General features: G+C 38.9%; 1 pseudogene; it reads right to left on the bottom strand.

The window, feature by feature from the left end:
• Positions 1-30,646: 30,646 nt before the first annotated feature.
• Positions 30,647-51,398, bottom strand: LOC120238006 (annotated as a pseudogene).
• Positions 51,399-72,089: the final 20,691 nt, after the last annotated feature.

Consider the following 72,089-nt stretch of genomic DNA (forward strand, 5'->3'; position numbering starts at 1 on the left):
CTCTCTCTGACCCTCCCCTGCTCACACCGTCTGTCTCTGTCTCTCAGAAATAAATAAAAAAATTTTTTTAATTAAAAAATAAAGAAAGGTATTTGTGGATTTTTAAGGAAGCGCAAAGAAAGGGGATCTAACACATCTTGGAAAAGAAAAACAGAAACAGATTCAGGAATAACCTCCTAGCCTGTGGATGCCTGAGCTCAGTCCTAGAGCATAAGGAAGTCTGAGTCAGGCTGTTGGGTAGAGTAGAGCAGCCAAGCCAGGCTATGAAAATTGCGAACTAAGGAACAGAAAGTGATAGAGCCCCTTGCATACCAGGACCTCCCAGCTTCTCAGGCTCAGGATGGTCAGCTTCTCATTCTTCAAGATTCACTTCAAACACTTCCTCTGGGAGCATATGGGTCACTCAGTCAATTAAGCGTCAGACTTCAGCTCAGGTCACAATCTCAAGGTTCGTGAGTTTGAGCCCTGCATCAAGCTCCGATCCTATTTCCCTCTCTCTCTGCCCCTCCCCTGCTTGCACTCCCTCTCTCTCTCTCAAAAATAAACGTTATAAATAAATAGAAATTTTAAAAATTAAAATAAAAACACCTCCTCTGAGAACTCCTCCCTAACCACCTTTCTTGAAACAGAACTCCTCAGTAATTCATTATCGTAGCCCCCTACTTACTTCTTTACTGGTATTTATTACATCTTTAACTATGTTAATGTGTATGCTTGGTTTTTTGCTTCTCTTCTCCCTTACTAGAATGTAAAGTGTCAGACCATACCACCATTGCGTTTTTCTAGAATGTTTCACTAATGAAATTATCCATAGCAATTTTTCATGATAATTTTTTGTATTCTTCCTTATATCAGCAGCTAATGAACTGCAAGAAATCATAGCGGAGCTGGAAAAAGTCCAGGAAAATCTGAAACTTACACATGGCCATCCAAATGCAGCAGTGTCCCTGGGGAAGATAATATCATGGGATTTTGCTGGTAGAAGCAGAACAAGAGAGTATAAACAAGCTTAGAAATGTAATCCTTGCTCGTGGCTTTAGGATAACTAAAGTCATTTTTAGCAACGTTAATCTGGTCACCCTTTGAGTAAATATCCTTCTGATATATGCATTTGTAATATGAGAGGGCAGATTAAAAAGCTGAAAGCATCAAGTCGCTTGACATCCATGAGGAATATACTTGAAAGCATCTATTTCATGGATGCACAAATGCATACGTGCCATTTTCTTTTTACAGTTCTATTTCTTCCCCTCTAAAGGCTCTTTAAAAAATCACTTCACAATGTCATGCTGAAATATCAGTTCTACCTGTTAGGTAAAGCACATTCTCAAGATAAGTGACTCATTAAATGTATATTGTACCCCAGCTTGAGAATCTTCAGCACCATACGTTTGAAAGCTGAGATTGTTTCTTCCTGACTTGTGAGAAATAGTCAGACATGTATCTCTTCCGGTTCAGAGTTCTACCAAATCATTGGTGATAACTAAAACAAAACCCCATCTTGGGTGATAATTCTCTAGACCTGACTTAATGTGAAACCGCAGAGGACAAAGACTTTAAAAGAAATAAGACACGACTAGCATAATCTTCGTAAGGTTTTTGAGTCATATTTTAAAAGCAATAACTCTGAAACCTAAAATAATTTTACACACACATACGCACACACGCACAAGAATCTGCTGTTTTGGATTCTTGAAATGGCTGACACCCCCTTCTGTGCTGAATGATGGCCAGCATAGCTGACTACGGGTAGCAAAAGCCACACTCAGATGCCGACTCACAGGTTACTGTCCTGTACTCATCTCAGACTCCATGTCCAGGTCCTTGACATTGGCCTTTATTGCAAGAGACCCCGTCCTGAAGCAACTCCACACACAGCTGGCAAATTTTAGCCTTAAGACCTGTCGCCTCTTTCTTACTGGGTTTTGGCTTCTCACTTGGCTTAGAACACTTACAATGTTCTTCCTCGGACAGGAAGAAACTGCTTCAGCCTGCGCCCTGTCACAGGTCGTCTGAGCCTTGTTCCAGGTTGAACTAATATCTGCTCACATCCTTATCCCTCGCATACCGACACACACACACACACACACACACACACACACACACAGAAACACACATGCTTCCCTAGGCAGGAAATAAGGATTTCATTTCCCAAGACTTCTTTTTTTTTTTTCATTTTACTTTCTTTGCATAGCTGGTAGCTTAGAGTCAAACACACAGCAAGTACATAAGACACACTTGATGAAGACTCAGCCGTCATGCCCCACTAGGCACACAACCACAGCATTTAAAAGTAAGACAAAACGTTCCTATTTCACATGAAAGATATCCTCTCTTTTTTTTATTTAGAAAAAATTGGTAAACAATGTGAGAAGGATGTATCTCAAACAGATGTTTAAAAAAAACTTTTAAAAACTCCTTTTTTTTGTCTTAACAAGATGTCTTGTTCAAAATCAATACACTGCATGTTGCCTAAAAAATAAAGAAAAAGAAACACACAATTATTTCTATTTCTGGTTGGGGGGACCAGACACAGTCGGAATGATGGAGCAGGCCAAGCCAGAGGCAGTCACTTCCTTCATCAAGATTATCCTGGAAGAGGGGCGCCTGGATGGTTCTGTCGGTTAAGCGTCCGACTTTGGCTCAGATCATGATCTCACAGTTCGTGGGTTCAAGCCCCGTGTCAGGCTCTGTGCTGACAACTCAGAGCCTGGAGCCTGCTTTGTATTCTGTCTCCCTCTCTCTGACCCTCCCCTGCTCATTCTCTCTCTCTCTCTCTCTCAGAAATAAATAAAACATTTAAAAAAAAAAAGAGTCCAGAAAAACTGGAAGACATTTCATTTGCAATCTTTTCCTCATCAGAACATTTTCCCCTCAATTATAAGTATTATAACTAATCTTCAGTGACTAATATAATTATTGATTTTCAGTGGTGCAATTGACTCATTCATTGTTTCACAGACCACCATTAATTCCCTTGCTATATTTACATTTTTAAGCTCCCTTCAATATAACAGATATTTATTTTAGTCTTACTATCGTGACCTCATATTTACTTCATTATTTATGAGATTCCCGTCTGTGAGCAGTATCCTCATGATCGTAACTGTTCCGTTCCCAAGAGCTCATGTGGTAGTGAATGAATAGTGTGGCAGAGGCTGCTATGGATGTTACAGAGAAGGCATGTTTGCAGCCCCAGAACTTACCTCTGATACAAGAGAGAACAGGAAAATAACTGTGATAGAGGAAAAAGTATTGTGAAAAATAATCACATTGGGAGCACTGAGTGTTATGTGGAAACTAATTTGACAATAAACTATTTGTAAAAAAAAAAAAAAAAGAAAGAAAAAAAACATTAAAAAATAATAATAATAATCACATTGTAACCGAATAGTACTTCTGAAAATGTATCCAGCATCCTCAAAATGCATCTTGAAACGAATTAAATATTCATTTCTTAAGCTTCATAGCAGCTGATAAATTACCAGGGATTCCACAGGAAATAATTCAAGATGGCTTACAAATGAAAGAGTTCCTAAGCTAAGTTCAAAGCTTAGAAACCCATGAAAATGTTCTGAGAAACACTTAACTTTTGACTTTGCAAACCTTGGAAGAGAATTAATTTTAGGACAAGAATTACATTAAAGTATGTAACTATAAGTATGGATTGTAGTTTAACTTACTTTTGTCCCCCCAAACAAATATTCTTTTTTTTTTTTTTATAATGTTTCATTTATTTCTAGGAGAGAGAGAGAGAGACAGCGCGAGCAGGGGAGGGTCAGAGAGAGAGGGAGTCACAGACTGAAACAGGCTCCAGGCTCTGAGCCGGCAGTCAGCACAGAGCCCGACGCGGGGCTCGAACCCACGAACCGCGAGATCATGACCCAAGCGAAAGTCGGACGCTTAACCGACTAAGCCACCCAGGCGCCCCCCCAAACAAATATTCTTATTCAACACTTCTTTAAAGCATTGAATCGTAGTGTCATGGGATGCTATTAATTAAATTAAACAAGAGGACAGTTTGCTAAAATCATTTAATCTTACTGGAACAAAATATCAACTGTAAATGTAAATTGTGACTTAAAGATAAACAAAAATATGACTCCCACTGGAAAAATAATGGCTGATATGTAGAACTTTTAAGAATCTGTGCCACTAAAATTCATGGTGACAGAGTGATGTGTCTCTAACATTTGGGTTATTAATTAAACATAATTAGTTATGTTTCTTTATGGGAGAATAATTTTACTTTTAGGAGACATGTGGATAACTCAGTGGTAGAGGTGGCATGTACTTTACTTCATGATATTTGTGGATAGTCAAAATCCAGGGAAAGAATATGGTGGAAAATAGTCTTAGAATTATGATGGAAAATACAGAGATGCCTTGTGGATGCTGGGATAGAGCAGTTGGAAATCTAGAGGGACAAACATTTGAAAATCCCGGAAAATCTAACCCTCCAGGGCAAAGTGTATACAACACTCTCATTCTGTTCTAGAAACAAGGAGTTTATGTGACTTACAGCTAGTGAATGGTGAGCTGGAGTCCCAGAATTTCTCATCTGATGCTTTTCCAGTACATCTTCCACCCATCTCTTCAGAATAAACAGGTACTGCAGTGAAATATTAATAGATGTTCAGGCAGCCTTCCCAAACTTCAATTCAATTTACAGCAAGAAAAGTGAATCTAGTATGTATATTTCTTATCTTTTATAGGAGAAAAGCATTGCTGATGTATTTATTTGAAAAGGTGCTCAGTAACCTGGTAGAAGGTAACACGGTGACATTTTAATAGAGACTTTTTCTTGTGCTCTTTACTGTCATCAAGGACTGTAGCTAATGTGCGTAGCACAGTTGATTAGAACATTGGGATAATCATGGGCTTGATTTCTGTGTGGGATGCATGCTATACATCCCTCACTGGCCTTTAATTAAAGCAGCTAATTATCTTTCAAATGCTAAGGGCAAGAAAATTTTGATGGATTGTTATCTTAAATCTTGACAGCTTACTGAAAACAGATGTGGTTATAATGGCCCCTATCAACTTAATCTATAAAGTATAAAGAATTCTATTGTTAATATCAATGTCTTAATAAACATTTAAATGTCATGATTTTGTTTTGAATTTTGTGCCTGCCCCCCCCCCCCCCCCCGGTGGTTAAAGGTTAAAGTTGAGCAGGTGGGTGCCAGGTTAATGATGAAGTTTGTTCTCAAAAGTTGCTGTATCTTATTGTGATTACCTAAGTACGGGAGTGGTGAGGTCTAGAATCTGAATAATTTAAATGGTTGGAGCACCAGGGTTCCCAAGTGGCACAAGCTGTTAAGCGTCCAACTTCAGCTCAGGACATGATCTCCCAGGTCCTGGGTTCGAGCTCCACTTAGTGCTCTCTGCTGTCAGCACAGAGCCTGCTTTGACATTGTTCCCCACTCCCACCCCTCAACTACTCGTGCACACATGTGCTCTCTCCCTGTCTCAAAATAAATAAATAACTTAAAAAAATAAATGATTGGAGCATGGAGAAAACATCCCTGGACAAAATTAATCCCTCAATAGTCAGCATATCTTAAAATAAAACAATGGAGTGATTGGTTAAAACATTATATGTCTACGTGTATTTTCAAAAATCATATCATAACAGAAAATGCAGGCAGTTTTAGCATCCAACCATTTTTTTCAGCCTTAAAACCAGGAAACATAATGTTTAAGAAGCGATTTTGACTGTTTCCAAAAGGTGAGTAATAATTTGCTAAAAAAGGAATCAGGAAATAAAAATCGTGTTACAACAGTGCATAACTAAATCAGAACAAAACACAGCAGTTCCCTCAAGAGGGTGAATTGGTGTTGGCACTAAACAAACACGGTCCCAGCTCACTTATGTGAATTTATTTTAAAATTTACAAACGAACGTTTAACTGTCATGTAACTATAAAACACAGTCAGCGTTCCATGCACGCTGGGTTGGGAGAAAGTAAAAATGTCACAGAAGCCTGGAATGTCAGAGCCATAATGAGCTTCAACTGACATCTGATCCAATGACTTCCTTGACTCTTGAATTCTTCTCATAACTTCCCAGCCTAATGACCATTTAAACTTTGTCCATGTATCTAATGGTGGAAGACAATTTGAGTAGTGGTTAAGCAGACAGTTCAAAGCCTCTGTCAAAACCAAGCTAATCAGTTGTAACAGGTCCGCATTATATACTGTGAAGTCTCAGCTGCCTGGCAAATAATCCATTATCTGCTCACAAAATGATGCCGAGGTATTTGAGCACAAGAAAACAGATATTCGAGGTAGACAAACACTTGGGTGTCCTGAGGATTTTGTAAGGATGAACCAGCGGATCATGAAAAATACTTTGAAGAGTTATGAATTTATGAGGCATAATTCTTGAATTTTATTTTTTATCATTCTCTAGGTGATAAAATGATTGCTTTCAATGTGGAGTCTAGCTTTTAACAAACCCTACCTCATTGGAGATTTGCATAAAGAAGACTTTCATTTGCGTAAAGAAGACAGTCCATGAAATATCTGAAAACAAAGCAAAGAGAAGAAGAAAAGTATGAGATCTCAAGTATATTCCTCTGCCTTTTAATATGCATTGCCAATTTTCCTACAGGTATCTTATTTTATTTTGATTGTATGTGAATCTTAACCTACTCAATGTTGGGATTTTAAAACATCTGACAATTTTAACTCATGGCTAGTAAAGGAACACCCTATCCTGATAAATCCAAAGATCCAAAAGGATTATTTTCTAAGGAATAATGGGGCCCTAAACTTTTAAGGACTCATGAAAAATAGGATTTCCCAAAGTTGCAAGCTATTTAATAAACAAAGTTGACTTTAGGTAAATTCACAAATATTTGTTGAATGTTTTACTATGTACCAGACCCTGATTTGCTAATCAGCTTTACTGTGGTATAATTTCACTAAAATGAACTTTTCCCTAAGTTGAATTTTTTTCTATTTAAGTGACCCCTTTAAGTGTATAGTTCAATGAGTTTTAACAACTGTATATACTTGTGTAATAAATACCATGATCAAGATACAAACATTTCATCACTCAAAAACATTCTTTATCCCCTCTCCCTCCTCTAGCCAACCATTGATCTTTTGGTTACATGGGCCTATTCTAGAATTTCATGTAAATGGAATTATTCAGTAGTTACTATTTTTTATTTAGATTTTTTTCCATTTTTGCTCAGCATGATGTTTTTGAGAATCACCCGTATTTTTGAATTTCAGGTCATTCCTTTCTATTGCTAAGTATTCCTGCTGTATGGATTGGTCACAGTTTTGTTTCTCCATTAACCTGTTATTAGGCTATTATGTAAAAGTGGCTTTTATGGCGTTCGTCTTTTCATAGACATATGTTTTTATTTCTTTTCAATAAATATGTACAAGTAGAATTGCTGGATCGACGCTGTCATGAGAAAAAAGAATAAGGTTTCTTCCCTCATCAAACTGACGTGCAAACTTAATTGGATTTACATAAAGAGTCATAGAGCCTTGGTTTTTAACAAACTGAACTGAAATACAAGGTACATTAATTTTCTATTGCTTTAAAATAAATTACTACTAATTCAGTGGCTTAAAACAACATGCATTGAACATCTGTTTCTATGATTCATGAATGTAACTTAGCTGGATCTCTGTCCAGGATCCAATAGAATTGTAATCAAGATGTTGGTCAGGCTGTGGTCCTCTCTAGAGTTTGGGATCCTCTTTCAAGTTCATGTGGCTATTGGCAGAAATCAGGGTTTCTTATGGTTGTAGGACTGAAGTTTTTATTTTCTTGCCAGCTGTTATCAGGGAGCTGAGCTCAACTACGAGAAGCTGATCAGTTGCCATGTGGCTCTCTCACAAATCTTTCACAATATGGAGCGTACTTCCTGAAAGTCAATATGAGAATCTCTCTGACTTTTAGGAGAGCCCCAGTCCATCTTTTGGATGGTTCATCTCATTAGGCCCGTATTACACACCATAATCTCCCCTATACTTAACTCATAGTCAACTGATCATGGACCTTAATTATACCTGAAAAACTCCTTTTGCTATAAAATGTAACATAATCATGGGAGTGATACCTCATTTTCACAGTTTTGCATACACACAAGGATAGGAGATTATACAGGGCATATGTACTTAGGGTCAGGCGTCTTAGGGGTTATTTTAGATTTCAGTCTGCCATACAAGGCAATACATTGGATTTATTCAAGTTTATTGACTCTATTTTTATACTTCTCTTAACTTGAATGGTTATTTTTCTGAGCACTTTAATAAAGTAGTGTTGCCACACAGGGGAAAGATTTGAACTTCCATTGCCCTAGAAGGATCATGTCACATGTGTTTTGTTCTGTTTATAGACTGTCTACTTTAATCATTTTAAAACAGCCACTTTGAGGAAAAAAAAATCTTGTTTTTTGAATCTGAGTAATTTACTCACTATAATAGCAGGTTTTTAAAAATGACATTAAATGCCTTTGATTTTGGATTCGTTTGTTTCTTTTGAGTTATCATCTGAAAGTTATTTAAGTGAGCTTAAGTTTACTCTTAGATATATCTTACATTAATAATCCTGTTCTCCTTTAGAATGGGACAAATACCTAAAGACACCATTTACAATAGATGGGACATAAAGCTGCAGAAGAAATAGTGAAGGAGCTAAAAGAAAAATGGAGGGATAATCCAGTATAGAATTCTCCCTCTCAATATCCCAAGTAAATTCTGCGGATTGGTGGAGATTTGGGAATTGATTCTTTAATCTGTTCAACTATCCTAAGTGCTGTGCCAAGCCCTAATTTTAGATTTTTGGACTATAACACCCAAACTCTTCAACACCGAAATGAATGCTATTTTGCTAACTGCATGAAGGGGAAAGATATTTATTTCTTCTTTTAGCATTTATTTTTATAGAAACGTTTAATGCATATGTGATGATTTACTATAGTGTGAAATGGTCACCATAACCAAGTTAATTAATACATTCATCACTTCTCACAGTTATCATTTCTTTCTCACCACATTGGAAAAATATTTCATCTTATCCCGAGGGGAAAATATGAAGTCAGAAATCCAAATGAATGCATTTGAAGAAAATTCCATTACCTCTATTAATAAAAGAAAATAATTACATAAATTATTGAAAAAACATTTCAGGAAGGCAGCCTTTATGTTTGAGTTTAGAACATCCTTAAATTATATTACCAGGACCTAATCTCCCTAGTTTAAAAAGAAAACTCCAATTAAAGCAACAATAGAAGACTATGAATTTGTTTAACCCTTTGGAAAGTCAACTGACATAAATCAACCAAGGCTAAAAGGTTCCACTATGATGGAGTGATAAGCAAGCTGGCTTCCTCACTCAGCAGACCGGTTCCGTATGATGCCCTGCATAGCCCATCCTTCTGTCTCTGGAACATCATCACAAAGACCCTTTCGACGCTTTCTAAATTTGTTCCAAGTTGAGGCAAAGACAAAACCAAGTCTTCTTATATATAATTTTAGCCTTTCTGACCACTGTGAAACATAGTTAATGGGAAAACTGACATATCATAATAAATAAAGTAGAACAAAAGAAAACAAAACTTAGAAACCAACAACACTTGAAATCAAAGCAGGATTATCCAACTGAATGGCAAGATCTTCGAGGATCGTTAAGGGCATGCCAATGGGTGGTTGAAATTTGATTTCAGTTATCCTAATTGTCAATTATCTTGATATTATAATGCCACAGGAATAAAAGCATACACAAAGTGAATCTAAAATGTGCATCTGGGGACACCTGGGTGGCTCAGTCAGTTAAGCATCGGACTCTTTTTTTTTTTTTTAATAGTTTATTGTCAAATTAGTTTCCACATAACACCCAGTGCTCATCCCCACAAGTGCCCTCCTCCATGCCCATCCCCCCTCCCCCCCACATCCATCAGTCCTCAGTTTTTGGCAGCATTCAAGAGTCTCTCATGGTTTGCCTCTCTCCCTTTCCCCCACCATTTCCGCCCTTCTTCTCCCCCTTGTTCCTCCGTCAAGTTCCTCCTAATCCTCCTATACGTGCAAACATATGGTATTTGTCCTTCTCTGCCTGACTTATTTCGCTCAGCATAACACCCTCAAGGTCCATCCATGTTGCTACACATGGCCAGATTTCATTGTTTCTCATTGCCATGTAGTATTCCATGGTATAGATAAACCACATCTTCTTGATCCATTCATCTGTTGATGGACATTTAGGCTCTTTCCATGTTTTAGCTATTGTGGAGAGTTTAAGCATCAGACTCTTGATTTCAGCTCACAATTCGTGAGATTGAGCCCCACAATGGGCTCTGGGATGTGTGCTGACAGCACAAAGCTTGCTTGAGATTCTCTCTCTCTTTCTCTCTCCTCTCTGCCCCTGCCCAATCCCATGTGCATGCACTCTCTCTTTTTCTCTCTCACAAAAGAAATAAACTTGAAAAAAATAAAATGTGCATTTGAAAGCTAGACAGCCCACTCAACTAACCGTGACTTTGAATGAATTAATTAACTTCTGTATGTTAAAATATTTGCATCTTAGAATGAAAGTAAAAGAGTATCTATATCACAAGTTTGTTGTAAGGTCATAAGTGGAAAGATTTTAGGGGTGTGCCTGGTTGAGAGTATGTGCCCAATAGGTTTTAGCTATGACCATTATTTTTTTTTAATGTTTATTTAGTTTTGAGAGAGAGCACACGTGCACAGGGGAGGGGTAGAAAGAGAGGGAGACAGGGGGTCCAAAGCAACCTCTGCTCTGTCAGCACAGAGCCCAATAAGGGGCTTGAACTCATGAGCAACTGTGAGACCATGACCTGAGCCGAAGTCGGATGCTTAACTGACTGAGCCACTCAGGTGTCCCTGTTATCATTATTTTTAAACCATACACTTGGAACTGTATTAAAAACATTGTAAACATAGGTAAGAATGAGTTTTTCTGCTATACTATATACATAATCCATTTTTTGCCATGTATCAAGATAGGAAATACTGATTAATATGTTCAGATGGCTTTTCTAAGAAAAAATATTTGAATTTCAAGAATGGACGTAATAACACTTCATTTGCTAATATTTTCATGTTTCCTATGTATTTAATTTAAAAAGTATTTATTAAGTTCCTAGCATATATAATCCCCCTTCTCTGCCTCTAAGGCTTTAGAGATGAATGAAAACATAGACTGTGTCCTCGGAGGTGTAATAATAACAGAAAACATTTATTGCACATTTATTTACTGCGTGAGAAAGTGCTCTGCCAAAGACTTTAGGTATATATGTATCATTCCATTCTCACAACATTACTGTGAGTTGTATGATATTAGCACTGCCTTTTTCCAAGTGAGAATACAGAGACTTGGGAGGTTGTGCTGGCTCACCACGCGTTAGTGGAAAAGTCGGGATTCAGTGAGGTCCAGGCGTGGAAATACTTAACAGTCATATGAAGTGTTAGTGCTTTATATATTAAAAAATGCCTTTATGAATCCAGTTAGCCATGAGTCATGAATTTTAAGGTGAAGACATATGACCTGACATGGACCTTTTTTCCCCATCTTTAGCCTGTCCACGTGCTTATTTTAGACACTTGTGTATGAGAATTATATTGAGAAAGTCAGAATATTTTTTTAAGTTTATTTATTTTGAGAGAGAGAGAGGATAGTGTGAGTGAGGGGATAAGCAGAGAAAGGGAGAAAGAATCGCTAGCACGCTCAGCACAGAGCTCGATGCGGGGTTCGATCCCACATCCATGGGATCACGACCTGAGCAGAAGTCAAGAGACAGACACTCAACCAACTGAGGCACCCAGGCGCCCAGAGAAAGTTGGAGTATTTCTAATAGGTAAAAGGAAATAAAGAGAAATGAACGGAAAAACAACAGGAGGGAGAAAAGGGAAGAAGGTAAATGAAAGGTTTAGGGAAAAACTCAGGTTTGGGGTTTTAGTTTCTTATAATTTAGGGCACTGTAAGCCAGTAGCCAGTAGATGGCGCTAGAGTATGCTTATTCCAATCTTCGTAAAAGTTGGCTGGGTCCCACTTAACAAAAACAAAACAAAACAAAACCAAAAAAAAAAAAAAAAAAAAAAAAAAAGGAAAAAAAAAATCAGGACTGACCAAATACTGGGAGTCGAGCACTGAGTATTTGTTAGTGATGCCAGCTTTAAACTAAATTATACTTTCAACCATNAAAAAAAAAAAAAAAAAAAAAACAAGAGGAAAAAAAAAATCAGGACTGACCAAATACTGGGAGTCGAGCACTGAGTATTTGTTAGTGATGCCAGCTTTAAACTAAATTATACTTTCAACCATTTTGTGCAAAAGAACATTGTTCGGAATGGGGTGGGTGCCGTTGTGAGGAAATGCTAGAATGAAACATGCCTGGTAATCTTTTGTTCAGTATTCTTCCTCTCGGGTTTTCTCCTCAAATATCCGTGGTGTGTGCTAGCTTGTGGTTAGGAATGCTCGGTGAGGTGTTTTCTGTAGCCACTTTCTAAATACAAAGTCAGTGGAACGTTGGAGATTCCCAGTGGCACATAATAAATGCAATGCAAAGGATATTAAAAATGCTCATGTCCTCAACTTATTTCTCAGACTGAAATAAAGAATAAAACAATAAAATATCAGTATAATATGATTTTATCTTTTTATTTTTAATTTTTTAAGTTTATTTCTTTTGAGGGAGGGTGAAACAAAAAGAGGGAGAAAGAGACTCGCAATCAAGCTCTGCACTGACAGTGCAGAGCCCAACTTGGGGCTCGAACTCATAAACCGTGAAATCGTGACCTGGGCCAGAATCAAGGAAGAGCCAGTAGCTTAATCAACTGAGCCACCCAGGTGCCCATAACATGATTTTAATTAAGAATACACTGACAGATAACAAGCAAACAACTTGTAAATTTGTCAACCAAGCAACACAATCATACATTCCTGAGAAACTAATAAAGTTTGGTTTCTAATAAACTAATAGCCATTTCATCCCTGACCCAGGTTTGTCTCCAACAAACACCTGCTCATTAAAGTGTCCTCTGTCTGTGACCCAAGATGTTCCCAAATAGATTTTCTGGCTTGCTGAGGAATGATCATTTGTCATTTTTAGTACAACAATATCTTTAATTTAAATACATATGAATATTTGACAAGGCATTTATAAAAAGTAAACATATCTCTATTGGTTTCTTATCAAAAGCAACATTCATTTGCTTATGATCCCTGGCAAGATTTTCCACCCTATTCTCACCTGCCCATGAGAAGCAAGAGATGATTTCATTTCTTTAACTCCTTAAAGGATGCTGTTAGCATCAAGGGTTTAGAAAGATTGCGAGAGAACATGAAGCATTGCATATGTAGAACAATGTAATTTCTAAATAAATGAGTCACGACATTTGTAATTTAAGTTTCCTTCCTCCTACTGGTTTCAGATTTCAGGAATTAAATCATGAAATAACGATTGTAATAAGATTATCATCCAGGCCACTGATGGAGGCTTAGGGCACTCCCATTACTCACCCACAGAGGGACGGTATGTCAGTGATGGACCGTGCCCCTGTTTATCGGGCATTTCGGGTTATGAGAGAAGGGCACGCTTGTAAAAGTTGTGAAATAGTATAACTGAGCCTGGGTAAACAGATTAATTGGAGAATCAAATGGCAAAATACAAATTTGAGTAGATATCATCATTATGTAACAAACCAATTCTGGATAATTGAAGGATGGAATCTGTAGATTTTAATATCCTTGTTACCTGTATGTGTGCACTGCAGCAAATCAATCATATTTGGGCTTTTGTAAGCCAGGGTGAATCAAGAGATGTCCTTACAGCTGAATTATCCAGTCAAGTTGAGAAATCATCCTTTGTAACGTTCTGAGTTAGGGTATCAACAAGGTGACAGACAAGAACCCCCCAGACAGGATCTGTCTTCAGTCACACCACTGACTTCTTTAGCTCACTCACTACGTTCTCTCCAAACCTGCCTTATTTGAGTTTCTAAAATATCCGTGGCGTGTGCTAGCTTGTGGTTAGAAATGCTCAGTGAGTAACGTTTCTTTTTATTTTTATTAAGTTAATTTATTTATTTTGAGACAGAGAGAAGGAGTGGGAGGAGGGCAGAGAGAGGAGGGACAGAGGATCTGAAATGGGTTCTATGCTGACAGTGGAGAGCCCGACACAGGGTTTGAACTCATGATCCGTGAGACCATGACCCGAGCTGAAGTCAGATGCTTAACTGACAGAGCCACCCAGTAATGTTTCTTCGTTTGCTCTGCGCCAGCTAGAGCTAGAGCCAAAATACACAAGTACTTTCACTATCTCCATTTTTAAGGGAAGGCAAGATTTTCCCCTGAGATTTGGCCCTTTGAAGAATCACAGCATTATTGGAGGGAGTCTTCCGTCTGCCTCAGGGTCCTACTTCCTACTCACCTTCGGTGCCCTGTTTTGCTTCATGTCCCAAGGCACACCTAGCACTCATTCACTCATGCTTTCTTATTCTTTAAGCATCTATATTCCTACCATGCTTCAAAAGCTGATTGGTGAATTCTATTGAAAATTGTCAATGTGCTTTACCAAAGAAGATTTTGCTAAATATCAAACCAACTATCTTGACCCTGTTTTTCATTTTCTTTGGTCTACATTGCTATGGCAAAACTAACGTTCCAGGATAATTTTCGGAAGAAGATAAACTTCGTTCTCTCACAAAGATATAAAAGGAACATACACAAAAGAATTTGTTTTATTCATATAATAGGAGAGAATCAGGAAGATGTTATAACCGGTTCAAAGGAAAAGTCGAAACAGGAGAAATCTGTGTGGAGTAAAGCAATGCTGAAATGCATTGCATAATGGAGACCAAACTGTGGTTTTCCCACAGCCATTTAAGTCACTACCAAACTAAACAGAAAATGTCAACTGAGGGGTGCCTGGGTGGCGCAGTCAGTTAAGCGTCAGACTTCGGCTAAGGTCATGATCTCACGGTTCGTGGGTTCGAGCCCCGCATCGGGTTCTGTGCTGACAGCTAGCTCAGAGCCTGGAGCCTGCTTCAGATTCTGTGTCTCCCTCTCTCTCTGACTCTCCCCTGCTCATGCTCTCTCTCTCAGAAATAAATAAAAAACATTAAAAAAAAAGAAAAGAAAATGTCAACTGAATACTACCAGACTGACCAGAATTTCCCTATCGCTTACCTATGGTTGCAAAAAGTTACAAAAATAGTCCAAAGAATGAACTGGGCCAGGGTCTGATCACCCAGAAAGGTTGCCATAAAATGCATAGTGTTCCATGGAACCACAGTATTTTTTTCTACACGAATCTTATTATCAAGGTCATTAATGACTTCTACATGGAAACATTTAATATCATTTCTCAGTAATCATCCCACTTCAACTGAGAACAGCTTTTGACATAACTAATGAGTCCCTCCTTTTAGACAAATTTTTCTTTGCTGTCACTTTTGCTTTTATAAGCTCTTCTCCATCAGTACTCATTGCCTAGGTGATTTCATCTAGTTCCAAGGGGTTATAAACCAACAATATGCTTAAAATTCCTAATATTATAACTTCGGTCCCGTCCACTCCTGGGTACTCCTACATACATTTTTAAAATTCACATCTACTGTAAAATTGCCAAATAAAACTGTGTTATCTGAAACTGAACTTTGATTCTTTTAATCTAATCCCTTTTCAAAACACACACAAGCACAGACACGCGCACGCGCGCGCACACACACACACACACACACACACCATCATCATTGGCTAGGTATTCTAGCCAAGCCTGCAGTCATTCACATGTCTCCCATGTGCCCTCCAGGCTCATTCCCCACCCTTCAATGCCCTGATTTATGACACTGAAAGCTGACCTGTAGGAACTAAATCAAAATCCTCTCTTGCCCTGTGTTTTGCCATGATTGGTTTCAGTCAATGGGGAGCCTTTGCTGAAGATTGAAGGGAGGGAAGAGAGCAAGGTCAAAGCATTGATTCCCTTGTCTATATTGTTATGGGGCAGCTCTGGGCCAGGTGTTTTCCTTACAGCTGGTTTATTACAACTCTGCTTAATGTAAGTTTTTACACTGGACTTTCAACTTCCAAGATTGAATAACCACCTCTTTCCTTTATTCTATAGCACCATCCCTTGGGTTCCCCTATACCCTGCTGATATCTTTCTAAATAATTCCTTTATTGAACACACTTCTAATTGTCTTAATTAAATGTGCCGTATCTTTTCTGATAGAACGCTGAGTGATACGAGCCCTCTATTTCACATCCAGAAAATTCTCCACACCTGTTTTCAAAATATATTCAGAGTTTGACCTCTTCCTACTTGGAGTTCCCTGGTCCCAGCAGGAACCATGCTTTGTTATCATAATAGACACTTTACTGGTTTTGCCCTAGAATCTGAAAACCCAGAAGAGCCGCCTGTGGAAATTTAATAGTTTTCTGTCAAAACATAAAATTTATTTTTCCTATGCTAATCTTGTCAAGGTCATTAATGACCTCCACACTGCAAAAATTCAATGTTACTTCTCATTTTACTATCTGCTTTTGGACAATGGGTTTGAGCAATGGAAACATGATCAAGGCAAACGAGCCCACAGCACCCCCTGGCTGGATACAGATGGGCCCATCAGGATTCCCACCTCAAAATATCCATAGGCCTTAACTGGCCAAGGGGCTACTTACAACCACGCGCAGTTACCAAGAAAGGGAAAATTCCATACCTCACCACACCTCCACACCTTCCCCCTTTAAATGCAGCCCCCACTCCCTGCCTCTTGCTTCAGACAGTGTCCCCTTTGCTGCACTGCTCCAGCCACCCACCTGCTCCCTTGCGATGTATTCAATATACCTTTACTTTGGTCTTGCCTCAGGTAAATTCTTTCACTGACTGCACTACTGGCTTCCACCTGATGGTGGCCTCCCATTTGGGGGCCCCCATCCAATCAGGAAAGACGCCACAAGTATGTAAAGGCCAATTTACACTTGGCCTTCTACACTCTATTCTACAGAAACAGAGCAATTTTTTAAAACAAGTGTGTCCCTCATGATCAAGCCCTTAGCACCTGTCTTCTGTCTCTCCGGCATCCCCACACTGTTCCCTCCCTTCAAGCAGTCTGGCTACACCTTTATACACTTGAACATATTCTTGACTCAGGGTTTCCTTACTGGTCTGGAATGCGCATCCCCTAGATATCCATGGAGTCCTCAATTCCCTACAGCTCTCTGCATAAAAGTCACCTTATAAGAGGGGACTTTCCTCCCTTTCATGTGAAAGGTCATCCCCACCCTTTCTCTACACCCCTTCCCCTGCATTGCTTTGAAGGGTTCACCACTACTTGACATAATTTATATAGCTTATTTATTTATTTTATTTCCATATTTGTTTATTTGTTCTTTCTCCTCTGAAATCTGAGTTTCATGGAAGCAAGATCTTTGTCTGGATTTTTTTTTTTCCTGTGATGTTCCTGCCATGCGTGGATCATAATCACACCCAAATAAATGTGTGGAGTGAAATGGAAAAACACAGAAGTAAATTATCAGATGACACAGAAATTATGTTTTGAAATCCTGAGTCATAAATGGTCTTTGAGTCTTAACCAGTTTCCGACAGGAGGCAAAGGAAAATTTAATCTCAAAGGTCATCAAATATTTGAAAGCTGCTGATTGGTCTGAATGTGCCTTTAAAGCTGAAACTGTTAACAAACAAAATCAGACTTGTGTAATGATTTGTCAGAAGGCCAACAATGAAAGAACCAGTTAGCGGGATAAACAAGATGGATGTAAAAGAAACTCCATAATGTCATTGCGGGTTCAAGCTATATTTTCTTCGAATGAACATAATTATGCTATTCGTATTATAATTGCTGTTTGTTTTCTTAATTAATTAAATTGCCTTGAATAAAGTAGTGGTTGTCAAGTGAATTTCTAACCTCTCTATTAGAAGAGAAATATTAATATATAAATGTATATCACACAGGTACTAGAATATAAGTGCCCTTCGTCATCCTTTCATTCAACCGATTTACTTTATTCTTACAGTTTTGCATTTGGAGTCCTTCACACCTTTTGCTGTAGCTGTATCTCTTAAAACTCAACTTTCTAATCAAGCAATTTTGGTTTTATCCTAGACATCTTGAATGACATTTCAGCAACTGTGTTCTGTTCAACTCTACTCCATTAAATTATTTTTCCCGTGATAGTAGTAGAGTGTAGCTTGGCATTTTTCCTGAAGATTTCAACATCAGAGTTTTCTGAAAGAGTCAAGTTCAAACTTCCATATCCACTTTATTTGATAAACAAAGATAAATAAGACCTACTTAACCCTCCTAAACTCAAATGGAAATAAGGGATGTTTATTGGCTTGAGTAAGCGAAAAGAACAAAGGATAATATCTGCAACAAGAATATTGCTTGTTCCAGAAAATCAAATAATAGCCCTAGGATCTGCTACGGCTCCATGTCTAGATTTTGTTTGCCCACATGTTGAGTCAATTTTCAGGGTTCTCATGAAAACATGTTTTTCAAAATCTCTTGCTCAGGAAGAAAAGTGAGTACCTCTTTCCAGTAGCTCCTGAAAGAGTCCTGAGGTTGACTCTGATTGGACACTTTATGAAAATCAATAACTTTTTCTCTGTCTTAACAATAATGTTTGAAACTAAAGTGGAAAAAATATATCCATTTACAATAGAGACAAAACAATAGCATTCTTAGACCTGAATATAGCAAGAATAATATAAGACATAAACCTTAAATTATGAAATCCAAATGATACACATAAAATAACCTGAATAACAATGAGCTATAGAAATGTCAGCACTTCCAAAATTAATAGATAAATGTGATGCAACTCAAATTTTAATCTCGAGATTTTCTACGGAATCAGATGAAATGCTTCTGGGAAGCATAAGTCTGTAAGAGTAGTCAAGAAATTTATGAATATTGAATAAGAACATTTGGAAAGCAAAATGGAAGACTTCCAGATACTAGGATGACTATAAAGTCGCTGAACTCAACAGTGTATAACACTGGCATAGAAATACATAAATATGTTAGTCACATATGGTTGAACGTCAACAGAAAGATGAGTATATATGTGGTTTGATCTAACTTAGAAAGGAGTGACTAATTTATTAAATGGTGCTAACATGATTGATTATCCAGAAAGAAATAGAACTGGAGCCCTATTTTTTTTTAATATTGGGAGGATCTGTAGGAGGCTATTTGTATAAATTTGGGGTGGGGAATTTAGGTTTTCCTAAGTAGGTAAAGAATCTCAAAACCCCTAAAGGAAATACTAGATACATGTGGCTATTTTAAAATTACATATTTTTGTGATAAGAGATACCACAAACAAAATGAAGAGGCAAATTCAAAGATATATTTATAAATCAAGTGTGGAAAAGTTTCCATTTTTTTTTTAGAGACTAGTTATTGAAGGAACATTGCATATAAAATTCACTGTGAAATTCACAGGGTCCCCTTACTGTCTCTGTGGCAGAAAGAGAAATTTCAAACTGTCTCAACCAAATTATCAGAAGAATTTCCAAGTTAAAATATAAGCTTCTATCACCAAAAGAATACCTCTCTAATGAAATGATACTTTCAGAAAAAAATATGAAAACTAATCCAAGTCTTTATTTGAAAATAAGTGCATGCTAAACAGCATGGTATTAGTTGGAAAATATATGGGGTGAAATAGAACAAAAGAAGCACAAAGGTCATGAAAAATAATTAGTAGTATATCAAAACATTCTCTCCTTGATTTTCTTTTCCTTTCAGAAAGACAAAAGTTTGGAAGGACAACAGAGTTCTACTTTTGACCAAGAAGGAATTTTAGAAATGTGGATCAATAGAAAGAACATCTTGTTTTTCAGTCCCAACTATTGAGGCAAAAAGTAGCATTCTGAAAAATATAAAAGACATATTCCACAGGATCAACAGGTATACATAACTCACGCTATCGCAGAATTATGAACAAAACACAGACATTGCAATAACTGAGATATATTTTGAAGGCAGAGATTGTTCGGATTAGTGGCATAAACCCCGTAGCACCTCTTCTCAAGGAAACTAGAAAAAGGTAGTGTTGGCAAAAATACTTTCTCAGGAGGCCATGGTAACTGTGACCTAAGATCATTTGTATTTGAGGGGAAGTAGCAGAGGGTTGGGAGATCATTCACTTTTGAAGGACTTCAGTGGATGAATGCACTCAATCTGCCCTAGATTCACTTCATTAAGAGAGAATGGAGCGGCTCCCATTGCCAAAAATCAAGTTCATTTAAGGTAACAGGCCAGGGATGGTTCTGACCATCTGCCTCTTTAATTAGGGTATGTTTGCCATCACTGTGACTAAAACAAAAATATAGAAAACAGCAATTGTTGAAAAGGATGTGGCAAAATCAGAGAACTTTTACCTTGCTGGTGGAAGTACAGATTGACACAGTCGTTGGACATTCGAAAGGCAAACATATGAATGTTTTATGACTCAGAAATTCCAGTTCTGCATCTGTATGGCCAACAGAAAGGTGGACATATGTTCACCAAAATATTTACACTAAAGTGTTCATAGCAGCACTGGTCATAATAAACCCAAACTAAAAACTGCCCAAGTGACTCCTGTCATCAGAAAAAAATCATAAAGTATTGTGTATTCATCTAATGTAACACTATAACAAGAAGAGTGACTAAAATGAAACTATGCACAACATGGGTAAGTCTTGCAAGCACGGGGTGTTAGAAAAGAAGTCAAGGCCAAGAGTACATGCTGTTTGATTCTCCTATTTACAATTAAAAAAACAGACAAACCAAACAATGCTATTTGAGGCCAGGATATTGGTTATCATTAGGGCACAGAGATCGGAATCTGGCAGCGAGGGCATGAAATGACGGAGGGCTCTGAAATGCTGCTGGTGGTCAGTTTGTAAACACTCACCAAGGAGCCTGCTTTGGATTCTGTGTCTCCCCCTCTCTCTGCCTTTCCCCCAACTTGTTCTCCCTCTCTCAAAAATAAATAAATGTAAAAAAAATTATAAACATTTTTAACCAAACACAAACAGCAGCTCCCCATATATAGAGTAATTGGGTTCATATTATCTTGCCCAATAGTTTGGGGAAAACAATTCTTAATTCACAACCAAAGACGATTACTGTTCTTGCTCCAACGAATAGTTTTCATATACTAGGCTCCATTTCTCAATTTTCTGAAATATGTAGAGTAAGATTATTGTTAACTAAAGAGAAGTCTCTTCATAAACCACTTCACTGCCCAGAGCAATTTTAACTTTGTGAAACCTTCTCACACAATACTTTCCCAAAGCCCGTGAAGGCCCAATGAAGTGGATAGCCAATACATATTTTGGGAATGATTCATCTGAGTACGTGCTGAATGACTTTGTATCCCAGACACTAAGCTAAGCACCGCTAAGACAGTAGACAAAGTTCTGCCCTCCAAAAGTGTCAAAACTCTCTTCCCAAGGTACTGGATTCTAAACTGCCCGGCCTCGCCTCCTCTGCGATGGCAAAACTCCTTTACAATTCTAAACAGATAGATCAAGGTCAAAATGCAGACAGAACTCTTAAGAGACACCCTGAGACCCAGTGAGGACCACAAAGTATGGAATGCTAGAAAATATAGTAGAAAATAGGCCAAGATAGCTCAGAGGCATGAAAGAATAAAGACTCCTTAGGAGAATGTGCAAGGAAGTAAATTGGCAGAACAATAGAAATACATTTGACCGAAAAAGATCACTCATCCTGTCGTGGGCTTTTTACAAAAAGGAAATTGCAAAGGAATTTTCAAACCACACCCGACTTATTTGCATGAGAAGGGAGAAGAGGAAGCTTGAAGTTTTATGACCAGTCTTAGAAAAAACAATTGAAATATGTATATACAACTGTGTGTAGATGCATACACATATATATGATTATCGGTATCTTCCTCTACCTTAAATTTCGGAAGTTGGGAATTTATTTTAGCCATCTGTTTTAAGCCTGGCGTCGAAAGTGCCTGGCTTAGAATAGGCACCTGAAAACACTCATTAAAAACAAAACAAAGTGTTATGTAGGTGCGGAGAGCTTCTTAATCGATGACATGATCAGTTGACCCACAGCTCGAACTCGCACAAACCGCGAGCCCAGCATGGGGCTCGAACTCTGAGTCGGCGGGAGCCTGATCCCTGGTTTGAACTCACACACCTGGCGAGTCCTATGCGAGGCTTGAACACGCAGGCCCCGAAAGTCCGACGTAGGGCTCGAACTCGCACACTGGAGGAGCCTGACGCGGGGCTCCAACTCGCGTAGTAACATCTGATTTAATAGGGACGTCATCCCTCCACCGTCACTGGGGTGTGCAAGCGCCACACACTGCCGCCGTGTGGGAGAGAGGGGAGGGCTGTGCAAGCGTTGACAGGTTTATATGCACAGTTTTTTGTTTCTTTCCTTATTCTCAGTTGTCAGATTTTGTTTTAATTTAATTACTGACAAACTCCTATAATCTCGTGTTTTAACTCAGAGTTCATTGGTCTAGTCGGAGAGTCTAAATAATCCCCCACTCTAGAGGAAATTCATGAATTTTATGACAGATTTCTGCCATCCTTAAACCTTTCTTCACCCTTTACAGGAGTTCACAGAAGTAGAAAATTTATAATCTCAAATAAATGCAATACTATACTCAGACCTAAACTGAAATAGAAAAAAAAAAAAAAAACCTTAATTTTCTTAGCATTCGATCAATATCATGTCTTACTCTCCCCATATAACAACAAACAACAAAATCAATAAAAAATGTACACACACAATCCACAAAATATTGAATTTTGTGTTTATTATCCCCATGCACGATTCACAGAACATGAGTATACAGGTTTACACAAGTGTTTCTGTTATATGCTGACAACATGTGTACATTTGTCGAGCGTCTCATTAATAAACATTAAGTTGTTTCCAGTTTTTCAGTAATAGAAGAGAGAAAGGTGGGGTGGACAGTACGTGTGTGTGTGTGAGAGAGAGAGAGAGAGAGCGAGAGAGAGAGACAGCGTGAGCAGGGGAGGGTCAGAGAGAGAGGGAGTCACAGACTGAAACAGGCTCCAGGCTCTGAGCTGGCAGTCAGCACAGAGCCCGACGCGGGGCTCGAACCCACGAACCGCGAGATCATGACCTAAGCGAAAGCCGGACGCTTAACCGACTAAGCCACCCAGGTGCCCCAAGTAAGTGCATCTTCAAGTTTATTAAAATGTTCCAAATTTCATATTGGTTGTACCCTTTATACCCCAGACAAGAGGGAATGCAAGTCCTCATTTCTCCAAGTACCACTATTTTGATGTCAGACTTGTAAATTCTGACTGGTCTAAGTGAGAAATGGTAGTTTAGGATCCTTTAATATGCACTTTATTGATTATTACTGACATTCTTGATTTCTCATATTTCTTGGCTTTTCCTTTTCTTTTTTTCTTTTCCTCCTATTTGTAAACTTTGCTCATTCGGTGGAGGGGTGAGGAATGGAGGTACAGATTATCTTTTTAATATTGATTTGAATAAATTCTTCTAATTCTGGATACAACTTGCCTGTCTGTTATATGTGTTGCTAATATTATTTCCTTCTCTGGCTTGTTTTTTGTTTTTTTGTTTTGTTTTTGCTTCTTGTTTGTTGAGCCTTTTGTTGAGCAGAAATTCTAAATTTCAATGTAGTACATTAAATAATCATTTTCTTATGGATTGCATTCTCTGTACCTAGTTTAAGAATTTTTTCCTTATTTTTATAAAAATACTTTCTTCTAAAAATTTCAAACTGTGGCTTTTTTTTTTTCCATTTAGGCCTTTGATCTACCTGAAATTGATTTCCTGAATGATGCAACTTTGGAATGTATTTCAATTATTTCACATATATACTTAGATGATTTCCCTAGATCCATCCTGTTGATATATACATATCGCCCCTAGATATCTGGCACTAAGCCTCTGACAAAGAGGCCAAGTTCTAAGCTCTTGATCCTATTTCAACTAGAAATATAATTTTATGTATTAAGATGCTGCCAAAATTTCATGTGAATTAAGGAATATTCTCTTGAAACTATCATCATGGAAACTATGCAAGCTTTGAATTGAGTTTGATATAGACTTTCATCCTGGATTAAATTCTTACCAGCAGAATGATCTTAGATATATTACTTCATCTTTCTGAGCCTCCTTTTCTGCAAAAAGATACAATCAGTACCTACTCCATGGTTTGTGTCAAATTAATAATTTAAAAATGTCTCCTACGTTGCCTGGCACAGATGTTCAAAGACTGTTGGAACTTTGGCCTTGGCAGTGAAGCAGCAGTAGCTTGAGAGAAGTAGCAACAATCAAGATGAAAGCTTGTTTCAGTGATTTTAGCAAAGCATGGTAACCAAATGAGAATGAACACCTCAGGTTTTAGCTACAATGTGACTATCTGTTGAGATCATATAACCAGCTTTCTTCTGTGGGGCCTAAGATTGGCCCTAAATGAAATAAACATTTTTGCTTTAGTCGTCCTGGGCAGGGGTGAATCTTAGGGTAAGAAGCATAGATTCAGAAGTTCTGTCTAGGGCAAGCATCAGAAGATAAACCCCTCTCTCTAGGACTGAGAGAAAGCCAGTTTGCTTCTTTTTTACGAGCCTCAGGGTATGCAAAAGCTGGAGTGAGCAGTTCTAAAGGGGGTTGGGGTAAGGGAAAATGGCACCTGTCCATAGTACGCAAAGAGAACAGGAAATTGGTTCAGGATGAGATCCTGGGCAGAGGCTGGGCTTAGGCAACAGGTGACAGGCATGGTTTTGGGTGGAGGGAAGGTAGTCCTTTCCAATATCCCTCAAACCTTCAAGTAAGCTTTCTTTTAAAGTACCATTAACTCTCTGAGGTGCCTGGGCGCCTCAGTTGGTTAAGCATCCGACTTTGGATTAGGTCATGATCTCACAGTTCATCGGTTCGAGCCCTGCGTTGGGCTCTGCGCTGACAGCTCAGAACCTGGAGCCTGCTTCACATTCTGTGTCTCCCTCTCTTTCTGCCCCTCCACCACTCATGCTCTGTCTCTCTCTCTCTCTCTCTCTCTCTTTCTCTCTCTCTCTTTTAAAACTGAATAGACATTTAAAAATTTTTAAAAACCAGTAACTCTCAGTTGTTTCACTGAAAATTAGGAAATCCCAACACTCATCCTTGGGTGTAAACATGACAAGGAGAAAGTAGTGATGCTTCCCTCCATCAGAGTGTGCAGGAAACGTGACAGATGCCATTCGAAAACCTAAGTTTCTGGTAAAGTCATTGACAGTCAGCTGCCGGTATGCATGTGCATTGACAAGACTGAGGGGTTAGACTAAAAGAAACAGTGACTTCTCGGAACAGATTTGATCTACGATTGGAGAATTTCCTAAATGTGTAGGACACACCTCAACACTGGTTCTGGGGCAAGAGGTAGGGGGCTAATTTCCAGCTGGAGTCTAGGGCCACAAAAATGCAAGAAAAAAAAGGACTTATTTGATGAGACCTGCATCTTAGAGCTTAAACAAGTGTGAAAAGGTTGAACAGATTTCCAGACTGAGAAGACGTAGGCTACAGGGTAGAAGTTAAACTATGAGCAGAGAAGCCGGAAATAGTATCCATAGTCGAACATCTCAGACATTTCCTTTCACAAAAAGGAACCTCAGCTGGTGCCATTCATCAAGCAAACCGTGTATTGATCATCTACTATGTGCCCAAAATAGAGCTGACACTGCAGATACAATGGGGAGCCAAGCAGGCTTGTTTTTGTGAAGCCTGCCAGGGAGTTGGGGGAAATTGACATTAAAATGATGAATAGGGGTGCCTGGGTGGCTCAGTTGGTTAAGCATTGACTTTAGCTCAGGTCATGATCTCACTCTTCCAGAGTTCAAGCCCTGCACCAGGATCTGTGCTGACAGCTCAGAGCCTGAAGGCTGTTTCAGCTTCTGTGTCTCCCTCTCTCTCTGGCCTTCTCCGCTTGTGCTCTGTTTCTCTCTCAAAAGTAAATAAAATCTAAAGAAAAAATTAAAATGATGAATAAAACCAGGTATTGGGGCAAGGATGGAAATATGACCATGAGAGCATCAAATGATTTCAGCCCGGGGCACTAAGTACCTTATAGAAATAAATGTCACTATGAAGTCTGGAAAACATAAAATTTTGTTTAGTAAATGCATTTTAAGACATCAGAAACCTAGAAAGGCTTTTATTAAGATTCATTAAAATACACATTTTGGAACTCAGTCATCTCACTTAGCTGGAAATTTCATTCACACAACATGCTTTCAACCACAAGGGTAGCAGATAAAGGCCATGGGATGGTGTGTATATATAGATGGCTTCCTAGTGGAGGGGCTTTAGATAGTCATATTGAGTTGAAGTAAACTACTCTATATAAACACCTTGAAGCAAAGAAGAAGATCTATAAAGTTTTATGATTTTTATTTATTTTAGCTCTCTCAGTGTTAAAAATGTATACAGTAGAGAATCAACTGGATGCTTCCTGCATTTTTATTCTTATCGTAAGGGAAAGCCAATGGTGTACTCCCTACAGAAAATTTGTTTTACAGCCTATTAGGCCATAAAACAACTCCCGTTAGCTATTTCTGATTTAAGGTGTATATAGTATGCTGCTTTTATGTTTGTCTTAAGTATGAATCTCAGGTTTTGTGAGGAAAGCCCTGTGTGAATTTGAAGCACCGAGCATGTATCCACATAGCTGGAGGCCCAAAGCACCTGTAGATTTTACAGCCCAATGAAGAATTATGTAGACAGTAAAATACCCTTCTGCCTCTCAAAACTGGTTCTGATTTCTTATCTTGCCGTGTGGATTGATATTACACCTTCATTATAGGCTTAACTGGGACGAAATTAAAGAATTGTAATGTGGGAATATATAAATGCCTTTATACATTTTGGTGCAAGATTTCTTCTTTGAAAATCACTTGGAACTAGACACATTCTATGCTCTCTTGCATTTGGAACTAGACACATTCTATGCTCTCTTGCATCATGCAGTGGATAATGTTTCTAGGCGGATCTTCGTCTTGTTACAAAGAGCCCCGAGGGGCTACAAGAAAGGCACAAAAATTATCCATATATATTTTTGTATAGCAAGATATATCATTCTTATAATTATGCCTTTTTACTTTATATAAATGACTTTGGGGCCCTCACTCATCTTTGTTCATCACTGATTCATACATCCGTATACTATCAATTGCTCTATGGTCATAAAGAATTCTATGTGTAGTTTCAAGATGATTATTTAAAGTGTTTATGTTAACATACGTTCTTTCAATATAATATTTTGGTACACTGTGTCGCTTCTGATTGCGTTGCATAAAATATATTATTACTCCTAGATATATACATATGATTAAAAGTAACTCATTTTACTTCACATTAAATGACCAAGAAAAGTTATTCCTATTTTGCTTTTAAACTTCTCCTTGTTTTATGAATGTTTCCAAAACTACATAAAATGTGAATTTCTGAAGTATCCAAAAGCTTAATAGTATTAATTACACCTTAGTGTAATAGTATTAATAGTATTTGCTTACCTCTTAGGAGCACAGTGAAAGTGAAAATTAACCTTTTACAATACAATGTGTTAAAAGCTACAGAATCCTATAGAATCTTATTTGCTTACTGCTTAGAAAAATACAGCAAAAACATGAGGTTTGAAAAATAGAATTCTTTAACGAAAATGCCAGATAACCAGATTCCTGTAGTGTTCTAGGCAGACCCATTATTGTCGAGTATACAGAAGACTTGACAGCTTTCTAACAGAAAAAAAATGTAAGAATAGTTTCGGTTTGACATGCTGTCATGGGGATAATATAAAAAATTTCAAAGGCTTTTACAAGATAGGACAAGCAATCCAATTTGTTTATTTCCAAGGATAATGCTGAATTGATGTATATTTGGAAAGAAAGACCCAGTCCTGACACTAATTCTCAATGTCTCTGAATTCTTTAACTTCTCTGCTCCCATTGCGATGTCCTGGTCTGGAAGGCCTTTATCTATAGTCATCTGTCCCCAGAGCCCTCCTCATTTGCATTAGACCTTAGATATGCTCTTGTCTCTCAGCTTTGATTCTAAGTCCTTTATAATACAATTCTCCTTAAAGGTTCAATCTGAAATAACATGGTATTTCGAACTATCCATTCTATGCTCTGGTGTTCTAACTCACTAACAAATTCAGCTTAAGGGACACATACTTAAAGCGAGGTACTACACTGAAAAATTTTTTTTAATTGCTATCTTTTTTTTTTTCTCATAACATGTTGTGGATTGAATTGTGTTCCCCCCACCAACCAATTTCATAGATTGAAGTCCCTACTCCCCATATCTCAGAATGAAATTGTATTTGAAGATAAGGTCCTTAAAGATATAGCTTGGTTAAAATGACGCTCTTAGGATGAGGCTATAATCTAATATGACTGGTGTCCTCTTAAGAAAAAGGAGATACAAGGGGCGCCTGGGTGGCTCAGTCGGCTAAACGTCAGACTTTGGCTCAGGGCATGATCACACGGTTCGTGGGTTCGAGCCCCGCATCGGGCTCTGTGTTGACAACTAGCTCAGAGCCTGGAGACTGCTTCTGATTCTGTGTCTCCCTCTCTCTCTACCCTCCCCTGCTCATGCTGCCTCTCTCTCTCTCTCAGAAATAAATAAAAAATTAAAAAAAAAAGAAAAAGGAGATACCCAAGGAATGTGTGCACACAGAGAAACAGCGATGTAAGAAAACAATGAGAAGGCAGCTATCTCTAAACCAAGGAGAAAGAGAGGCCTTCAAAGAAACCAACCTTTGCAACACCTTGTTCTTGAACTTCCAACTTCCAGAACTGTGAGAAAATAAATTTCTGTTGGTGAAGCCACCCAGACTATGGTATTTTGTTATGGCAATGTATTTAGCATGTGTGAAAAGAAATCGGTAGCATTATAAAAACACCAGTTTGCCCTGATGTTAAATTCTTAATACGGAAAACATAAGAGCAAATATAAAAAAGGAGTTTGAAGAAATCTGCTCTCAAGTCTTATTCTTTACCTTTCTTTTTTTTTTTTTTAATGTTTATTTATTTTTGAGAGAGACAAAGACAGAGTGTGAGAGGGGAAGGGGCAGGGAGAGGGAGACACAGAATCCAAAGCTGTCAGCAGAGAGCTCGACATGGGGCTCAAACTCATGAACTGTGAGATCATGACATGAGCTGAAGTTGGATGCTTAACCAACTGAGCCACCCAGGTGCCCCAGCTACCTTTCTAAATCAAGTGCAGCTCATTTATTACCACTATGAAATGTTCTCTGCTGTTCTAGGTGACTCTAGCTCCCTTCTCTGAACCTCTTGAGCATTTATTTCCTAGACCACTGAAAAGAAATATATTTAATATCAGAACCTTGTTCTTATTCTGAACCCTACATGTATTTTTTTTTTCAAATTTCTAGTCGAATTCTAGTTAGCTAAAATAAGGTGCAATATTGGCTTCAGGAGTAGAATTCAGTGAATCATCGCTTACATACAATACCCAGTGCTCATCACAAGTGCCCTTCTTAATGACCATCCCCCATCTAGCCCATCCCCTACTCACATCCCTCTGTCAACCCTCAGTTTGTTCTCTATCTTTTTTTTTTTTTAACATTTTTTTTTTTTAATTTCTAGGAGAGAGAGAGACAGTGTGAGCAGGGGAGGGTCAGAGAGAGAGGGAGTCACAGACTGAAACAGGCTCCAGGCTCTGAGCGGGCAGTCAGCACAGAGCCCGACGCGGGGCTCGAACCCACGAACCGAGAGATCATGACCTGAGTGAAAGTCAGACGCTCAACCAACTAAGCCACCCAGGCGCCCCATTGTTCTCTATCTTTAAGAGTCTCTCAGAGCTGTTTTCCCTCTCCCTTTTGTTCATTTGTTTTGTTTCTTAAATTTCACATATGTTTTTCTGTTTTGATCATATGTTCATCCATTTTGTTTTTTTTAATTCCACATATGAATTATTGGATGATATTTTTCTTTCTCCGATTGACTTATTTCCCTTAGCATAATACACTCTAGTTCCATCCATGTCATTGCAAATGACAGGATTTCATTCTTTCTGATGACTGAGTAATATTCCATTGAGTTTATATACCACATCTTCTTTATCCATTCATCAATCAGTGGACATTGGGGCTCTCTCCATAGCTTAGCTATTGTTGATAATTCTGCCATAAATGTTGGAGTACATGTACCCTTTCGAATCTGTATTTTTGTATCCTTTGGGTAAATACTTAGTAGGGCAATTGCTGGATCATAGGGGTAGTCCTATTTTTAAAATATAAGTGTACCTCTTCACTGGAAGCTGTGGTAAAAAGAAGGTAGATTCACTCAACCCACCACTCATCTTTCTCTGCTTTCCTACTCAGTGATTCAGTCATATGTGGGACACCACATGAGACATGAGCTTAAAAAATTCGTGAATTACATGCACTTCCTGATTCTCTTAGACTATTCTTGTGAAACAAGATCTCTTACATTACAGTTGAGGCTGTGCCACACACTTTACGAAACTACTTCCTACATTAGGATGACAGACAAAGATAGGAACTAATAATAGGGTTTAGCTGGGTAAGATCTTCAAATTGACTGTCAAATGAATATGAACCCCATTAATTTTTCTGAGTTAAACAAGAAATCTTCTACCCAGTCTCAGAACCTGAGAACACAAACCGAATGAGATTCTGTTTGGAGTTGATAGGTTTTGGCTTCATGGCTAAGTTGCACCTGGGTGACCAGTCAAGTTCAGCTCTGGGGTCTTTCTTCAGCTTGAGCCACTGCAGAATTGTAGTGGTAAAAATGAATATCTCGTTTCCTGCAATACCTTCTCTGAGACGCCTCCAGAGTCCCATTCCAAATATCAACATTTCACCCTGAAGATTGTCATTCCCTGTTGTGTTTAGAGATCTCTGAGGTCTAAATAAATTGGGATTACCCCCAAATACTTCTGTATAAAGTAGACAAAAGTAAAAGTTTAAAAGGCAGTCATTTTAGGGATGCCTGGGTGGCTCAGTCGGTTAAGCATCCCACTTCGGCTCAGATCATGATCTCACAGCTTGTGAGTTTGAGTCTCGCGTCAGGCTCCATACTGACAGCTCAGAGCCTGGAGCCTGCTTCGGATTCTGTGTCTTCCTCTCTCTCTGCCCCTCCCCCACTTGCACTTTGTCTCTTTCAAAAATTAACAAACATTAAAAGATTTTTTAAAGGAAGTCATTTTATCACTTTTACCTTTGCTGCCAACTTCTCCACAATAATTTTGTTATTTTGAAATGTTTTGTTCTGGCATATCTTTTACAGATTATATGTATAATATATACACAATATGTATGTACATAATATATACATGTGCAATTTGTATATTTATATATTATATATAATATATACAGTATATGTACATAATATATACATGTGTAATATACATATATGTATATGTAAAATGGAGATATATGATGATACACATATAAATATATGTAATTATTGTGGATATAAATGTCACTCTTTTCCTTTAGTATATTGACAAGTTTAGTTGTCATAAAGATTTAATATAATTATGCTTAATTTTCACTAAAATGATTTTTGAGGGGTGCCTGGGTGGCTCAGTCAGTTAAGCGTCTGACTTCAGCTCAAGTCATGATCTCACAGTTCCTGGGTTTGAGCCCCGCGTTGGGCTCTGTGCTGACAGCTAGATGAGAGCCTGGAGCCTGCTTCAGATTCTGTGTCTCCCTCTCTCTGACCCTCCCCTGCTCACATTGTCTCTCTTTCTCTCTCTCTCTCTCAGAAATAAATAAAACATTAAAAATTTTTAAAAAGATAAAATGTTTTTTGAGTCCTTTGTGAATCAAATATTTGAACATTCACTTCAATTTTTAAAAATTTTATGTCAAGTCTTCCACAAAATTCTCATAAGAATATTCCAAAATTGTGGTATAAATAAAAAGTAATTATCACTCATCTCCTTTGCTTTAAGCAAAATGAGCCAGAATGATGAGACTGTGAGGCACTTCTCTCACTGGGGTGAAAACGTGTTTAGGAAGTGGCTTTTGTACATCCTCACAGAGGGAAACCTGGTCTCCAAAAGCAGCCCTGAGTGAGGGAGTCCCCCCAAAGCTCCCAAACTGTTGTGTATACAGTTCTGTCTTCTTCCTCTACCTTTTCTTACCAGGCACCATATTTGGCTTGTCTATGACAACGGATGTTAGCTTGTTTCCCAATGCAACCTAAGCCATACATCAGGGACCCACTTGACTTTACCAAGTAACGGGCCTCTTTTTGTATGGATATCACCCCTCTGTCTAGGAGAAAAAAGAAATTGTTTTCTCTTTGCACCACGGACCACAGATCAGGAGACCTACATGTCATTCTCAGTCCTCCAATACATTTAATTTTGCTCTCATAATCTTTTAAATGCAACTCATTGTTGCTAACATTTAAAAAATCAGAAGAGTCCACATGGAACTCTGCATTTCTACATTCTGTTTTGTAACTAAAAGGGCTGGTAACATAAGGACAAGGTTCACTGGCCTGGATTAGACAGAGCGGATGAACGGATGACCTCTTCCCCGCGCTTCAACCAGTGCAAATCTCTCACGTGGGGTATTTTCCCCTGCCCAGTAGCTGCTTGAGTTTGTGACCTCTGTTTTAGTTTAAACATGAGTAATTTCCCTGTAATATCAAGTCTTAAATTACATACTTATTTAGCTTAAGCAAGTGCCTCTAGGCAAATGGTATTTCTTTATTAGCACCTGTGTGTTAACTCAGCTTGTTTAAACATTACTTCATATTCAATAGAGTCATAAGTGCTTGGATACTAGTACTCTTGGGACACTTGAGGTTGTGCTAATGGAGGTGAAATGTCATTAAATTCATACTGACTGTATGACTTATAATACTGACTTTTAAAATGCCTAGTTTTATTCAGTATGATCACTGGGTCTGGAGAGTGGAGGTGTCAATGTCACTGATGATAAGCATTGCATTGGGACAGCCCATGCCATATATATTCCATTGTTCTGCTGGTTACAGAGATTGTGAATATATAGTTAGGTACGCAGGATAAAATCACCTGCCTCTCTTTTTGTTATTTTTTAAATTTTTTTGATGTTTTAATTTATTTCTGAGAGAGAGACAGAGAGAGCATGAGCACGGGAGGGTCAGAGAGAGACACACACAGAATCCGAAACAGGCTCCAGGCTCTGAGCTGTCAGCACAGAGCCCGATGCAGAGCTCGAACCCACGAACCGTGAGATCATGACCTGAGCTGAAGTCGGAGGTTTAACCAACTGAGCCACTCAGGAGCCCCTAAAATCACCTGCTTCTCTAACAGCCCCGAGCATGAGACGTTAGTAAGATGAGTTATAGATGAAGATGGAGAAGCTGTACAGGGCACAGTGTATATAGCCCACTGAATGCATAAGAAGGCATCTCTACGAGGTTACTGGAAACAATAAACCCAGACCACATGGAGCACCTGATTTCCATCAAACAAGATTTAAGCAGCTGGAGGTGGGTCCTCCTTCTGCTACCTGCTGAACACATGACCTTAAGCAATTTGTTTAGCTTGGTTGAAAGTTTCTCCATCTGCAAAATTGGGATCACGAGAGAACCACTGTATGGGGTTACTGTGGGGACTCAGAGGAGGTACTTTACACTTTGGGGGGGCCACATAGTAGGGGTCCATCCATGAATACTGGCTGCCTCCCTTAATTTGCCTCCCGCAGCACCCTATCATCATTCTCACACCGTGTGAGGCACCTTCAGCTCGGCCTGCCCATTAATAGTTGATATGGGTGAGTCTCTAACTGCATTTTATTCCCAAATATTTATTGAGTGCCTACTATGTCCAGGGGCATACTGGGGCATGTCTACTGGGGTAGACAAAAAAGCAAACAAGAACAGAGAGGAAAAAAATCCCTGCTTGTAATGACTTACGTTCCAGTGGGGGAATTTAGGCTGCATTTTCCAATACCATCTGGCCATATCTGTGAAGAGGATGGCCCATGATGTCTTTGGTGCATACCACAGCTCGTGAGCCCACTTTTGAAACTGGATTGCTCTGAATGAATTTGTACTAAGAGTCCATCTTTCACATCATGCATGAGGAGAGAAAACTGAATTTCCTTTCAGTTTCTTTCAAGAGAAACAGAAGGAATGAAGTGTGACTAGGGAGAATGCAATTTTTTCCCCAGACTAATACATAGTACACAAATGACCAAAATTATTTTATCCCAAGAGATAATTTTGGTGACTTATTCATCATGATTTACTTGACAAATGTTAAAGAAGGTGCAAGTTTCACTGGGAATGAAATAACCTTTCATAGAAGCATCCCCTTAGCACTCCAGGAAAGCAAAATACAACACTGCAACACATCCCATAAATTCAAACAGCCTATCCCTAAACTGTCCCCCACAACTCACAATGTTTAATGTCTTTTTCTTACTGTAATAATAATATGACCTGTTTATAAATCTTCATTCTTTCATCAATGGATACCTCTTCCACCTGCTGTCATATTAGTAATTTATTCTTTTTCTTATACCTGTTAACATATTGAGCATTTAATATATTGAAGGCATTGCTATGATCTAAAATGTCAGTATAAAATTATCTCAATGTTTCTATGACAGAGTTGACCATAAGCAGATATATCAAATTACATCAGGGCACAATTTAGACAATTACAAAGCCTTTCTCTGTACCCAGTGTTTTTGCTTTTGTTTGGTTTTGGTTTTGGTTTTGTTTACTTTCATGAATAGGGTAGGAAAACAATGTATAACATGTTTTAGTCCTCGGTAGAAAGAACAATGGGACTGAAACATGAAATCTGGACTCTAGATCTTATCTCATGGTGAGATTTTGGGAAAATGTCATACCTACTCCATGATTTCATGTGTTAGCTGGGAAAATAGGTTGGTTGTGTTGGGTGATCTCTAAGTTGCTTCTAGAACAAATATTCTAGTTTTTAAATCCCACACTCAAGATTTCTATATGCAGACAGTACATCTTTCCCTGTATACCCCTGTGATTATATAGAGGTATGAATTAGATAAGATCTGTTTTCATCTGGTGCTCCCTGACTTCCTGGATGCCCTCACTCACTTGTCCTCAGAGGAAAGGCTGAGATATTTCCATTGGATGACTTTGAGGAAAGGCATTGGACGCATTTGGCTTAGCCACTTCTAGGTTCTTTCTTCTGATTGGCCAACTATAGAGAAGATACGTTTCTTCTATATTCGCTAAGGGGCTGAACTCGAAAGAGCAGATTTTGGACTTCCGGGGGAAACTGCAGTTGTCCAGCCTGACAGAGACCTGATGGACAAGTATGTCTACTTCAGGTGAGAAGTGGGAGCAAGCCCACTACGAAATGTGCAAACCAACTCTGATTATTAAAATGCTAATATTCGAATCTTTATCTGATCTATGTTCCTCCCGCAGCTAGTACTGGTCTTTGGCAAATAATACGGACATGATTCACTGGGTGCCCTCAAAACATAACAAAGACAAAGGCCCAACACACAATAGATCTATTTTTTTGGAAGGATTAACTCCTTTGCCTAACTTAATACATCCCTGTCCACATAACTTCTGTGGATTCGGCTGCACAAACTCTATTCTACGTGAAAAGCCACATTTGTTTTTTTTTATTAAGAAAAATAATTATAAAAATTATATTTTTATTCTGAAACCATGTACCGATTTCTTCTTGAGTTTTGGCTTGAATTTCTGGATAGTATGTCTAAAAAAAGAAAGCTCCAAAATAGACATGTTGATACTGTTTCAAACCCTGAAAAAGAAATGAGACGAAGTATCTATTAGAAAATTGGTATCTTGGGAGGTGCCTAGGTGGTTCAGTCAGTTAAGCCTCCGACTTCGGTGGGTTCATTGATTTGGGCCCTGCATCTGGCTCTGTGCTGACAGCTCAGAACCTGGACCCTGCTTCAGATTCTGTGTCTTCCTCTCTCTCTCTCTCTCTCTCTCTCTGCTCCTCCCCTGCTCATACTCTGTGTGTGTGTCTCTCTCACTCAAAAACAAACATTAAAAAAATATAAAAATGAAAATCGGTATCTTCAATTTACTTTATATCTGAAAGCTTAGAATTAGAAGAATTACATATAAATATAACCACAAATTAGTATGACCACAATAAAAATAATTATACATTAATATTTAGTTCAAAATCTAGGTATAACCTCTCACCTATTAAAACAGCCATCATCAAGAGAACAGAGAACAGGTGATGGCAAAGATGTGGAGAAACTGAAATTTTTGTGTCCTCTTGGTGGGACTGTAAAATGGTTCAGTTGCTATGGAAATTTTTGAGACAATTTATTAAAAAAATGTGGATCCAACAATCCCACTGCTGGGTATGTATCCAAAAGAATCAAAAGTGGAGTCTGGAGGAGATATTCGCACACCCATGTTCATTGCCACATTATTCATAACCCAAGAGGTAGAAACAACTCAAATGTCTATTGGCAGATAAATGGTTAAACCAAACACCAAACATGGTATTATCCATACAATGGGATATTTCACAGCCTACAAAGGAAAGGACATCACTTGCATGAAGCTCCAGGGCATTATGCTGAGAGAAGTAAGCCAGTCACAAAATAACAAATATCGTATGTTTCCACTCCCATGAGTCACCTAAAGTGGTCAAAATTAAAGAAATGGAAAACAGGAAGGTGGTTGCCAATGGCTGGGAGTGAGGTGGGAAAGCTAATTTGTGATAGTCAGAGAGTTTCAGTTTTCCAAGATGAAAACATTCTAGAGATCTATTGCACAACAGTGTGAATCTAGTTATCGCTAAGACGTTTAACTGCAAATGTGATATCGTGTGTTTATAACAATTAAAAATAAAATTAAAAAATTAAAAATGTATAGCTGTTACTTACAAGACAAGTGAAAATTCTGGAAATATTTCACTACAAAATAAACACTACTATTATGATAAGAATAATGGCTATGGTGTATGCAACAGTTATAAATATAATCACAAGTAGCTTTTGAATGTTAATCTGTTCCAGGCTATTTATATTTTTTTCCCGTAACTCGTAATACAGATTTTCAAGGTATATAAAGTTATTCTTATTTTACTGAAGAGAAAACTTTGCCTCATTACAGGCCTTGCTCAAGGTGGTGACTCAAAAGAGACAGAGCCAGGACTTAGACTTGAACTTGTCTGGCTCCAAAGGCCGTGAGTTAGTATGAGCACATAATGAGGGTCTGAGTCCCTTTAGTTTTGTTAATACTAATTTGTAGCATACTTTTAATGACTTTACATTCATGCTTTAAACAGCAGATCTTCATTTTTGAGATTATCATTACATCAGCCAGATGTGCTCTCATTATTGAAAACCAAAGCAAGTAACTCTGTACGTCAGACTTGAACTTTTTCTCAAGGGTAACTTCAACATGACATCAAAGAAGAGGATCAGTTCTTGAAAATCTCACAAATGCCACATTAAAAAGCCTTTCTAACTTGTTCGAGTTGTAAATTCACCTCTATGATGACCCAGCATCAAAATTAATAACATTATTTGTGTTTTCTACTAAATTTCACAAAATCTAGTGGCAAACTGAGGCTCGACATCAGTACTTTATTTCCAGGTGTTCATGATGATGATGGCAACATGGATGAGGACGAAGGTACTTCATTGAACTGGTATCGGAGTGGGGGGCAGGAGAGGCTGTAATTAGCCTCACTTTAAAGAAGAGACATGGTGCAGCAACTAGGTGGCTCAGTCGGTAGAGCTGAACTTCAGCTCAGGTCATGATCTCAAGGTTTGTGGAGCCTGCATTGGGCTCACTGATGTCAGGGTAGAGCCCCCTTTGGATCCTCTGTGGCCCTCTCACTGCCCCTACCCCACTCTTGTCCTCCCCCCCTCACTTTCTCACTCTCCCTCTTTCTCTCTCTCGAAAATAAAAAGTAAGTGAATACAAAAATACAAAAAAGATGTGGATAGGTTAAACATTTTACAGGGCCACACAGGAGACAAAGCCAGTGCCTGTGTTCCAGTCTGAGGCTCCAAGGCATTGGGATTTATATTTCGATCATTGTGAATTTTGCCTTTTATGCCATGTATTAGGCAACCGATTATTTATCCTGATAGAGTATCTAAAATTTGAGCTATAATAAATGATTTTGGGAGAGCCTGATTATACCTAAAGGAGAAATCAAATGATCTCTGTGATTAATTTGAAGAGTCAAACACAGAAATATAAATGCTAATAATACAGTAGATCTGATGAAACAGACTGTGGGCTCACAAATTTTATCCACTAAAATATGTATTTTAGAGCCCACTATTTTCTTCTAATAAAGTATTCTATCTCTTATCATTAGCGAGGTAGCAGGTATTCGTGGAAGCTTATGTTTTATTAATTTTCATTATTACTCTCCTTGGAATTCAAAATACAAGTTCTAATAGATATATTTGTTGAGGGAATAAAATGGTTTATACAGTAATGCACTAGGCTGAACACTTTTTGTTTTGCACACATTTCATTCAAATCATTTTTAACTCCATTGTGCACATCTAATGGAATCCTGTGTTCGGTATTCTGTATCTTAGCCATTGCTGTCATCTACCATAACTTTGTATTTGTTGCTTACCTCAAGATCTTGGCAGGATTATATATGTCTGAAATATATTCAGCTATCATCTCTCGAATTAAGATGAAAATAAAGCCCAATTGATGGTTAATCATACACCCACACACCCAGCTTATAGTATTCAGTGATGATCAGATTTTTAAAAAGTCCTCACAAATGCTAACATTAATATTTAGTATCAGATAGTTGGCAGAAGAAATGCTAACTACAGCATGATTACATTTATACATTATATATGTATGAAATGTATATATGAAATATATGTATCCATCAAATTTAAATTAAGATCAAAATTATATATATATATATATATATATATATATATATATAATAGGTGTGTGGGGAAGAGGAGCTAGTCTATTTTTATAAAGAAAAATAATGCACATCAAAACTAATACTTCTATTTGCAAAGAATATTCTGGAACATAATCACATAGACCCTAGAAAAATATAAACCAAATTTCAAATAAGTATGGTAGAAAGACGAAAGGAAGAAAGGAATTTGAAGAATATTACATCTAAAATTAAACTTCTAAGGGGCGCCTGGGTGGCTCAGTTGGTTAAGGTCCCCCTTTGGCTCAGGTCATGATTTCGTGGTTCGTGAGTTCGAGCCCCGCATCGGTCTCTGTGCTGACAAGTCTGAACCTGGAGCCTGCTTCAGATTCTGTCTCCTTCTGTCTCTGCCCCTCCCCCGCTCTCACTCTGTGTGCTTCTCTCTCTCAAAAATAAACATTAAAATTTTTTAATTAAACACTGCTTCCTTCACTCTAATATCTAATAGAATTTATACGAAATTTGGTAGGTAAGAATGATTTTAAAAACTATGAAATTTAAGAATGCTAGTAGTATAGTAACAGCATAAACTAGTACAATCCTTCTGAAAAGGATTTTGGTAGTCTGTATGAAAAACTCAAGAATCATTTTGTTAGGTGACCCAGAAAGTTTGCTTCTTAGCATATGGCTATAATTCTTAAAGAAGTAAAAACTGATGTATAAAGATGGCCATTTTAGGATTAGCAAGATATTCAACACCAGCATTATCTGTGCAGGCTGAAAGTTGCAAACAATGAAGGTATTCATCCCCAAGATGGCAGATGGACAAAATGTGGGGGGTGGGGGTGCACACCATGGAGTATTACATAACCATTATAAGCAACAAATTAGAAATACACCTGGCAATCATATTTGGATATTAGAAATATAGGGCTTCTTGAAAAAATAAGAAAAAGATTGAGATGTAAATAACAAGGGCATTTACATAAATTAAAGTTCATGATAATAGAAGAATACAGGGAAATACATGGCAATAGAAAGTCTATTCTATAAGAATGCATAAAACAGCGCACCTGGGTGGCTCAGTCTGCTGGCCCTGAACTTGAGTTCGAGCCCCACATCAGGCTTTGTGCTGACAGCTCAGAGCCTGGAGCCTGCTTCAGCTCTCTTCTGTCTCTCTTCTCTTTCTCTCTGTCTGGCCCTCCCCTTGCACTGTCATTCTGACTTTCAAAAATAAATAAATGTTTAAAAAAGTAAAGCAAATATTGCATAAAACAAACAAAAACAACATTTTAAACAGATTTAGAATAAATGCCAGTGGGTTGGGAAAAGTCCTTGAAGTGAGATATGTGAACATGAAATAATAAACCAACCAGAAAATACAGGCAGGCATTGCATGAACAATATAATGCACAAGAACTGGGGATTATGTTAACTCAAGTCGTTACTGAGTTGAATATATAGTTTTCTGAATGGGGAAATGACAGAAAACCAAATTGTTCTTACAGAGTGAGATCAACTATGTGAAATGGCCAGTATCAAAAAAGGGCTCTAAACTGTGAACAGTGGATGACAAAAAATCACAATTAATATTTATTTGCCTTTCATATTGACAAACACTCCTACTTACCAGCTCCAAAGAGCTCATTCACAATTTTTATGATTTCAGCACCTTTTAAGATGGCTGTTCTGGTGGTAGCACATTCATCGTGGCACACATTAACCCTGGGCATCAGCAACAGCTTGAATGTCGTCCTGAGGGGTCACACCTTAGCATGATTATTTATCTCCATCTACCTTCCACATCACATATGTATCTCATGCCAGAAGAGCGATAGCATCATATAACTTGAATGAACCTAATTAGCTTGGGAATATAAGGAACATAAGTATATCGTTGTAAACCTGAAACCAATTTTGCTTGTCAATAGCAATGCTCAATCTTGAGAGTGTAAAATAGAAAAGTTACCAAACTCAATTTTCTCCTGGAAGTGTACTTCAATCATTTAAAAAAAAAAAAATAGCACCTGTGTCTGGAAGCACATTTATAAAAATTAGAGGTTGGGGCTCCTGTGTGGCTCAGTCGGTCAGGTCATGATCTCACGGTTCGTGGGTTCGAGCCCCGCGTCAGGTTCTGTGCTGACTGCCAGCTCAGAGCCTGCAGCCTGTTTCAGATTCTGTGTCTCCCTCTCTCCCTGACCCTCCTATGCTCATGCTCGCTCGCTCTCTCTCTCTCTCTCAGAAATAAATAAAAACCATTAAAAAAAATTAGAGGTTACCTTACTTCAGAGAAATTGCTAGACAATGAGTTACAATAAGAGATTTTCAAATCCATTGTAAGGATTTTACTGTTACCACCACGCAGAAAGAGCTGGGGCTGAAGCTTATTAGGGAATAAGGGAAAAATGTATGATGAATGTAGAAACTCTTTCACTTACTGTACCTGATCTAGATTTCTGGCTGGAATCTTGAAACAGATTTTTTTTCTGCTCTACTGATTTTTTTCTGTCTCTTCTTTTAACTGGAGAGGACTTTATTCCTCACACCTCTTCATTTGCTCAATTATCTACCTTTTTATGTGCTTTTTTCCCCTGATGCCCTCATCTTAGCAAATCGGACCCTAAGAACTAGGCTTCTTTCTAATACATACATATTTTATGAGAGATTTTGCTCTTCTCTGGACCATCAGATTGGGCCAAACAAGATTTCACTGGCTCATAAAAACTATCTGCTTCTTCCTCTATTATGGTCTCAAAATTTATTTCTATATAGTCAGGGAGCTCAAGTCGGGTATGAGAGTGAATTGGAAGCTCCCTGTAGAATAATCTTTGTAACTATTTAAGTCACCTTCTGAAATAATATGCCAACAACTTTAAGTCTGAGACCTCATAGTTTCAAACGTAAAATGGTAGAAACTAAATCATTAGTTCATTTCTCCAAGGAAACCATCTCCATTGCTGGTCATCATTAATCAGCCAATTCTAGATTCATAACTTAAATAAGTGCCTTATCCACCCAACTGGGGAGTTATTCTGAGTTCTCAAAGAATTCAGAGTTCTTCTTAGGGTCCCTACATGGGAACTAAGTAATACTGCCCTATAATCTCACTGACTAAACCTCCAATTTACTTAGTTTGGGTAAGGTTCACTATAGGAAAATTCTAGTGGAAGAACCAAGGAAGAATATGTACAACTTTCTGGGTACTCAGTGTATCTCACCGTTGTCATTTACTTCTCACCAAAACCCTTATCCTGGTGTGAATTTAAATCCTTACATTATCATCTGTAGTAAGATGATCACGTAGTGCAGTAAACTGATCCAGGGCCGGATAAAACTCCTGGGGTGCATTTAGAATTCATGGTGGGAGGTAATGGAAGCATGGTATAAAATCGGCAGGATTAACTTCACTGCAGATCTTGAGTAAGTGATCATTTTATCTATTCCAAGAAACTCCTCGTCACTGTGGTCACATCTCCTGCCAAAGCAAAGGGCACAGAGAACTCTGGCCACCACACGGGTGATAACCCTTCTGGGGGTGAAGCCACCATGCTTGGAAGCCAACTCTGCAAAGATTTTTACCAGCTCAAAAACTTCTTGATAACCTGATCCTCAAGTAAGCAAAGGCAGTAGAGGATTTTTCTTCTGTTTTAGTAAAAGTCCATAAAGCGTTAGGGACAACGTTCTAATAAAGCTTCCAACTCTTTCCATAATTGAAAATGAAAGACTCTTGTCTTTCTGCCAGCAAAGAAAATGGGTGTATGTTGGGTTGGTGTGCAAAATGCGGCTCATCCTTGAGGTAGTACTTGCCTCACCATGGTCAGCGCTTTCACTACCAAGACAGGCACCATGCCAAGTTTGATGAGAAAGACATCTCCATATTTCTTTCTCATTTCCATGAATGTAAAGTAAGGATAGTTTCCATCCTGCAGAAGATTCCCTATGACGGGAGAGGACCAGGATCCAAGAGGAGACATCTGCTTTCTCCTCTTGCTCTCCAGCACTCTCACAAAGACAAAACCATTGCCAAGGTTATGATACAAGTGGCCACCTCCCCAGGAGTGGCTGTCACGTCACTCAGATATCATTTTCAGGAAGAAAGCACTAAAGAGATAAGAGCATAAACCTTATTTTTTTTCTATCCTAAGCAGAGACTAAATGGTCTTTCTCTCTTTAAACACTTTAAACATTTAGAAGAAGAGGACAGATGCATTGTAGTTAGTTGAAAGCCATTCTTAACTGATACACTAAGAGAGCAAAATCAAATTCTCATAAAAGACACTAAATCTTTGTCCCAGTTCTAACCACCAGCCTGAACCCTTTAGTGTCCATCACTCTCATGATAGAAGAAGAAGACGGTTCGATGTAGAAGGCAGTCTGGTCACTGGGGGGAAGGGATGGAGACTATAGACTATAGAAACTGATTCATTAACTGAGAGACCTTTGTCTTGTCACTTAACCTAAGTGCTTCTCAGTTTACACTTCTAAGAATCCCACAGAATTAGTCATACTTTCTTTGAAGAACCGTTTATGGAACTTCCCCCCCCCCCAACCCCAAGTCAGACACTAAAAATATAAAACAAAATTTCATTAGATCAACAAAAATAAAATTATAATGTGGAAAGTGCTATCAAGAATTTCATAGAGAGCCATCTGTCAGCCTTTGAGAACCAAATTAAATTAATATTAAAATAAAAATGGTGAATTATAAGCCATTTAGTGGATATCCAATTGGTTATTTGCCTAGCCCATCTTGGACTTCCCAGCCTGCATGTAAAGGTGATTTTCTGAAGCTATCTTTCTGCTCCATGACCCGCCACACAGACACGGGTGATTGATCCAAGGATGGGTTACGGGCCCGAGATGAACATTCCTTAGGAATAGGGAACTAAGGGGCGCCTGGGTGGCTTAGTCGGTTAGGCGTCCGACTTTCGCTTAGGTCATGATCTCACGGTTCGTGGGCTCGAGCACCGCGTCGGGCTCTGTGCTGACTGCCAGCTCAGAGCCTGGAGCCTATTTCAGAGTCTGTGTCTCCCTCTCTCTCTGACCCTCCCCTGCTCACGCTGTCTCTCTCTCTCTCTCTCCTAGAAATAAATAAACATTTTTAAAAAATTGAATTAAGGAATAGGGAAGTGAGACTGTGAATGATCACCATCTCTCTTGGCAGCTAGATCTATAAACTGTAAGTTCAAAGATAGGATTTGGGGAACTTTCACCCACTGGGAGGCCTTGAGAAACTGGTGAAAGCAGGTCTGAAAAATTAAAAACACAAATGGTCTCATGAGCTTGTACCCACTGCCTCCAGTACTTTCATAAGACCTTGTCCTTGGATCAAATTCTTTCCTGCTTAAACAGCTAGGATTGCTTTCTGTTATTTGCAACCAAGGATTGCTTTCTGTTATTTGTCTTCGTCTTAACCAAAGAAAAGTTTCATACACACACAAAATAGTTTTTTAAATGTTTATTTATTTTTGAGAGAGAGAGAAAGAGACCATGTGAGCAGGGGAGGGACAGAGAGGGAGACGCAAAATCCAAAGTTGGCTCCAGGATCTGAGCTGTCAGCACAGAGCTCGACGCAGGGCTGAAACCCACAAACCACGAGATCATGATCTGAGCCAGAGTCGGATGCTCAACCGACTGAGCCATGCAGGTGCCCCAGTATGCAGAATATTTTTATTAGCGATTGCGTTTTATGGTAACTAGTGAAAGAATACAAACCTCCTCTCGCTGGAAAGAAAGCAGTGAAACTGTTCACACTTCTCAAATTACTGAGACAAAAAACATTGCTGAGCAGTATACTCACAACCAGTCTTAATATTCATTGCTCTCCAATTTTTGAATAAGCCAGCACTTGATTTCTTCTAAACTTAAAAAAAAAGAAAGTGCTTTAATCAACCAAGAAGGCTTCTTATAAACAGCCATGAATTTGTCTTCCAGCTCAGAGGAGAGTGATAGGGTGGTAAAAACCAGTACATTTATGTTCTACTGAAAAAAATGTACCAAGGATCAAAGAAATGTTTATCTTAAAGCTCTCACTCTAAATATGCAGACAAACCCTTTGTTACCTATTTTGTTTGGTTGTTGGATCTTTCCAAGTTCACAGATAAAATGTGGCTAACTATGCCAGCTTGGCTGGCACCATTTCCTAAGGATGGAACTGCAGCTAAAAGCCAGAGATCAAGTTATTATTATTTTTTTTAATGTTTATTTATTTGGGGGGGGGGCAGAGAGAGAGGGAGACACAGAAGCAGAAGCAGGCTCCAGGCTCTGAGCTGTCAGCACAGAGCCCAGCTGAACCCAGGAATTTTGTGAGAGCATGACCTGAGCCAAAGTCAGACACTCAACCAACTGAGCCACCCAGGCACCCCTCAACTTATTTAAAACAATTTTTTAAGTTTTATTTATTTATTTTGAGAGAGAGAGAGAGAGAAAGAAAGAGCATGAGCAGGGCAGGGGCAGAGAAAAGGAGAGAGAGAATTCCAAGCAGGCTCCATGCTGTCAGCGTGAAGACCGACACGGGGACTCAAACTCACAAACCATGAGATCATGACCTGAGCCGCAATTAAGAATCCTGTGCTTCATGTACCCCAATGCTCATAGCAGCACTCTCCACAATAGCTAAAACATGGAAAGAGCCTAAGTGTCCAGCAACAGATGAATGGATCAAGAAAATGTGGTTTATCTATACCATGGGATACTACATGGCAATGAGAAAGAATGAAATCTGGCCACGTGTAGCAACATGGATGGACCTTGAGGGTGTTATGCTGAGCAAAATAAGTCAGGCAGAGAAGGACAAATATCATATGTTTGCACGTATAGGAGAATTAGGGGGAACTTAACTGAGGAACAAGGGGGAGAAGAAGGAGGGAAATGGTGGGGGAGAGGGAGGGAGGCAAATCATGAGAGACTCTTGAATGCCGAGAACAGAGCTAGTGGGGATGGGGGGGAGGGGGATGAAAAGAGGGGGTGATGGGCATGGAGGAGGGCACTTTGGGGATGAGCACTGAGTGTTATGTGGAAACTAATTTGACAATAAACTATTTGTAAAATATATATATATATATATATATATATAAAAATAAAGTGGATTTCCTATGGACATCAAAAAAAAAAAAAAAAAGAATCCTGTGCTTAACTGACAGAGCCACCCAGGCATCCTAAAATCAGCTTCTTTTTCAATAGGGGTGGAGGTGAGGTATAAAGAAGCTAAATCTGCATTTAAACTAACAAGAGAAAACTGAGCCCCTAATCAATGCAACAGCTACAATTTGCAAAACTTCCTTCTTGTCTCCATTCAGAAAGAATGCAGTGGGATCTTCCTTGTGTTTCTGCTTTGCAACGGGCTGATTTTGCAAAACCTCTCCTGTTCCTCCAACCATTTTTTGGCCCCTTCCCCTGTGACAGATCCAGAACGAAGCACTAAATCTGCACTGTCTTTTCCAATTCATCCCTCTGTGAGGTAATGTATCATCCTGCCACAGAGAGGCTTAGAGAGAAAGAGCCATTTTTCCCGTTTATCTCCCATGTGTTTTGAGTTTAACAATGAATCACTGATGACCTCTGGCATTTGCTTTGTCACGAATTCGATTTCTTACATTGACAAATCTCAACAGCATTTCCAAAGCAGCCTCCTAAGTGGTGAGAAGTGGGTGTTCCTGGAAGAACACTGGATGCTCAGGAAAATGACTATTTCTTGACTCTTTCTTCCCCTATTTAGCTGTGAATCTCAGGTTGAATTGTGATCCCTCTTGGCCTTGGTTTTCTCATCTGTAAAATGGTCCCTTCGGGCTGGAAGACTTCAAAGGCCAGCTCCAGTCTTTACCAGTAGTCAAAGCTAGAAGGGACGAGGGGGCAGAAGTTGGGGGCTGATGCACGGAGTTAACTGCCCAGCAATGTTTTTTTTGCCAGTTTCCAGAACAGTTAACAGTTCACTGAAAAATGTAACTGTTCCGTGATCATTCTGAATTCTTTTACAGCCTAGGCCCTTCTAGTTTCTTTTATCAAATTCTCTTCAGCAGTTTACCAAGCCCGGACACACTGCCAACTTTCCCTGAAACTTTCTTGGAAAGTTCTGAAGGTACATTCTGTTCCTATTGTTTGGGAGTGAACCCAGGGGGCCAAGGACAGGGGGCGTGAAGCTTCCTAAAGGTCGGCTACTAACACCATCAAACATTCAAGGTGAACTCCACCTCCGTAGACAAGAGCCAGGAGGGATGGGCATGTGTATGTTGAAGATTTTGGACTGATTCTCAAACCTAGACATGCACACTAGACCTCCCTGTGGAGCTGTTTACCCCTAGCAGTGTCCATGTCCCACTCAACTTGGGGTGGATGCATTTTAAAAAGCTCTTCTAGGCCGAAAGGGCATTCTAGGTTGAGGACCTCTTTTAGGGGAAACACTCTGCTAAGGAGATCAACAGCTCCATTCGGCCAAATTCCAGTGCAGTTTGGAAGGCTCACCTGTGCCCAGAAATCTTGCCCATCAGTGAGAGGAATCTGGCAGAGGAATCAAAAGGCAGAGAAGGTTTTGAGGAAAGCCTGGTGTATCCTAGGAAACAAGAGCCGTCTGGTCACAGCGGCGATAGCAGGCCTGGGGAAAGGCTGGGGGAGAACATTCCAGGAAGATAGAATGAGCGGTGAATCTATGTGGAGAGGGGTCCAGAGCTGGATTAAGGCATTTGAGAGCTGGAGGGAGGGATGGAAAGGTCCCTGCAGGTTGACTTGGGCCTTGGAAGCCTAGAAAATTCAGCAGGTGATGGGAGAGAGGTCACATCTGGAACTATGGGTTCCGATAAGAGAGTAGGATGGAAATTAATCTTGGAAAAAAGCAGGGCAGGACAGGGAGAATGGAAAGACTAATAATCATTCTTAAATTGCTGGTGATAAGTGGGGTAGGTTGAAAGCCCTGTAGCAGGGAGACAAGGGCCAAGGAGGGAGAAAGAGGAGGCAACAGAGGCATTGCTTTGCTGTGAGGTTCCGGAAACCAGGAGAATGGGCCAGGGTAGGGGTGGGAAAATGGATTAAATAAAAAAAACCAGGAAATGGAGGTTCTCTTTCTCAGGTGGGTTGGGAAGGCTCTTGGAAGTCTTCACAAACCAGACAGATGTGTATTTCCACAACTCGAATGGTTAATTTATGAGTATGATATTCATAACTTTGGTTCAAGAAAATATTCCTATGTTAAGGCACTTTTCCCCAACCTGGATAGAGACCAGTTTTTCTACCTAAAGGCTGCTTTTTGCTACTTGTGACAAGGTAAACAATCTGTGGTTTAGGGACATCTTTCTGCCAGATGTCCGCAAATTAATACATAGAAGAGTTTGGTTTTTTTTAAGCTTTGAAATTTGGGGCTAAGTAAATATTAGAAATTTCAAGGTCACTTATTCTTGGAGGTCAGGTTTTTTTAATGTTTATATTTATTTTTGAGAGAGAGAAGGAGAGATGAGAGACAGAGAGACAGAGCATGAGTGGGGGAGGGGACAGAGAGAAAGACAGAGACACAGAATCCAAAGCACACTTCTGGCTCCAAGCTGTTCAGCACAGAACCTGATGCAGGGCTTGAACTCCTGGATCATGAGATCATGACCTGAGCCAAAGCGAGCCCCTCAACTGACTGAGCTACCCAGGCACACCTGAGGTCAGCTTTTAGTAAAAATGCCTAAGAATGATCAATGATAGCCAGTACTTTCTCACATAGGGAAGAAAGCAAGCCCCCAAACTGAATACTCAACCTGACATATTCCCTCAAGAGTAACCTTCAGGCTCTGAGCTACATGTTCATATTCACAGAATATCATAGATTTCAAAATATCTAAGCTCTAAAAGTCATATACTAAAAAATCCTACAAAGGCTTACAAACCATACGAATTTTCTGATCCACAGAAGCTGTGTTAAATGGCATTTAATCATATCATACTTAGCTACTGAAAAAAAAACAAAGCAAAATATTTTGACTCCTAATGTTTTTCCATGAAGTATCACCTTCTTTAACATAATTAACCCCACATTGGATTAACGTATAGACATTATGTAGCCGTATCAAATTCCTTGTTCAAGTACCCGTATTATAGACAATTGAAAATAGTTGCTTGACAATGTGTTAATTAAAAGGTTTGTTAGGAGAGGATAATGAGAATTACCTTGGGTTCCCATTAGTTGAGAGGAAAATCCATTCCAAAATAATAATTGTGACAGTTAATGTGTATTGTGAGCTTACGAAAAATAGGTTTTTAAAGATCTTTATGTATTACTGCAGTTATTTCTTATAACCAAGATCAGATGGAACTGCTATTTTCTTCTCTGTTTGACAGATGATGAATCCTGAGGCGCAGAGAAACTACAAAATTTGCTCACGCTAACAGTGGGCAAGTGGTGGAAAAAGAGATTTGAATCCCAGTAGTGAAGCTCTGGTGTCTGTGCCCCTAGCCTCTGATTATACCTTATACGGAAGAAGTCTTCAGCCAAACTCTGAGGCTTCTACCGCTAACAGCCACCCTTACTAATATGACTTCATAATGCAAGAGATAATCACTTAGGAGATGAGGACTATTCCTCCAAATTATGGTGTAGGGTATCGGTTCCAGGCTTACACTAAATGGCCATGGATTGTGTGTTGGTTTCCTGGAAATACTGTCATAAATTACCACCCATTCAATGGCTTACAACAACAGAAAGCTATTAATACCTAGTCGGAAGGCCAGGAGTCTGAAATCAGCGTCCTAGTAGGACTTGGCTCCTTCCTGAGGCTGCAAGAAGCAATTTCACTTGGCCTTTTCCAGCTTCTGATGGCTCTGGGTACTCCTTGGTTTATGGCTGCATCACTCCAATCTCTGCCTCAGTTGTTACATGGCCTTATTTTTCTCAGTTTCTCTTCTGTATGTCTCTTACAAGGACACCTGTCACTGGATTTAGGGCACAGGTGGATAACCAGAGTGATCTCAACTTGAGATTCTTTGTGACATTTACAAAGATTTTTCCAAATGATGTCACATTCACAGGGTCTGGGGTGCCGACATGTATTTTTGGAGGCCACCATTCAACCCACTGCAGATGCGCTATCACAATCACTACCATTGCTCCATGATCAAAGAATTGCAATCAGGTCATTCAGATTCTATTTATTTTTATTATGTTCCCTGTGAGAAGCCGCTTAGCAGAGTCTCTGAATCCGTATTTCCGGGGTGCAAATACAAGCTCTGTTATTTCATGCCTTCATAAATGTAAACATTTAATAAATCTCTCTCAACCTCAGTAACTCTTACCAGTAAAATGAGGACTTCAAACAGTACCTTCCTTAAAAGTTTGTCAAAAGAGGGGCGCATGGGTGGCTCAGTCAGTTAAGCATCCGACTTAGTCTCAGGTCATGATCTCAAGGTTCATGGGTTCGAGCCCCGTGTCGGGCTCTGTGTTGACAACTCAGAGCCTGGAGCCTGTTTCAGATTCTGTGTCTCCCTCTCTCTCGGACCCTCTCCTGCTCATGCTCTCTCTCTCTCTCAGAAATAAATAAAACATTAAAAAATTAATTAAAAAAGTAAGTTTGTCAAAAGAAGAAAAATTATTTAATAGCTGCAAAACATTTAATACTTGAGACACAATCATCATTCAGAAAACAGTAGCTTTTATTCACAGAAAACGAATGTTATACCCTTAGGGATTACTAGGAGGGGGTGCTTCGTTGAAAAGGTGATATTTGACATAAATTGAAAGCACAAATGGGAAGAGATGCTAAGTAGAGAAAAGCATTTGAAAAAGTAGAGATGTTTAAAAGAACTTGGTGTGGTTAAGAAATTAAGTGAGATACAAAATGGTAGAAGGTAAGTGTGAAACCTGGCTTCCTAAACCCAAGCGTCCAAATTATTCCTAAATCTTGAATCTCTCATACCCCACAACTAGCAGTGTGGTCTTATGAATTCAGCTACCTATATATTTCTCACTGTCCTTGTCTCTTTATTCCCAATTACGATGAACTAGATCTGGTCCCTTTAAATCTCTTCTCAACTATTATAACAGTTTTTTTTAAAATATATATATTTTTTTATTTATTTCTAGGAGAGAGAGAGAGAGAGACAGCGTGAGCAGGGGAGGGTCAGAGAGAGAGGGAGACACAGACTCTGAAACAGGCTCCAGGCTCTGAGCTGGCTGTCAGCACAGAGCCCGACGCGGGGCTCGAACCCACGAACCGCGAGATCATGACCTAAGCGAAAGTCGGACGCTTAACCGACTAAGCCACCCAGGCGCCCCAACAGTTTTTTTTTTTATATTAGCCAAGACTGCATTTATTAGCCAGTAAGAACCACAAAAACTTTCAAATGGCTGAAATAAAGAGGATTTATACTTCTGACATAACAAATTGTCTAAAGGTAAGTGGCTGCTTCCAGGCGTTCCACAGCTCCATGAGAGTTGGGGTGATAGCTCTACCACTCAGGTCTTTTTCTTTTGGTTGATGTAAGGCTATTGCAGCCATAACCTTCACATCCAACTTCAAAACAACAAGGCGAACCGGCATGTCAGCCACACCTGGACCATTCTAACGTTGAAGAAACGTAAGTTTCCCAGAAACCACCAACAGACATGTGCTTAAGTCTCGTTACTATAAGAGAAGCTGAGACAGTACATATTTGGCTTGCCCCACGGTCACTGCAAAGGAAAGAAGACTCAGTCGTAAGAAAGGAAAGCAGGCTGGATATAGGGAGTATAATTCACACTGTCTGCCACTCTTCACGAGGAGTGGTCTTGTCTCCAGTCTCTCTTAACCCACGTCCCACTCCGATGGTCTAATCAGCTTCCAGAAAGGTGAATGAGATCATATTATCTCATTAACTTCCAGTCGACAGGGAGAGTGTGTGTCATCCAATACCATCTGTGACATACTCTCATCTGTCTTCCCAGTGTCATTTGTTGCTACTTACTCCCTTATGTTTTGTGTTATGTCTGCTTTCTCTTGGTCACCATCACCTAGGATTTTGTGTAGAAGACAGGAGATGCTTAACATGTTTATGTTGTGAATGAGAGAATTCCTCATACATCCAAAGGTTTACCCCTGCCTCTCTAGTTTTTACTATTCCCTTGGCCTGGTATGTCCTTAAACTCCACATGGTAGATCTGCTACTTTAATGCCACTTTAATATTCTGGACACATTAGATTCTATGGACCTGATCTTGCTTGCTCTCTTTTCTCTTTCTTGATTGTTGCAGTGGATGCTGTATTGCCTAGATCTGCTCCTCAGGGTCAACACACACATCTCAGTCGTTGGGGAATTTCTACTGATGATCGCTCTCCAGACAATTTTGTCTGTGGTTTCAGGAAATTCCTTAGCTCTGGGCTTCCCTCTCTTCCAGAAGGCTGCAGCTGGTGACTGGCTGATGTAGAGAAACAGACTCCCCGCTGCATTGACTCTCTTCAGGACAGCCAAAAAGTCTCATTCCTACTCCATCACTCCCCAGAGGATCCACTGAGATTGGTTCAGCTACACATATTATGATTCAAGTTCCCCTTCTGCCCCAATCTGTTTTCCTCACTTCCTTGCACACGTATCTTCTCGTAGTTGTCTTCAACAAGACTTCTGTGTAGAAATTTCCTTTCAGAATCTTTCCAGGGAACCCAATAAAAAACAACTACATTGGAATTTGTGGCAAACTGCATATAATCTTTTGGCCAATCCTGGCCATGTAGGGATATTTAGCATTTTTATAAACTGTTTCCTGAAGTCAGCTCTGCTATACAGGTCTGGACTCCTACCATACCAGGAGGATTATTCATCTTGCATCCAGAGTTTAAAATAGGAAGACATTTTCTAGAGAAAGTGTTATTAAAAAGACTTGCCACTACTTCCTTAAAAAAACTAGAACTTTTACTTAATGCCTCTCTTTTTGTCTTAATCAAAATTATAATCATAAAAGCCACAATTCTACAAACATAAATGTCTGTATCAATACAGAAGACTTACATTACTTTTTTGAAAAAAAATTTTAGTGTTTATTTATTTTTGAGAGAGAGAGAGAGACCGAGCATGAGTGGGGGAGGAGCAAAAGAGTGGGAGACACAGAATCTGAAGCAGGCTCCAGGCTCTGAGCTGTCAGCGCAGAGCCCAACATGGCGCTCAAACTCACAAACCATGAGATCGTGACCTGGCCAAAGTCAGACACTTAACCAACTGAGCCACCCAGGTGGCCTTAACATTGTCTCTCAATCTGATTACACCCTCATGAACCCAAGCCCACCCCTCCCACCCCCACACATGTAAATACCCTCCCACATCCACACACAGTAGTGTTCTTGACAGTGAGTATGAGGTATCCAAGAAGTCTCAAATGCAGGCCACCTACATTGGCACTTTCCCAGAAAAGTAGCTTAAATCTCTTTTCTAGGTGTGCATATAATATAGAATAAAAATTGATTTGCTATCCATTTTGATAAATGAAATGGAGTTTGGTGAGCGAGCTAACGATAACCATCTGTGGATGAAGTATAGCAGATGGTGTCTGCTTGAGTTTCTTTGCTCCTGTGGGGATCCAATCATTTCCTCACTGGTAACAATCAGCACAGGGAATGATGAAAGATTAACTTCATGATAACCATTTGAGGTCTACCAGATATAGGAAAAAGAAACACTAAAATATGAGCTTTGTGCTTCTATTTTTGATACCCAGTCTGGACTCCTTGGAATGATATCTTCTTGGAGGGATGTACGTAGGATATTAGTAGTGCAGACACCTGGTATTTCAATCTGACTAAGTCTGAGATCAGGAACTAAGGATTCCACAAATCATTTTATTAGCCTACAATCCTTGTGAGAGTCTGAGATGCCCTAACTGAACAAGTGTTTACAGTCTGTTGGAAGATCACTGGACCTCTGAGCCCAGTTGATGGCTGTGGCTCACAAAGGCAGTTGTAGTTGGTGCCTGTGTTAGACGACTGGTTGTCATCAGCAGAAAGGGACCATGTAGCCTTAGGAAAGCCCTGCTTTGTTCAGTAAAACCCAATAACTGGGGCACCTGGGTGGCTCAGTCGGTTAAGCGTCTGACTTCGGCTCAGGTCATGATCTTACAGTTCGAGGGTTCGAGCCCTGCGAGCCTGTCTTCAAATTCTGTATCTCTCTCTCTCTCTGAACCTTCCCTGCTTGCGCTGTATCTCTCTCTCTCTCTAAAATAAATAAAACATTAAAAAAATTTTTTAACTCCAATAACTAAAAACATTTTTAAACTTCAATAACTATTCAATAAGGTATCACAAAAAACTATAAATGTGGGCTTATATATCACATATTACAAGTATTTGTGTATAAAGTGCGGCAAAGCAGTCAAAGTAGCTAATAACACATTTCCACTTCTCTGACAGAGTGACTTGTGGTTATATACTATAGCATCAAGTGTTGGGACCCATTCTGAGCCCAGTAGTTGAGAAAAACCCTGGTGAGGTTAAAGCAAGTTTGCACAGTCTCTTGCCAATCAGATGACGACTGATATCCACCCCCACTCAATTATTTCTGCTTGAGCACTGACCCCTTAGGTACCTTGTTGATCAATATCAGGAGTGACTTGTCCCCTTATTCTGGCCCTGGTATGATGACTGCACCTTGCGAAAGAACTTACTGTGGGAACTTCTTCTTTGATTATGAGAACAGACATCGTGTCCCCAGCAGGTCCTGTTTCCCTCCATACTTTCCCCTGAGCTATGAACAGGCTAATGACCCTTACTCATACAAGATTGCCCTGTACATGTACAATCCTGTTTCTACCGTTGCCCTAGCCCAAGAGGTTCGTACAGCTCAACATGTAAACCAACTAACCAAGAATATCTCTGATGCCCTAGCTATTCAAGGAATCATAAAACTAGACACAAAGGTAAATGCACTCGACGAGGCTATTCTAGGTATTGGAAGTGGACTAAACTCTTTAAAGGTATGGTTGGCTCTCCGGTGCCATAAAGAATATAACTGGAAAATCAAGTCTTGCCCAGAGACAAAGAGCCTAACTTAGAGAGAAAGAACAGATAAAAGCAAAACAGAAGTTACCACATATACTTTTGCTAACTGGTGATGTACAGCAGCCCCTTCCCTAAGGCCTACATTGCACAAACACTTTCCCTTACCCTGGCAGCTGTGATGAGGATGGATAAGAGTATATACAAACCTATGACTTAATCTTAGTGTTATTCAAATGTGAACATCCTGTTATTTTCTTTGTTACTCAACCTCACTATAATTGGGGCAGTTCTGCAAGAAGACTTCTGTAAAACCTGTTTCTGTACATTTTCCAGAACATCTTATCACAGAGTACTGTCCATTGTAAAAATTCCCCAGTTTCTGATGCCATGTTAACGTTTGACCTATAAATAAAGACACCAAAACAGACAGGACAGAGACGCCTGTCTGGTGATCAGAAAGAATCTCGGGGCTCTCTCACTCTTTCCGTCGCCGACACCGTCCATCGTTCAGGGACCTCTGGACCCACTGGAGTCGGCCTCAGCTTCTATTCTTGGACCCAGACAGCCAACTCCTTTGGATCTGTCATAAAGAGATAATCAGCCAAAGAATTAAAATGTCTGCACAAAGTTGCTAATCATAACATATGGCAGTGAAAATTTTGAAATCACCTAAATTTTCTTCAGTATAATGTTTTATATGAGGAGTGATTTGCATCCCTAGAAAGAATAGTAGTAACTTAGCATTTATAACAGGGAAGAGGTTTCTGCCATATTGCGTAGCACGAAACTGGACAGCACACCACATGCATAGGAAGAAGTCATGTCTATAAAATTATACATACACAATCACTCATACACATATTCATAGAGACATGCTATCTGGAAGCATATTCTTATCTGTTAATAAAGGAATTGGAGAAAATACTTACTTCTTCATACTTTGCTGCATTGATCACACTTGTTTACGATGAGCATGTGTCATTCCGTTAATTTTAAAATGACTAAATCTACTTCTGATTTTTAAATCATGCTTTTACAAGTCACACTTTGTAATCCGTATGTCCATTTCTATACTTACTTTCTTGTTTTTTTCTTATTATACTATTACTTGTGCTATTCCGACTGTTAATGATACAGCCCTTACCATTACTTGAAGATGCCAAGTTGGTGGGTTGCGAACCTTCCCAGGAAATGGGACTGATGCAAGTAGCATGAAATCCGACATGACCTCCCGGCAGCAGGGAGGAGAGTGCATCCCTTGTCTTTGAGGGCATAAGGCCTAGTGGGGAATCTGCAGATGTGATCAAGGAGCTTGTCCAGTCATGCATAGGAGGTAGACATGCTGGAATCAAAGAGAAATAAAAGATTTCTAAGGTGAAAGGATATAGAAGGGAAAATAGAACATAGCCCTGGTAACTCACCTGTCCGTTCTGAACCTACATTTCTTTTCTCATGTGCGGTTTGCTGTGGTAGCTAGAAAAGTGTGTGCCACGTGCCAGTTTATAGTAAGCTTTTAACTGATGAAAGTTGTGATTGCTATTATTAGTAATATTGTGACTGCTCTGTGCTACCGAGAAATGTTGCTATGAAGAAACGCAGTATTGAAAGTCACGTGTTGAGGGGCACCTGGGTGGCTCAGTCACTTAAGCATCCAACTTTTATTGGTTTAGCTCATAATCTCAGTGTCTGAGTTCAAGCCCCGCATCGGGCTCTGCGTTGACAACATGGAGCCTGCTTGGAATTCTCTCTCTCTCTCTCTCTCTCTCTCTCCCCCTCTCTTTCTCTCTCTTCCCCTCTCCCATTCATGTTCTCTCTCTCCCTCCCTCTCTCTCTCTCAAAATAAATGAACTTTTTAAAAAAGAAAGAAAATCATGTGTTGAATTTTATCATGTATTCATTTAAAATGGATAATTTATTAAAAAAATTTTTTTAATGTTTTATCTATTTCTGAGAGAGAGAGAGACAGCATGAGCAGGGGAGGGTCAGAGAGAGAGGGAGACATAGAATCTGAAACAGGCTCCAGGCTCTGAGCTGGCAGTCAGCACAGAGCCCTATACGGGGCTCGAACCCACAAACCATGAGATCATGACCTGAGCCGAAGTCAGACGCTTAACTGACTGAGCCACCCAGGCGCCGCTAAAATGGATAACTTATAGAAAGGAGAACAGGGAGTACTTATCCCACAACACAAGAAATTTTTCTTTTCTTAGAAATATCAAGTATTACCAAATTTCTATACTTCTTTACTCATAATTATTCAGCCTGAAAAGAAGAAAACAACTTCTTCTTCTATATCTGACTAGGATGTAATAAAATATAAATTTTAATTTAATTGCACCTACTTGATTCCTAGAAAATCCAATTTTCTGTGCAGGAATTGCACAATTAATTTTGCCCTCAGATAGACAACACTTGGTCTATGGTGTATTCTGCACCATGATAAACTTTCCCTTGGTCTCAATTTCCACAAAGCACAAGCAGTTGCCTTCAAACACTGCAGAATATTTTTCATTCTGATAAATTTCATATTACCAGTGTGAGAAATTACATGTAAATATTGCACACATTGAACATGAAGGCTGCATTAATGAGTTTCTTTTTTAATTTCTCAGTGCAGCCTTGACAAACAAATTGCAATCACATGTATTGGTCTGTGATGCTGTTTATTAACCTAATATATCTAACACACGGTAGATATAAGTCTTATGTCTAACACATGGTACCATGGCAAAAAAATAAAACCAGTCAGCTAGTGAGTTTTCAACATCAAAGCAATATTCAATATGAAGCTGTTCACATAATATAAACTTTAGAATCTAATATTCAAAATTACAGAATATAGAAACTAACCTACAATGATCTCTCAGGTAGTATAGAAGTGTGACTTTCTGGTTAATTTAATACTTTGATTAACTGTATGGGAGAAACTAATTAACTGTATGAGACTCACTAATGGAAGAAAATATTTGCAAATCACATGCAAATATATATCTTTATGTGTGTGTGTGTGTGTGTATACATATAAGACTTCTACAACTCAACAAAAACAATAACCCAAGAGAAAAAGATGGACAAAGGACTTGGATGGACCTTTCTCCAAAGAAGACACACAAATGGCCAAAAAGCACATGAGAAATTCTCATTGTTAGAGACATGAAACTCAAAATAATAATACGATATCACTTCACAGCCACTAGGGTTGCTATTACAAGGGCAGAACAAAAGTCACAGGAAATAACACGTGTGGTCACGGTTGTGGGGAAATTGGAGATTCTGTGTATCGCTGGAGGGAATACAAAACCGTGCCAGCAGCTGTGGAGGACAGAATAGCAGTTCCTAAAGAAATTGAGCGTCTCATTGAAAAAGACTCTCCTTGACCAAATAATAGTCTTCTCTGCACCTCCTCTTATTCCTATTATTAAATTAAAAAAATTAATTCTGGTGTAGTTAACATACAACGTTATATTAGTTTCAGCAATTCACGCTCACCGTGATACCTGTACTCTTGATCCCTTTCACCTATTTCACCCATCCCCCACCCACCGCCCCCCTGGTGACCATCAGCTTGTTCTCTGTATTAAGACTCTGTGTTTTGGGTTGTCTCGCTTTTCTCTTGTTCTTTTGTTTTGCTTTTTGTGAAATTCCACTTTGGGTGAAATCATGTGGTACCTGTCTTTCTCTGACTGACTTACTTCACTTAGCATGATACCCTCTAGTTCCATCCACGTTGTTGAAAATGGTAAGATTTCATTCTTTTTTATGGCTGACTAATATTCCACTGTGATATATACCACATCTCCTTTTCTTGTGATCCATCCATGGACACTTGGGTTGATTCCATAATTTGTCTATTACAAATAATACTGCAGTAAAACATAGGGCTGCATATATCATTCTGAATTGGTCTTTTCATATTCTTTGGGTAAATACCTCATAGTGGCATTCCTGGATCCTATGATAGTTTTAATTTTTTGAAGAGCTTCCATACTGTTTTCCAAAGTAGCTGCACCAGTATGCATTTCCACAAACAGTGCACAAGTGTTCTCCACGTCTTCTCTGAGCCTTCTTTTTGACGAGACCTTGTCCTCGGCCCTGTCTTCATTTAGCCTAGTATAGTTGTAGCAAGAATCCTGCTAACTCAGGAAAGCAGAATCTCTCACCTTGATATCTATTCAAGTTCTTCATCCCACTCCATTGGTAACTGATCATGTGGTCAGCCTTCAACAAGAGTCCTAAGTCAGTTTAGTGTGAATCCCCTTACCTTTGATGTCTCCTTTTAGTACTTTTCCATCCACTGACCTTCTCAATCTGCTCAATGACTGTAAATCTCTATCTGTCCTTGCTGTATTCAGAGTTGAACTATTTCTCTCTCTCCTATTCTGATATCTTGGAATTTGTTGCAATAATACTGAATAAAGTCTTTCTTATTGGCTTAACAAGTGCCAGAATAATTTTATCTTTAACATGATCCAAAAATTCACTTCTAGGTATATACCCCAATAATCAAAAGTGGATATTTGTACAGATATCTGTAACCCATGTTCATAACAGCATTATTCACTATAAACCAAAACATGGAAGTAACGTAAGTTTCCACTGGTGGGCGAATGGATAGACAAAATGGTATATACACATAATGGAATATGAGTCAGCCTTTAAGAAAGAGAAAATTCTAACGTATGCCACAATATGAATGAATGTTGAAGACAGTGTACTAAGTGAAATAATCCAGCCACAAAACGACAAATACTGTATAGTTTCACTTACATGAGGTGCCTGGAGTAGGCAGATTCATAGAGATGAAAAGTAGAATGGTGGGTTTTTTTTGAGGGGGGGGCTGGGACAAATGAGGAGTTATTGTTTACTGAATAAGTATAGTTTACAAAATTAGTTTCAGTTCAGCAAAATGAAAAAGTCATGGAGAAGGGTGGTTGTGAAGGCTGCACAACAATGTGGAATGTACTTAATACCACTGAACTGTACACTTAGAAATGGTTAAAGTGGTAAATTTTATGTTATATGTATTTTACCACAATAAAAAAAAAGAACTATGAAATTCTCAAGTGAAAAATAATTCTCAACACATTGAGCTTCTTTTTCAGGTCACAGTATCATAATACAGTTCCCACTTATTTAATATGTGTTTCTCATTCACCTTATACCATGGTTTAATTAAAACAGAAACTTGTATAAAACATAAACAAAAACAAAAAAAAAAAAACAAGGAAAGCCAGAAACAGGCTCATAAATACAGAAAACAAAATGGCAGTTGCCACAAGGAATGGGCAGGGCGATGGGCAAAATAGGTGAAAGGGATAAGAGGTACAAATTTCCAACTATAAAATAAATTAGGAATGAAAAGTGCACCATAGGGATAGAGTCATTAAGACTATAACAAATGAAGAGTCACAGATGTTAACTACATTCACCATAGTGAGCATTTCGTAATATATAAAGTTGTTAAATCACTATGTTGTAGATTTGAAACTAATATAATATTATAGGTCAACTATATTTCAGTTAAAGAAAATGTGATCTAGATTTTCTTCCAAGTATCCCCTCTTATCAATTAATTTTACTTTAGTTTAAACCTTTATTTTTATATTTCTGTTAAAACATTTCAGAACTAGTTAGCCAGAATTCATTTTTTACCTTTATTTTTAAATTGCAGGGATTGAATACCTGAAATTTTCTTAAATAAATATAAAGCTGCTCTTTGTAAAAATAGTTTTAAAGAGTACATGATCCCCAAAGTAATTACTATGACTATATTAATAGGTCTGGATTTGACCTGAGACCTGATTTGACTGGATTCATACTTGAGACAGTGAAGCCATTTGAAGGGTTGAAAACAAACTCAAGAAGATATCTAGTTCATTTGTCCTATGAGGGACTCACCCATTCCCAGAAGGTGGCTCTTTATTATTCTAAATTCACTTTTCTAAGACTTTTATTCAAAAGAACCTGTTCGATTTCCTAATAATACTATCCCTGGTTCAAATTGCCTGTGTTTGACAATAGGCTCTTTATAAAATATATTCCCTTTTTTTCTTCTTACTTAGGAAAGAATACAGTCTGTTTCTATAATGTGTGTTTCTGTAAGAGAAATGTGCTCCTATCTGTCAGGGGAATCGTGCTAGTTTAAAGAGGAAGTCAATTTATTCAATTTGTCATTTCCCCCGGTACGTTAATGTTTTCAAGTAAGCAGGACAAAATCTCTCTCAAAAAGAGAAATTATCGGGGCACCTGGGTGGCTTAGTCGGTTGAGCGTCCGACTTTCGCTTAGGTCATGATCTCGCGGTTTGTGGGTTCGAGCCCCGCGACGGGCTCTGTGCTGACTGCCAGCTCAGAGCCTGGAGCCTGTTTCAGTCTGTGACTCCCTCTCTCTCTGACCCTCCCCTGCTCACTCTGTCTCTCTCTCTCTCTCCTAGAAATTTAAAAAAAAAAAAAGAGAGAGAGAAATTATCCCTAAGTGTGTGTGTTGGGGGGGGGGGGTCTTAAATCCTATAAGAGCCTTTCTTGGTGGCTGGTTGAGTGGCCATGCTTTCCATACACTAAGCTATTTGGTGAAGAGAGAAGAAGAATCTCCAAAAACATATTTATTCTCAAGGTTTAAAACCTAAAAGGTGGCTTGCTTAAGACATCTATGACCTAAATCAATTTTTGAAAACATTTTGATGAAACCCGTCTCATTTAAAAATTGAGACCCTCTTCAGCCCATCTTCCTGGGGAGGGATTCTGAGCTCAGAGGACAAGGCTGCAAATGGTGGAATTCCCTGTGAACATTTAATTGTGTTGACCTCTTATTAGGATTTTAATTATTTGCATTTGTGCTTTGCTTACAAAGAATACATTTTGGGGGGTCTGTTTCTAACCCTGGTTTTGGAACAATCCTGTAGAGTTCTTCTTCCTTCCATTGGTAATGATCCTAATTCCTTTCCTACCTGATGCAATTTGCCTAAACAAAATGTAGATTATCTAATTTGCTCACCAATTTCTGGTGAGTTCCTGCCTCCTACTACGAGCTCTATAAGCGTTTGTTAAATACATGAATGGATGAGGGCAGACCTACTAACAAGAGTGATCCTAACTTCCACTATTCAGTGACCTGCCCAGATCATCCCTCGCTACCAAATTATTTAATCTGATCCTCACGGGACTAACAGCATTGTTGTCTGAGATTGTACAATTTAAGAGATAAAGGAAACAGAAGAATCTCTTCGTGGTTCAGATTACAGTAGACCTGGATGCCAATTCTCTCTGGCTAGCAAAAATGCTTTGTTTGGCCCACACATTTTAATCAATGCCTTATATTTAAGTATTAGAAATTCTCACATAAACATTCAGCTTGTCTTAAAAGATCATAAGATCTGGCAACACTAGGTTCAGAGTTGGCTGGACCTGGACTGGCTGACTGATTTCAGTGGGTCGTGTGTGTGTCTTTCCTTTTTGCTAGTCTTCCCTACTAGGTTGCGAGTGCCCCAGAATCATCATGGCATGTTTTCTTTATAGCTGAGACTCAACAGTCTTGTGCAGATGAATGCGTAAATTATGAATGGGCCACACACAGTCCTTGAGGTCAATTTCAAGGAGGGCTTAAATAGCTCTAAGGGTTAGTCTTCTGTTATCTTCCTCACTGCATGTAGAGTTTGTCACACAGAAATCTTATCTAAGCCCATGGCTTAACTATCATGTCTACCTTAAAGCTGGCTGGACAAGCTTGGCCTCCCTCCTGGACCATAGTCAAACATCTATAATTGTCCCTTAGCAATTCAGACTATGTCAAGAGCTTAACCTATTGTCTAGCCAAAACATACTTACCAGCTGGCTACCCAGTTTTCTGTAACACTACCATTAACTTCCCATCTGCATAACCTTGACGTCTTAGCAAATGTAGATTCCCCCTTCTCTCCTGACAGGCACATTTCATGGGTTGCCAAGTCTTGTTCATTCCTCAAAATAGTGAATATCTCTTTTCTCTTCCCTTCCTCTCTTCTAGGTTTGTCTTGATAAACACTTAATTGCTCAAGTCTCTTGACTTCCAATATAGATTTATTTATAATGCCAACAAATGTCTATCAAATGCTCACCACTCTCTTAGGAGTTAAGGGTAGAGTAGTGAGCATAAGTGAGTCTCTACCCTCATGCAGTTTGGAGCCAGCAAGCACACAAACACATACATAATCATACGATGTCAAATGGTAATACATTTTATAAAGAAAAGCAGAGTAAGAGAATAGGTAATGAAGCAATACAGAGGTACAAGATTTTTTTAGAAAATAATTCTTCTAATGTTCAGATTCCTATGCAATTAAAGGGAATTTACCACATATAGCTTCCAGATTAAACTGCATTTTTCTCTTGGTGACACTGAGTCTATACCTGAGACAAAAATCATCACTTGAAGTGTTCGCTTGAATATTTCTTTTATTTTTCCCCGGAAAGTGGTATGTCACTATAATCCAAGCAGATCCTATAGCATTTTGTGTCTGGGATGAAATACTTTGCTCCATCAGGACGGTAGCTTTCTACACTTAACCACAAGGGGGGAGTAACAGTCTTCTCCGGGACATAGAGACCATAATTCCTATCCACAGTTGCTGCCTGGATAGTTTGGCTTTTTCCTTTCTTGGTTCCCATGAATTTTTCTATTCTTGTTTTTTTATCTCCTGCATGTCTTTCTGACAACTAAAGGGAAATTCCTTCTTCACATTATTTATAGCACCTTATGGTTTGCTTGATTCTGTTCCTCTAGCCACTATTTCTACCAAGTTCTTAATTCTCTGTTTTTGGAGATGTGGTTATCTAAAATGGCACCAGTACTTTTGGAGACTATTTGTTGTTGGAAATAACAATTCAAGGAGAAACCAGAAATTACCTTTCAGTCAATAGCTTACATGGACGGTAGGTAACATATTTTTGTCCCTCAGTTTACCTGAATTATTGAATGCAGATAGGTATTAGATACTTACCAAATAGGATTAGTTGTGTTTTTTTGTTTTTGTTTTTGTTTTTTACTAGAACTGGGCATTCCAATAATGTACATATATACAGGGTGGCAATAATATTAGAAGTACTCTGAACTCAAACATTCCAATAAAGACATTAAGTCACAGAGTGGTCAAATGATGGTGCTAGTTCAGGAAATCACTTATGTACATTGTTTTTTTCCATGAAGTCATGTCATCTCTCTTGTGATCAAAATGCAAAATCTGAACTAAACTAGTTTTCTCACAAGGCTTGCAGTATTATTCTAAGAATCCTTATAAAAATGTTGCTTTGAGCTCTGAATATTTCAACACATCTTATACTGCACATAGTACTAGGTGCTACTTGCAGTTACTTCCAGTAGATCTATCCGTGCCGATTTGAGATTCAGGCTGAGTGAAGAAAGCAAGTCAAACAATAATAATAAAAACAATGGAAACACAAGTAATACCACCAAAGGCTGAGTTCTATTTATGTAAAGAATACCATGTATGTTCAGTTCATGGATAATATTCTGTAAGTATATACCGTCAAAACTGCTCCCTCTGAGGGCACCTGGGTGGCTCAGTTGGTTAAGCTCCGACTTCTGCCTGGGTCATGGTCTCGGGCGTGCTTCCTTGAGTTCAAGCCCAGCATCAGGCTCGGTGTTGACAGCTGGGAGCCTGGAGCCTTCTTTGGATTCTGCATACAACTTCCCCCTGAAAAAAACCTGCTCCCCCTGATATTCTAGAAAGGAAAGAAAACGGAGCAGGTGAAATGCTTTCCAAGGAGGCTTTCAGTTTACACTGCGCTTACTTACATAATATTTGAGTTTTTGCAACAAACATGCATAACTTCTGAATTGATGACCATTTAAGAGGCAAAAATTAAAATCATAAAAGGAAACACCACATGAACCTTATTAGGGGAATAAAATGTTACTTTTATGAAAGGCTTTTGAACTTTATGAAAAACAAAGACGTCCATTATTTTCCCACTGAAAATATCATCAGTCAGTGACTCACCAGCACAATAATAAGAGCTCAAGATACAGACCTGGTGGTGATTCGTATTGAATTATGACTAACAAAGAATGGATTTGTTTTGCAGGAGTGATTAAAAAATTCTCATGAGCTACATCTGAGTACATCAACTATGTGGCATCTACTGTTCACCACAGTGAATATTCAGAAGAGATGAAGACACCTAGGCTTTTTTACTGCTTAAAGTTCACGTTCAGAAGCATTTCATCCTCTGATACATGGCCTGTAAGAAGGCCTGGGAAGGCCCTGGGAAGCTACTACTAGGAAGCCTTCTCTAGACTTCTGACTAGTGTCTCCTTATGTCCACTAATCCCCTGTTAGCTTTGCTTATAAAAATGTAATTATAAAATGAGTTTCTATTATCTAAATTGAGCTCTATAGTTTCCCCTTTCTTAAAATTAGAACATAAGAAATAATTTTGAACTGTTTATATATTTCTTGCCCCTTAGATGATTTTGGTATGTTTTATTAAAGGAACATTTATCCACTCCTCTCCCCTACTCCATACTGCCATAAGGAAAATTATAGTTAGTCTCAACCCTCCAACTTAGAAAGATATTTAAAAAAATACTTCTTTTTCAAAGGATTAAAAAGATTTTTTTTTATTTTGAGAAAGAGAGAGAGAGCACGCATCGGAACAGGAGAGGGGCAAAGAGAGAGGGAGAGAGAGAATCCCAGGCAAGCTCTGTGCTGTCAGTGTGGAACCCGATATGAACCCAAGAAGTATGAGATCATGACCTGGGCTGCAATTAAGAGTCTGATGTGTTAAGCGACTGTGCCACTCAAGCGCCCCTAAAATAAACATTTCTACTTCCTTTCTCTACCTAGCCATTTTCCCCTTGAATGAAGGAATAGCTGATCTGATTGGTGAATTTGGTGAGAATCTGGCTTTCTTTAGTGCCAGATATATCTATTGACTGAGATGTTTCATGTTGAGGTTTTTGTCCATGAATGGCTCTGCTTTGTTCTTGTTTTCTTGCATCGTTCTGTTCTTAAGTGGAACATACTTGCATTCTGAAGCTTTTCAGTGTTCACTTGTCTCCCATTCTCTCCTTTCTCCACCTTAGATTGGGGAGGTCAAATCCTACTGAACAGAACACTCACAATGTACTCAAATCCAGTATGATCAGAATAATCCTGATTCGGGACTTTGATCCTCATTTATCTCCTGAGGTTATCTCTAAGTTGTTTATAACCCATAGGAGGAGATGTGCATGTACTTAGTATTTTTTTTTTAATCTCTAGAATTATATATCCAAGTGTCTAATGTGTGTTTCCTCTTGGGTATCTCAAAATAACCTTAAAAAAATGACACACTCAAAGCTAACTCATAATCTTCTCCCTTGAGTGAAAATAAATTAGCAAAATACCAGTCCCCCTTTGGGTATCCTTTATCATAGCAAATAACATTACTTTCTTTCTAGTTGTACAAGCCAGAAACCAGAAGTCTTCTCTCACCTCCCTTCTCCTTCGTTTCACATACCCAATTCATTACACTTCTCTCCATCTCTGCCCCCCTCCACCCTATTCTAAAACTCCCTCATCCTTCACCCAAATTATTACCATCACCTTATAATTGGTCTGCCTGGATGTTCTCTCGTCTGTGTTCAATGAGCTCACCATGTTACAGCCAGCATCTTTTCCATGCCATTGTTTCCATTTTATTTCTCTTTTAATAGAGACAAAACTCCTGACATAGAAAGTAATAGGGGTGAGCAAACTTTTCCCTCCAAGGGGCCAGATAATAAATGATTGAAGTTTTCTGGGCTATCCTTTCTCTGTTATAACTTTTCCACAGTCATGGTGATGAGCAAACAACTACAGACAATATGCGAACAAATAGGGGGTGGAGTTCAATAAGAGTGTATATATAAATACAAGTGATGGACTGAATTTGACTCATAGGCTCTAGTCCGCCAACCCCTGCTCTAGAATACTCTGCATATCACAACCTTATTTACCTCTCTGCCACTGCCACTCTGGTTCACTTACTTCATGCTTTTATTTTATTATTTTTTTTACTGTTTATTTATTTTGAGAGAGAGAGAAAGAGAACGTGTAAATACATTAACAGGAGAGGGGCAGAGAGAGAGGGAGAGACAGACTCTCAAACAGAGATTGGCAATGCAGAGCCAGATGCAGGACTTGAACCCATGAACCATGACATCATGACCTGAGCCAAGATCAACTGTCCCACGCTTAACCAACTGGGCCACCCAGGCACGCCCAGGAATAGTGTCTTTCTTTTGTTTATCATCACATCCCCTGGACTTAATACCTAGTACATAGTTGGCACCCACTAAATTCTCGTTGACTGACTGAACACATGAATGAACGCTTGGGTGAGTTATTCTCACTCCACCACCGGCAGCCTCCAACGTCCTGTTGTGACTTGTGCTTCTATTCTCTAGTTTTCTCTTCATAAAGTGTTTCCAGTGATGTTTCTCTCTCCCTCTTTCCATAGCAATGTCCCTTTTCCTTCATAGTTGGAGGACTTTCTATTGCTGTGAGTATATCTCCGTGTCCTTCACACATGTCTGTCTTTGGTGAGTACTCTCTGCTTGGTTCCCAAGTACTCACGCCACAGATTGGCTGAATCTCTCCAGCCTCTTGGAACACATTTGTAGTAGGACATGATTGCTTTTATTCATTTGTTGTGATGAAAGAGAACGTGCACAATGAAAAGCCATAGGACCATCTCAGTAGAAGGATGGTAAAAAAGGACGTAGAAGATTTGGGGAAATGTTTGATAATTTGAAGGAGAGTTCAAGGAAATGGGGCTTTTGCTCTAGATTGGCTGGGCCTAGCAGGAAGTGAGAATAATTCCCTGATCAGGCTTCTTACCTATTTTCTAGGAGGTGGGGAAGAATGCAGCACAGCTAATGCCTTGGTTGGTTAAAAGACAGTGGCAGTGATATTAGCCAGGTCAGGTGTCTTGGGCCTTTTTGATCATTTGAACAAATGTTTCTCTTTTTACATACTCAAGACGATTACATGTTCTTGTTTTTGCTTTGATCCAAGAAAGTTACAGAATAGCCTTGTTTTGTTGTGTTTTTCTCCAAACTTGTTTAAGGTCAGTAGAATACCATGGCCTAACTGAGCCACAGGCCTGAACCCAGTAGCAGAAATGCCTTAGCATCGTGACAGGCAGCTCCCAATTTTCGGAGTTGCTTTTCTTTTCCTCCAAATGGCTCCCTCCAGGGAAGAGTGGGGGCCTGTGAGGATGCCCAAATACACAAAGGTTCTCTGTGCTTAGTTCTGGGTCTGGTGGTCTGGATCCAGGGAGGCTAACCTTGGCCTACATGTAAGAGAATTTCAAGGGTGAATACTTGTATCATTTTTTTATTTTGTCCTAGTTAAGTCACATTAAGTTATGAAGTTAGATAAATAACATTCCTCACTTACTGAAAAATGCATGGCATTCTTTGGCCTGTGCTCACTATTATCATCACAGATAAGATAAACACAACAGCCCTCAATAATCTCCCTCAGGACATAATTTAAAAAAAAAAATCTCTTGGAGCACCTGGGTGACTCAGCCAGTTGAGTGTCAGACTCTTGGTTTTAGCTCAGGTCATGATTCCAGGATCGTGGGATCAAGCCCTGCATTGGCTCTGTGCTGAGTGTGGAGACTGCTTAAGATTCTCTCTCTCCCTCTCTCTTTTTCTCCCTCTGCCTCTCTCCCCACTCTCACTCTATCTCAAAAAAAATTCTCTGGAGTAATCTTTCCAACATCATCTGTACATTATCAACTGAGAAGACAAACAACTGAATTTTGGAAAAGTGCCAATATTCCGACACCAATTAATGGCTGTAGCCATTGCCCACAGGTATGCCATGTCCAAAAGATTTATGAGAGGTCATATGCAAGGCATGTGAGGACTGTAGTATGGAAGGGTCTGCGTTCTGGAAGTGGAATCTGAGGTTTCATATTACCATTAAATGGTCCTTTGATATAAGACTCACATAAACTTGGGACACCTGGATGCTCAGTTGAGCATCAGACTTCGGCTCAGGTCATGATCTCAGGGTTTGTGAGTTCGAGCCCCACACTGGGCTCACTGCTGTCAGCCTGTGAGCACAGAGACTGTTTTGGATCCTCTGTCCCCCTCTCGCTGCCCCTCCCCAGCTTGCACTCTCCCAAAACTAAATAAGTATTTTTTTTAAGTTACATAATCTTGCATTGGGAGGTAGGAGGGAGAAAAAGCACCTCATTCACCCAAATGCCCCTGGAATCAGTAAAGTCTGAAAATCTGGACGTCTCTGTTGAGTCTGTATTTTTGAGAAGAGACTTGATCCTATCTGAGGCTATTCAAAGTCAGGGACTGGTCACCAGGACAATACTGAACAGAAGCAAAATGTGAGGCCATTGATTAGACTTCACTTCCTGGCTGGAGGATGTGGTGTGGAAAATGAATGAAAACTTTGTGAATTTCAAGTACCACACACACATGATGAATGCATATTAATGCCATTATTATTTATCATTTAATTGCATAAAGTAATCTACAAGTGTGAATATTAACATGTGCATAATTATCCAAAAAAGAAAACATTGGAAATATGGGTCCTGGGGCACCTGGGTGCCTCAATTGGTTAACCGTCTGACTTCAACTCAGGTCATGATCTCGTGGCTCATGAGCTTGAGCTCCACACTGGGCTCTCTGCTGTTAGCAAGGAGCCCACTTTGGTTTCTATCTCCTTCTCTCTCTGCCCCTCCCCAGCTCTTCCTTTCTATCTGTCTCAAAAATAAATTTAAAAAATATTTAAAAATTTAAAAAACTACATGGGTCCTGAGAGAAAACTATTCAGAAATAAAAGGATTTAAAATGAGACCTCAGGAATATATGGGATTCCCTAGCATTCACACTACTTTTAATTCTTTATCTGTCCTTAACAAGGTCTTTATCCCATCCCCCCAATATTCACTTTTCTTGAGTTCTAATCTTTTCTTTTTCTCCTTTAGCAAATATGCTGACCCTGAATTTCACAGAATAAAATCATCAGGGATGATTGCTCAACTCACCTACGATAAACAGGTCTGCAATCAGAGATATACGCCCTCTCGGTGAGGGGTCCCTTCTATCCACAGTAATGCTTCTACTGTGTTACGAATTCTTCATCTCCCCACCTCCTCAGGGGACCTTTTTCATAAATTTTCTCTCTCTCTCTCTCTCTCTCTCACACACACACACACACACACACACACACACACACTTCAATGTTTCCTCCTCCCTATAAGCTGTTTTATTTCTACATACAATATGATCAAGTCTCTCCTATTACAAAGAAGTACTTTCCAAGAGCCATATTTTTATTAGTTATTCTCTATTTAGATAATAAGAAGTAGAGATATCTTGTCTCCCTAACAAAAAAGTTTTCTTTTTTCAACAGTTACCTGAACTATTGCTCTCCTGTTTAAATGCCTATTTACTCATCAACCCACTGGCATTTTTCTTCTCTACCAATTATCTCTGGGAGACCATTTTCACCCAGATCAGCATTTATGTGTTGGTTACACCTGCATAGTAAATTACTCCAAAACTCAGTGGTTTAAAACAAGAATAATTCACTATCTCCTTTGGTTTCCATTTGTCAGGAAGTTGGTCAGGACTGAATGGTCACGGCCTATCTCTGCAGCATGATGTCTGGAATGCTCAAAGCGGGGGGGCCAGAATTATTTGAAGCCTTGTTTTTGCACACGTCTGGAGGATGATGATGCCTGATTTTAGCTGGGACTCTTCACCGGAACACTTACATGTGGCCTTTCCCTCCTTCACAACATGGTCGCTGGTTTCCAAAGGCAATCACCATGAGACAGAGCACCCCGTGGAAGCCTTTATGACCAGGCTTTGGAAGTCACATAGCAACAGTTGGTCCATTGGTCAGACAGCCACAGACCCGCACTTAGACTCGCTTATATCACCCTGTTTCTCACATGTATTTCTGTCTTAAATAACACAACATGGGAATAACACAACGTTAAATGGAGTCAAAGGGGAAATACAAGCAAATTTGCAACTTAGCTAAAAAAAACAATGAAAATCAAATGAAAATAAAAATTAAATTAAAAATGGTAAGACATTCTCTATCAGAATCTGTGAGATGCAGTTAAGACAGTGCTTAGATGAAAATTTCACTAACCTTAAAGAAAAGATAACTCCATGGTATTTAAGCTGTGTCAGACTTTAGAAAAGTAATGAAAATTTTCAAGTTTGTTTTGTGAAACAAGAATAACAATGATTTTCAAAATTTTGCCTTCAATGGGTAAAAGAAGTCCATTTATATATCATAACTGATATATTTAGTCTGAGTTCTACCCTTTTATATTATGTTGTCTGTATACCTATCTATACATGATATCTTTTCTTTGCTCATTTCTGACAGTTCTTCAGATATTTTCTTACATTTTCTCATTTTCTTATATTTCCTAGTCTTTGGGTCTCAATTCAAATGCCACTTTCTCAGAAAGGACTTGTTTAACCTGGCTGAGCCCTTCTATGCCACCAGTCTATTTTCCACTTCTCTTAAAGTTTCTTCCTATCATAATAAGTACTTGAAGTTGACTTATGGTTTATTACCTCCATATTGGTAGTTAAAAATTTTATGCCTGAATATAATTTGAAGCTGTATCTTTTTTTTCATTTTAACTTGTACTCTTTCTCATAATGTCTCATTCATTTTAAGCACTTGGTAAGTTTGTTATCACTGGATTGAATGAGTAAGGACTATAACTTTACATAAAATGTGAAATATAGATGATGCTGCTGATGATAGAATGATGATGATGATGATAGCTAATATTCATGGAACATTTACTATAATGACAGGCACTGTTCTAAGACTTACATGTTTAATTCATTTATTCCTTACAATAATCCTATGATAGGTACCATTGATACTCACCCACTTTACAGGTGACAAAACTGAGGCACAGAGTGGTTATGTAACTTTCCCAAAGTCACAGAGTTAGTAAAGACTTTTTGAAGGTTAAACTAGAAGTTACAAAGTCTATAACTGTATTTAAGATGGGAAATATGTGTAAAATAATGTCATCCTTAGAGTAGGATTGTACTAATAATATTTTATTTTTTCACTATTGTGTCCTATATATAATTCTTATCCTTTTATTACATTTTAAGTTTTTTGAAAGCAAGCATTTTAAAAGTACTTACAGCTCATAGAAGGATGCTAAATTAATAGTGACAAAATTAGTGGCTTCTATTTACACAGCACTTTCTATGTGCCTAGCACTGTTCTT

The sequence above is a fragment of the Hyaena hyaena genome, unplaced genomic scaffold (assembly GCF_003009895.1).
Source record: "Hyaena hyaena isolate Hyena2069 unplaced genomic scaffold, ASM300989v1 scaffold_196, whole genome shotgun sequence".
NCBI classification, from domain to species: domain Eukaryota; kingdom Metazoa; phylum Chordata; class Mammalia; order Carnivora; family Hyaenidae; genus Hyaena; species Hyaena hyaena.